Source organism: Thalassophryne amazonica, chromosome 13, assembly GCF_902500255.1.
Source record: "Thalassophryne amazonica chromosome 13, fThaAma1.1, whole genome shotgun sequence".
NCBI lineage: Eukaryota > Metazoa > Chordata > Actinopteri > Batrachoidiformes > Batrachoididae > Thalassophryne > Thalassophryne amazonica.
The window spans coordinates 50,391,429-50,443,718 of record NC_047115.1 but is presented as its reverse complement, the minus strand read 5'-3'; the positions used below and the strand labels follow the sequence as shown (position 1 = coordinate 50,443,718).

Genomic DNA, 52,290 nt, shown 5'->3' with positions numbered 1-52,290 from the left:
TTTTACAGAGCTACTCCTTTGTTGCCTGAATGGTGTGTTTGGGATCATTGTCATGCTGGAAGACCCAGCCATGTTACATCTTCAATGCTCTCACTGATGGAAGGAGGTTTTGGCTTAAAATCTCACAATACATGGCCCCGTTCATTCTTCCCTGAACACAGATCAGTCGTCCTGTCCCCTTTGCAGAAAAACAGCCCCAAAGCATGATGTTTCCACCCCCATGCTTCACAGGAGATATGGTGTTCTTGGAATGCAACTCAGTATTCTTCTTCCTCCAAACACGACGAGTTCAGTTTTCACCAAAATGTTCTATTTTGGTTTCATCTGACCACATGATATTCTCCCAGTCCTCTTCTGGATCATCCATGTGCTCTCTGGCAAACTTCAGATGGGCCTGGACATGTGCTGGCTTAAGCAGGGGGACACGCCTGGCACTGCAGGATTTGAGTCCCTCTCTGCGTAGTCAGTGTGTAGTCTTTGTTACTTTGGTCGCAGCTCTCTGCAGGTCATTCATCAGGTCCCTCCGTGTAGTTCTGGGATTTTTTTGTTCACCATTCTCATGATCATTTTGACCCCACAGGTCAATTAAATTCTTTAAAAATCCTACAATGTGATTTCCTGGATTTTTTTTTTCTCATTTTGTCTCTCATAGTTGAAGTGTACCTATGTTGAAAATTACAGACCTCTCTCAGCTTTCTAAGTAGGAGAACTTGCACAATCAGGGGCTGACTAACTGACTAATACCCACTGTATTGCTGGATATCATAGCCACGGAATTGGAAAGTCTGGATGTATGACAGTCTTGGATCAAGAGTAAAAAAAACACAGCTTTCAATGACTTCTTGAACTCAATTATTACTATGTGGTGGAAGTCTCAAACTTGTTGGGAAATTTATTTTTCTCTACAGTAATATTCATGTCTCTGGGACTTGGTTATTTGTCAGATTGTTTCCATTTCAAAAACAGCATGATTTCTAAAATTGCAAGTCTATTCATTTTCTATACCTGCCAAATCTAATTTAGGGCTATGGGGGAGCTGGAGCAAGAGGCAGGGTACAATCTGGAATATCACAGCACCTCATGTAGACAGACAAACACATTATTAACATCTATGGCCAATGTAAAGATTCCAATTCACCTACCTCCATGTCTTTGGAACTGGGAGGAAGCAGGAGCACCTGGAGGGAACCCACACAAACATGGGGTGAACATGCAAACTCCACACAGAAAGGGGCAGGTGGGAAGCGATCCCAGGCCCTTCTTGCAGTGAGGCAACAGTGCAAACTATTAAGCCACTGTGCCACCACTACAAGTCCATCCAATCCAAAATTGACATAATAAAAAAGGTCTAGCCTTTGCCCTGGTGATCAAATGTAAACCTTAAATGTCAATTTTGGATTAATGGATTCCTCCTTGGTTAACAACTTTGCAGGTCATATTGATGGAGTTGATAATATGTAGGACTGCTTTTTTGCATTTACGCAATATCTCTAAAATTAGAAAGGTCTTGTCTCAGAGTGATGCTGAAAAACTAATTCATGCATTTATTTCCTCTAGGCTGGACTATTGTAATTCATTATTATCAGGTTGTCCTAAAAGTTCCCTAAAAAGCCTTCAGTTAATTCAAAATGCTGCAGCTAGAGTACTAACGGGGACTAGAAGGAGAGAGCATATCTCACCCATATTGGCCTCTCTTCATTGGCTTCCTGTTAATTCTAGAATAGAATTTAAAATTCTCCTTCTTACTTATAAGGTTTTGAATAATCAGGTCCCATCTTATCTTAGGGACCTCGTAGTACTATATCACCCCAATAGAGCGCTTCGCTCTCAGACTGCAGGCTTACTTGTAGTTCCTAGGGTTTGTAAGAGTAGAATGGGAGGCAGAGCCTTCAGCTTTCAGGCTCCTCTCCTGTGGAACCAGCTCCCAATTCAGATCAGGGAGACAGACACCCTCTCTACTTTTAAGATTAGGCTTAAAACTTTCCTTTTTGCTAAAGCTTATAGTTAGGGCTGGATCAGGTGACCCTGAACCATCCCTTAGTTATGCTGCTATAGACGTAGACTGCTGGGGGGTTCCCATGATGCACTGTTTCTTTCTCTTTTTGCTCTGTATGCACCACTCTGCATTTAATCATTAGTGATCGATCTCTGCTCCCCTCCACAGCATGTCTTTTTCCTGGTTCTCTCCCTCAGCTCCAACCAGTCCCAGCAGAAGACTGCCCCTCCCTGAGCCTGGTTCTGCTGGAGGTTTCTTCCTGTTAAAAGGGAGTTTTTCCTTCCCACTGTAGCCAAGTGCTTGCTCACAGGGGGTCGTTTTGACCGTTGGGGTTTTACATAATTATTGTATGGCCTTGCCTTACAATGTAAAGCGCCTTGGGGCAACTGTTTGTTGTGATTTGGCGCTATATAAAAAAAAATGGATTGATTGATAATGTCACATCTTTATCTGATGCTTCCAACGCAATCATTTCATTAGGTGTGATCCTGTGGTTCTGTTGGAGCTTTGGCCTCCTTCCTCAAAGATATAAAGTGTTTATGGCCCCAAGCTTCTTATATTTTTGTACTAGCGTGTTGGCCATGGGAATCCAAGGGCTGTAGATTGAGTAGTGTTTATCCGGTTGTTAAGCGCTGACGTAATGCATCACGTGATAAATCTATTTCCGGGTCCAAAGACCTCCAAGTTTACAATTAAAGTTACGTCTGTTTGATCCTTTAAGGAATTTACATTTTAATTTTAGTTTGTGTTTACATTGTGCGCAAACCTCCGTCCCTATCTTCTCCGCCTCCACCTCTGTTAACCGCATTCGTCTGGTTCTACGGTCAGAACACTTAAAAAAACTTTTTTTTTCTTTTACTTTACATATTTTATTATGCACAGGTAAAATATACATGTCTGTTTGTTAATAAAAAAAATTATTTATTACAATAAACAGGACGTTAAAGTGCAAACTTCACGTTCTCCCCAAACGACATGAACAGGAAGCGATCGCAGCTCACAGCAACTCCCATTGTAAACAACGGAGAAACAACCTGAGCGTCTGACATTTTTACATAAAACAAACGCAGTAACAACGTCTAAAAGCCCAGTTAATATATCCAGGAGAGTTTTAGGCACAATATACAAAGAGTTTTATGTTGCGATGTTAATGCTGTTGTCCGTGTGCAACGGTGTAAGTGCAGCCTGATCAGATCGTCTCAGTGCGGTTCTCAAAGGTTAATGACAGCGCGCCTTTTTTGTTTGGAGCCAGAAGTTGAAAATCACGATACGTTACGTCACACTTAACAACCGGATAAAATAGGTAGCTGACATTTTTCAAGGTTGGTTATAAATTAAGCAACGAGTTGGAATGGCATGTGAGTCCAGAATGTTTTTAAAACCTTAGACTTTAAACATTTTTAGAAGAGGAACTCAACCCTTTAATTTCCTGTTAAATATGTAATTTTAATGTTAATTTATTGTCAATGTGTCAGTGTGTCGTTGCGTGCATCAGAGGCTCGCACTTCAACGGATCCCACCACTGTAATGTACATATTATTACTTGATCACCACCTAGATATGTAGGAGGTATGGCGTGGAACTGTTTCACCAGCCCATGACAACATCATTAAACATGAATCTCACCTTCGACATGGCCCCAGGAGCGTTTCACAGTGCAGGGCTGACAGAAGTCAGGGACCACAGCCTGTGGTGAAAACCCTCTCACCCGGCTGTGATGTGTGCCGGAAACAACCACAGCATAAATAAATCCCATGTGACATACCTCGCACCCATAATCCAATCAGACATTGCTGTGTACAGAGTTGCATTGTGCTGCGTATGCTGGAGTGGGCAATAAAAAATGAAAAAAAAACTTTTAGTTCGCTGGAATGGCTGCGTGTGACTAATGTCGTGCGCATGGGGAAACTTGGCCAGCAAAGTTTAACAGCAAAGGAGTCCAGTGGGATGAATAAATCCTGGCAATGCAGGTATATACTGATAAAAAAAAAACCTAAATGGATATTTCACTGGACTGTACACCAGGATACAATCAATGATAGTGAAGGGGCAAAACGTTCAGCACCTCCTCTTTTCCTCCAGCTCTGTTTGACAGAAGCAGATTTCAGATCTGTCATGTTCTTGTGTGTTGTCAGCCTTTTTGTGTGCACACACAGCATGGAGAGCTCGTGGGCTCTCTGCTGCTCAACTGAGAGCCAACCGCACACGTGCGCACATGCGCCAAGCGCACCCGTTTAGCAGCTCATTAAGCTGTTATGAACACACACACAGCTGAGCGATCATTTCATCACCTGTTCTACGCACGAACACACACACACACACGTGGTCTCCTGCTGTGAGGTCAGTGAGCGCTGGGAAAGAGAGGATGAGCGAAGATGTGATTGCATGAGAGTGAGTGACAGCACCAATGCTGACTTTGACACAAATGACGTGAGTCTACATGGGTGATTCTTAGACTACGGGCACTTATTATGTCCTTTTTTCAGCATCATTATATGCAAATATTGCCGTTTTGTGCTTGTCCCACACCCAGACTTTTGATCTTCAATGATAAAAATGAATGGTAAAGAAACGTTTTTTCTAATGTTTTAAAATATCTTTGAATAAAATATCAGTAAATTGTGGTATTCAATGTCATACAACTGTTGTGATTTTTTTAAACAAAATGTAGTTGTCCCACACTATTGCCATAATTTCCACAGCACTGCAATGTCCTTTTAAACAGTTTGTATGAAAGATTGTTTGGGTAGTTTTTATGGAGATTAACAGTGACATCAGAACACATGTATATAGCGCCAAATCACAACAAACAGTTTCCCCAAGGCACTTTATATTGTAAGGCAATGGTGTGGTGGAAATTACATTTACAAGGCCAATAGTGCCCGTAGTTAAAGAATCACCCACATACGCTTTGGATGTGATCATGCAGATGTGGACGAGGCAGTCTGGATGGGATCCGCCCACAGTCTACACTTCTCTTTCCCTCCCAACTGCATCCAGATGATGGCCATTTTTGCTGTGTCGGCCTGGTTCCTGTGCATTCTTACTATGTATGACAGGGGTCTAAGCAGCAGATCAAAACAGATTTTGCAGAAATGATTGAGTGAAGAAGAATTAAAGTTGCAGGGATTTCATGTCAGACGCCAGATGTGACTCATTCTAAGAATAAAAAAAAAAAGGTTTGGTTCACTATCCCAGTGTGTTACCTGTCCAATCTTGAACAGATGAGCGTCAGCAAGAAGAATGAGGAAAAACTGGATTTACTCAACTGATACAGACACATCCACACTTGTTTTCCTTTCAGCTGTTTCCAGTTTCTCAAGGTAGCTACAGCACATCCATAGTGGGATTTGGCACAGGTTTTACACCAGATTCCCTTATACACCCGTCACACTAGAGGCCAAATGAGCCCGAATGCCGTCTGAATTAAAATTTGAGCTGCACTACACTGGCAGCACGGTGGCTTAGTCGTTAGCACTGTTACCTCACAGCAACCGTGCAGGAGGACACCCACACAAACACGGGGAGAACATGCAAACTCCACACAGAAAGGTCACAGCTGGGAATCGAGCCCATGACCTTCTTGTTGTGAGGCAACAGTGCTAGCCACTAAGTCACCGTGCCGCCGATATGTGAGCCAGCAACTTACATTCTAACACGTGAGGTAGAAATAATATAAATTTTGCTCCAATACAAACATTCAAAAGCCACTTGGCAGAAATTAAAGATCTATGATCAACATGTGGAGTTGATAATAAGCACTTTTTATATCATTTGGGTTTATGTTTCGATTGATATGTTACATGGTATTATTATTTGAATATAGTATTTCACATTGTTTTCAAAAATCAGTTTGATCAATTATATGAAAATAAAACAATTCCTATTAAACAGGTTATTGGAAGAGACAAAATTAAACAGAACATTTAGAATATTTAAACATCAAACGTTCATCACCCCAACCTCCTGAACAGACTTTATTTAAACTTGAACTCACAACAAATATAATATTTTATTCAGCTTATATACTTACTTACATTCAAGAAATTGCGGGAAATGCGTTGTTTTTAGCAAAATTTTAATGTCGCCTCAGTGTTGTTAAGCTAAACTCAGTCGCAAGGAACAATGACAACATGCCTTTCACAGTAAACATATTTGATGAGATGCTGGCATTAAATGTTTTATTGTGAAATAGTGCGTGCAATATGAACTGTTTGAAGTTGTTTAACTTTTCTTAACATCAGAGAGCCACACTTGGTATTATTTGCAATCAAAAGTGAAAAGAACACGTTTAACTGACTGCTGTTCCCAAAAGTCATTGTCCTTACAGTATGTTTTCTCACTTTACCATGACATTGAAGTTGCAGCTCTTACAGTCATGAGACGCTGCGGAAGGTGCCATCTTGGAAGTACTAATGTTCCGATGTCAAAATAAAGGTTTAATGTCAAAATAAAGGTTTTGAAAATGAATCCTCAAAGTTTTCATAATAAAGGATGCACAACATCATGCCATGTGCAAGCCATATCTGAAAGCTGAGGTTGATCTGCCAAACCAAGAGATATGCGAGCCACATAACCACACACAGACGTTTCACGCTTTAAAGATACAGGAGCAGCCATCATCACAAACTACCAGCCATCATCATAAAATTACAGCCATCATCACAAACTACCAGCCAGCATCATAAAATTACAGCCATCATCACAAACTAGCAGCCATCATCATAAAATAACAGCCATCATCACAAACTAGCAGCCATCATCATCAATAACAGCCATCATCACAAAATAACAGCGATCATCAAAAAACAACAGACATCATCACAAACTAGCACCCATCACCACAAACTAGCAGCCATCATCATCAAATAACAGCCATCATCACAAACTACCAGCCATCACCACAAACTAGCAGCCATCATCATCAAATAACAGCCATCATCACAAACGAGCAACCATCATCATAAAATAACAGCCATCATCACAAACTACCAGCCATCATCATAAAATAACAGCCATCATCACAAACTACCAGCCATCACCACAAACTAGCAGCCATCATCATCAAATAACAGCCATCATCACAAACTACCAGCCATCACCACAAACTAGCAGCCATCATCATCAAATAACAGCCATCATCACAAACGAGCAGCCATCATCATAAAATAACAGCCATCATCACAAACTACCAGCCATCATCATAAAATAACAGCCATCATCACAAACTACCAGCCATCACCACAAACTAGCAGCCATCATCATCAAATAACAGCCATCATCACAAACGAGCAACCATCATCATAAAATAACAGCCATCATCACAAACTACCAGCCATCATCATAAAATAACAGCCATCATCACAAACTACCAGCCATCACCACAAACTAGCAGCCATCATCATCAAATAACAGCCATCATCACAAACTACCAGCCATCACCACAAACTAGCAGCCATCATCATCAAATAACAGCCATCATCACAAACGAGCAGCCATCATCATAAAATAACAGCCATCATCACAAACTACCAGCCATCATCATAAAATAACAGCCATCATCACAAACTACCAGCCATCACCACAAACTAGCACCCATCATCATAAAATAACAGCCATCATCACAAACTACCAGCCATCACCACAAACTAGCAGCCATCATCATCAAATAACAGCCATCATCACAAACGAGCAGCCATCATCATAAAATAACAGCCATCATCACAAACTACCAGCCATCATCATAAAATAACAGCCATCATCACAAACTACCAGCCATCACCACAAACTAGCAGCCATCATCATCAAATAACAGCCATCATCACAAACGAGCAACCATCATCATAAAATAACAGCCATCATCACAAACTACCAGCCATCATCATAAAATAACAGCCATCATCACAAACTACCAGCCATCACCACAAACTAGCAGCCATCATCATCAAATAACAGCCATCATCACAAACTACCAGCCATCACCACAAACTAGCAGCCATCATCATCAAATAACAGCCATCATCACAAACGAGCAGCCATCATCATAAAATAACAGCCATCATCACAAACTACCAGCCATCATCATAAAATAACAGCCATCATCACAAACTACCAGCCATCACCACAAACTAGCACCCATCATCATAAAATAACAGCCATCATCACAAACTACCAGCCATCACCACAAACTAGCAGCCATCATCATCAAATAACAGCCATCATCACAAACGAGCAGCCATCATCATAAAATAACAGCCATCATCAAAACATAACAGCCATCATCATAAAATAACAGCCATAATCACAACTAGCAGCCATAATCATAAAATAACAGCCATAATCACAAACTAGCAGCCATAATCATAAAATAACAGCCATCATCACAACTAGCAGCCATCACCACAAACTACCAGCCATCATCATAAAATAACAGCCATCATCACAACTAGCAGCCATCATCACAAACTACCAGCCATCATCATAAAATAACAGCCATCATCACAAACTACCAGCCATCACCACAAACTAGCAGCCATCATCATCAAATAACAGCCATCATCACAAACGAGCAACCATCATCATAAAATAACAGCCATCATCACAAACTACCAGCCATCATCATAAAATAACAGCCATCATCACAAACTACCAGCCATCACCACAAACTAGCAGCCATCATCATCAAATAACAGCCATCATCACAAACTACCAGCCATCACCACAAACTAGCAGCCATCATCATCAAATAACAGCCATCATCACAAACGAGCAGCCATCATCATAAAATAACAGCCATCATCACAAACTACCAGCCATCATCATAAAATAACAGCCATCATCACAAACTACCAGCCATCACCACAAACTAGCACCCATCATCATAAAATAACAGCCATCATCACAAACTACCAGCCATCACCACAAACTAGCAGCCATCATCATCAAATAACAGCCATCATCACAAACGAGCAGCCATCATCATAAAATAACAGCCATCATCAAAACATAACAGCCATCATCATAAAATAACAGCCATAATCACAACTAGCAGCCATAATCATAAAATAACAGCCATAATCACAAACTAGCAGCCATAATCATAAAATAACAGCCATCATCACAACTAGCAGCCATCACCACAAACTAGCAGCCATCATCATAAAATAACAGCCATCATCACAACTAGCAGCCATCATCACAACTAGCAGCCATAATCATAAAATAACAGCCATCACCACAACTAGCAGCCATCACCACAAACTAGCAGCCATCATCATAAAATAACAGCCATAATCACAACTAGCAGCCATCATCATAAAATAACAGCCATCATCACAAACTAGCAGCCATAATCATAAAATAACAGCCATCACCACAACTAGCAGCCATCACCACAAACTAGCAGCCATCATCATAAAATAACAGCCATAATCACAAACTAGCAGCCATAATCATAAAATAACAGCCATCACCACAACTAGCAGCCATCACCACAAACTAGCAGCCATCATCATAAAATAACAGCCATAATCACAACTAGCAACCATCATCATAAAATAACAGCCATCACCACAACTAGCAACCATCACCACAAACTAGCAGCCATCATCATAAAATAAAAGCCATCATCAAAAAATAACAGCCATCACCACAAACTAGCAGCCATCATCATAAAATAACAGCCATCATCAAAAAATAACAGCCATCATCACAAACTACCAACCATCATTATAAAATAACAGCCATCATCACAAACTACCAGCCATCATAAAATAACAGCCATCATCACAAACTACGAGCCATCACCACAAACTAGCAGCCATAATCATAAAACAGCCATCATCACAACTAGCAGCCATCACCACAACTAGCAGCCATAATCATAAAATAACAGCCATCATCACAAACTACCAGCCATCACCACAAACTAGCACCCATCATCATAAAATAACAGCCATCATCAAAAAATAACAGCCATCATCACAAACTAGCAGCCGTCATCACAAACTAACAGCCATCATCACAAACTACCAGCCATCATCATAAAATAACAGCCAACATCACAAACTACCAGCCATCACCACAAACTAGCAGCCATCATCATAAAATAACAGCCATCATCAAAAAATAACAGCCATCATCACAAACTAACAGCCATCATCACAAACTAGCAGCCATCATCATAAAATAACAGCCATCATCATAAACTACCAGCCATCACCACAAACTAGCAGCCATCACCACAACTAGCAGCCATCATCACAACTAGCAGCCATAATCATAAAATAACAGCCATCATCACAACTAGCAGCCATCACCACAACTAGCAGCCATAATCATAAAATAACAGCCATCATCACAAACTACCAGCCATCACCACAACTAGCAGCCATAATCATAAAATAACAGCCATCATCACAACTAGCAGCCATCACCACAACTAGCAGCCATAATCATAAAATAACAGCCATCATCACAACTAGCAGCCATCACCACAAACTAGCAGCCATCACCACAAACTAGCAGCCATCATCACAACTAGCAGCCATCATCATAAAATAACAGCCATCACCACGAACTAGCAACCATCACCACAAACTAGCAGCCATCATCATAAAATAACAGCCATCACCACAAACTAGCAGCCATCATCACAAACTAGCAGCCATCATCATAAAATAGCAGCCACCATCATAAAATAACAGCCACCATCATAAACTAGCAGCCATCACCACAAACTAGTAGCCATCATCACAACTAGCAGCCATCACCACAACTAGCAGCCATAATCATAAAATAACAGCCATCATCACAACTAGCAGCCATCACCACAAACTAGCAGCCATCACCACAAACTAGCAGCCATCATCATAAAATAACAGCCATCACCACAAACTAGCAGCCATCACCACAAACTAGCAGCCATCATCACAAACTAGCAGCCATCATCATAAACTACCAGCCATCACCACAAACTACCAGCCATCACCACAACTAGCAGCCATCACCACAACTAACAGCCATAATCATAAAATAACAGCCATCATCACAACTAGCAGCCATCACCACAAACTAGCAGCCATCACCACAACTAGCAGCCATAATCATAAAATAGCAGCCATAATCACAACTAGCAGCCATCACCACAAACTAGCAGCCATCACCATAAAATAACAGCCATCATCATAAAATAACAGCCATCATCACAACTAGCAGCCATCACCATAAAATAACAGCCATCATCATAAAATAACAGCCATCATCACAACTAGCAGCCATCACCACAACTAGCAGCCATAATCATAAAATAACAGCCATCATCACAACTAGCAGCCATTACCACAACTAGCAGCCATCACCACAACTAGCAGCCATCATCATAAAATAACAGCCATCACCACAACTAGCAGCCATCACCACAAACTAGCAGCCATCATCATAAAATAACAGCCATCATCACAAACTACCAGCCATCACCACAAACTAGCAGCCATCATCATAAAATAACAGCCATCATCATAAACTACCAGCCATCACCACAAACTAGCAGCCATCATCACAACTAGCAGCCATCACCACAACTAGCATCCATAATCATAAAATAACAGCTATCATCACAAACTACCAGCCATCACCACAACTAGCAGCCATAATCATAAAATAACAACCATCATCGCAACTAGCAGCCATCAGCACAAACTAGCAGCCATCACCACAAACTAGCAGCCATCATCACAACTAGCAGCCATCAATCAATCAATCAATTTTTTTTTTATATAGCGCCAAATCACAACAAACAGTTGCCCCAAGGCGCTTTATATTGTAAGGCAAGGCCATACAATAATGATGTAAAACCCCAACGGTCAAAACGACCCCCTGTGAGCAAGCACTTGGCTACAGTGGGAAGGAAAAACTCCCTTTTAACAGGAAGAAACCTCCAGCAGAACCAGGCTCAGGGAGGGGCAGTCTTCTGCTGGGACTGGTTGGGGCTGAGGGAGAGAACCAGGAAAAAGACATGCTGTGGAGGGGAGCAGAGATCGATCACTAATGATTAAATGCAGAGTGGTGCATACAGAGCAAAAAGAGAAAGAAACAGTGCATCATGGGAACCCCCCAGCAGTCTACGTCTATAGCAGCATAACTAAGGGATGGTTCAGGGTCACCTGATCCAGCCCTAACTATAAGCTTTAGCAAAAAGGAAAGTTTTAAGCCTAATCTTAAAAGTAGAGAGGGTGTCTGTCTCCCTGATCTGAATTGGGAGCTGGTTCCACAGGAGAGGAGCCTGAAAGCTGAAGGCTCTGCCTCCCATTCTACTCTTACAAACCCTAGGAACTACAAGTAAGCCTGCAGTCTGAGAGCGAAGCGCTCTATTGGGGTGATATGGTACTACGAGGTCCCTAAGATAAGATGGGACCTGATTATTCAAAACCTTATAAGTAAGAAGAAGAATTTTAAATTCTATTCTAGAATTAACAGGAAGCCAATGAAGAGAGGCCAATATGGGTGAGATATGCTCTCTCCTTCTAGTCCCCGTCAGCACTCTAGCTGCAGCATTTTGAATTAACTGAAGGCTTTTTAGGGAACTTTTAGGACAACCTGATAATAATGAATTACAATAGTCCAGCCTAGAGGAAATAAATGCATGAATTAGTTTTTCAGCATCACTCTGAGACAAGACCTTTCTGATTTTAGAGATATTGCGTAAATGCAAAAAAGCAGTCCTACATATTTGTTTAATATGCGCTTTGAATGACATATCCTGATCAAAAATGACTCCAAGATTTCTCACAGTATTACTAGAGGTCAGGGTAATGCCATCCACAGTAAGGATCTGGTTAGACACCATGTTTCTAAGATTTGTGGGGCCAAGTACAATAACTTCAGTTTTATCTGAGTTTAAAAGCAGGAAATTAGAGGTCATCCATGTCTTTATGTCTGTAAGACAATCCTGCAGTTTAGCTAATTGGTGTGTGTCGTCTGGCTTCATGGATAGATAAAGCTGGGTATCATCTGCGTAACAATGAAAATTTAAGCAATACCGTCTAATAATACTGCCTAAGGGAAGCATATATAAAGTGAATAAAATTGGCCATCATCATAAAATAACAGCCATCACCACAAACTAGCAGCCATCATCACAACTAGCAGCCATCATCATAAAATAACAGCCATAATCACAACTAGCAGCCATCACCACAACTAGCAGCCATCATCATAAAATAACAGCCACCACCACAAACTAGCAGCCATAACTAGCAGCCATCATCATAAAATAACAGCCATCATCACAAAATAACAGCCATCATCACAAACTATCAGCCATCATCATAAAATAACAGCCATCACCACAAGTAGCAGCCATCATCTTAAAATAACAGCCATCACCACAACTCGCAGCCACCATCATAAAATAACAGCCATCATCACAAACTAGCAGCCATCATCTTAAAATAACAGCCATCACCACAACTCGCAGCCACCATCATAAAATAACAGCCATCATCACAAACTATCAGCCATCATCATAAAATAACAGCCATCACCACAAACTAGCAGCCATCATCTTAAAATAACAGCCATCATCACAAACTATCAGCCATCATCATAAAATAACAGCCATCATCACAAAATAACAGCCATCACCACAAGTAGCAGCCATCATCAGAAAATAACAGCCATCATCATGAAGCCAGAGGACACACACCAATTAGCTAAACTGCAGGATTGTCTTACAGACATAAAGACATGGATGACCTCTAATTTCCTGCTTTTAAACTCAGATAAAACTGAAGTTATTGTACTTGGCCCCACAAATCTTAGAAACATGGTGTCTAACCAGATCCTTACTCTGGATGGCATCACCCTGACCTCTAGTAATACTGTGAGAAATCTTGGAGTCATTTTTGATCAGGATATGTCATTCAAAGCGCATATTAAACAAATATGTAGGACTGCTTTTTTGCATTTACGCAATATCTCTAAAATTAGAAAGGTCTTGTCTCAGAGTGATGCTGAAGAACTAATTAATGCATTTATTTCCTCTAGGCTGGACTATTGTAATTCATTATTATCAGGTTGTCCTAAACGTTCCCTGAAAAGCCTTCAGTTAATTCAAAATGCTGCAGCTAGAGTACTAACGGGGACTAGAAGGAGAGAGCATATCTCACCCATATTGGCCTCTCTTCACTGGCTCCCTGTTAATTCCAGAATAGAATTTAAAATTCTTCTTCTTACTTATAAGGTTTTGAATAATCAGGTCCCATCTTATCTTAGGGACCTCATAGTACCATATCACCCCAATAGAGCGCTTCGCTCTCAGACTGCAGGCTTACTTGTAGTTCCTAGGGTTTGTAAGAGTAGAATGGGAGGCAGAGCCTTCAGCTTTCAGGCTCCTCTCCTCTGGAACCAGCTCCCAATTCGGATCAGGGAGACAGACACCCTCTCTACTTTTAAGATTAGGCTTAAAACTTTCCTTTTTGCTAAAGCTTATAGTTAGGGCTGGATCAGGTGACCCTGAACCATCCCTTAGTTATGCTGCTATAGACTTAGACTGCTGGGGGTTCCCATGATGCACTGAGTGTTTCTTTCTCTTTTTGCTCTGTATGCACCACTCTGCATTTAATCATTAGTGATTGATCTCTGCTCCCCTCCACAGCATGTCTTTTTCCTGGTTCTCTCCCTCAGCCCCAACCAGTCCCAGCAGAAGACTGCCCCTCCCTGAGCCTGGTTCTGCTGGAGGTTTCTTCCTGTTAAAAGGGAGTTTTTCCTTCCCACTGTCACCAAGTGCTTGCTCACAGGGGGTCGTTTTGACCGTTGGGGTTTTTACGTAATTATTGTATGGCCTTGCCTTACAATATAAAGCGCCTTGGGGCAACTGTTTGTTGTGATTTGGTGCTATATAAATAAAATTGATTGATTGATTGATTGATCATAAAATAACAGCCATCATCACAAACTATCAGCCATCATCATAAAATAACAGCCATCACCACAAGTAGCAGCCGTCATCATAAAATAACAGCCATCATCATAAAATAATAGCCATCATCACAAACTATCAGCCATCATCATAAAATAACAGCCATCACCACAAAATAACAGCCATCATCACAAAATAACAGCCATCACCACAAGTAGCAGCCATCATCATAAAATAACAGCCATCATCATAAAATAACAGCCATCACCATAAGTAGCAGTCATCATCATAAAATAACAGCCATCATCATAAAATAACAGCCATCATCACAAACTAGCAGCCATCATCATAAAATAACAGCCATCATCACAAAATAACAGCCATCATCATAAAATAACAGCCACCACCACAAACTAGCAGCCATAACTAGCAGCCATCATCATAAAATAACAGCCATCACCACAAACTAGCAGCCATCATCATAAAATAACAGCCACCACCACAAACTAGCAGCCATAACTAGCAGCCATCATCATAAAATAACAGCCATCATCACAAAATAACAGCCATCATCACAAAATAACAGCCATCATCACAAACTATCAGCCATCATCATAAAATAACAGCCATCATCATAAAATGGGCTGTATCTAGCTGAAATATACAAGCGATGTCTGATGAAGAGCTCAACACATTTCTGTCACGATTTTTCACTGGTCTGAGAAGTGTGTACACAAAGAAAGTTCATGTTGGACTGTTAAGAACCTCTTGACATCAAATGACCAGTGATGCACACCAGTGCGACCAGAGTGCATTTTCTTTTGTTTATAAATTAATAAAATATGAAATGACAAGGATCTATTTTAGGCGTTATATAAAACAAATGATTTTTTTTTTTTTTTGTGCAAAAGGAAAGAATATTTCATTCGGTGAAAGATCATGTTCCATTCAACGAGGAGCCTCACAAACATTGATTATTCGTGTATTAATTCTAATATGCTGTCACAGACAACTAAAGTAAACTTAGTATGTGTCCAAATATGTTTTCGCTAACTTCACGTTCACCCATCGTTGTGTTTTAAAGTATTAATACAGCGTTGACGCTAAAGCTAATTGCTGTAGCTCTTATTTCAAGTTGTCCGCCAGATGGCGGTATCCTCACACCTGTGGGCTTAAAAAACATCCAGATAATGTGGTATTATGAAATGTTTTGCAGATAACTACATTAAAATATGATGCACCAGTACAGCATGTTCATTGTCAAGTGATACAGAAATATAACTTAACGTTTTAATGAAATAATTGTCAATTTAGCTCCTTTTTACCACTATCAAAGTGAAACTTTTCACTTCACTCTGAAGTCATTTTGATTTTACATGGTGTAGATTTTTAATGATTCATCATTTTATGTGTTCCTCTAAAGATGGCAACATATAGTAACTATGTCTGATATACTAATTACCTATACTACAATCTTCTCCTGTGATGTCTTATCCTTCTTATGTCTTATTACTTATTATATTATATATACCTTTTTCTTGAGCTGCTTGGGTGGGTAGGGAGAGTTCCCATGGGATAAAAAAGCTTTTTAACCTTGGTTCTCAAGACCAGGCACCTAAGTGGCTCTTCTCTACTCTTTATTACTCTCCTATTTTACTCTTCCTTTTTAGATATTTAGATATACCTTTGTATACTGGCCTAGTTCCACCTTAGAATTGGAATATAATAAGATATACCTTACTGAATTTTCATGAGAAAAGCCATGCAATTACACACTGCTACTTAGCTTTAACCCACAAGTGTAGGTACACCTTGGCTAAAAAAAAAGTTATGTAATTTAGAATGTCTACTTTATTGCCATATAACAGCACTTAAAAATAACATTTACAAGTTTGACTTGTTTGTTTTTATTATTTACTGTCAGGTTTTCAGTGGGGTCACAGTTTACACTCACAAATATGAAATGCCTCTAAAGAATACAGAAGGTTATAGAAGTTACTTCTAAAAGGCTTCTGATAACTAACTGGCATAATTTTGGGTTAACTAGGAGACCTTTATCTGTATTTAAGGGCCTGTCAGTAGAACCAGAGTGTTCTTGTGTTGAAGTCAAAGTCTAAGTGAACTTTTGTTGTCATTCACACCTTACAGCTACACGTTTCTCTGAGTTCATGTACAGCGTAGACAACATTAAAGAAAAGTAAGGGGGAAAAAACAGATAAAATTATCATGGGCCTAAAGACAAGTTAAGATAAAAAGAAAAACATTACACACTCTTTCCACAGTAATTGCAGTTATTTCACAATGTAAGAAGAAAAATCAACTTGATACTGCTGGTTAGTGATAAAGTGGTGAGGTCATCAAGAGATGAGTAACATTGTGTTATTGCACAAAAACATAACATTTCAGGAAAAAAATATATGAGTATTGCCTATTTGTATGACTGTGTGCGTGGAGTAAAAAAAAAAAAATAAAAAATTAAGCCAAAGTTTCCAGTGACAATTATGATCTCCACAAGATGGATTCCTCTTCAGGAGTCATCTGAAAAAGATTCATGATATCACAGTCTATTATACAAACATATAAGAAAATTATTGGGACCATAGTGACTTTATATCATTCAGTAAAGACGCCAAAATGAACATGTTTCGTGAACTTTGGTTGTAAAGGTACACAGAACCTGAAGATCAAATTTGTGAATTGGAGGCATCACCTACGTATTATTGTGATGCTTTTAAAGAGAGCACTCCATCACCATAACCTGAAAGACTGTCAACCACAGATAGCCATTTCCAAAACTGACATAAAAAATGTTCAATATCTGTCCTGATGATCAATAAACTTAAAATAAAATAAAATAAACTTATCTCCAGCATCATCTGGGCTAAATATTGGCTGGACGTACGAAGTCTGTATGTGGAAGACGACCAAAAGGGGCTGAGAGAGCAGCACTCAGATGCTGTCCCGGACAGACAGGTACTGTCCAGCCAAACAGACATAGTGGTGGCTGATAAACAACAGAAATGGGCACTGCTCAGGAGTAGAGGACCTGAGCAACAATCCCATCACCACTTGTATTACAAAAGTTTATAATACTTTTTAAAATTATTTGTGTTGTATTGCAAATTTGGTTTTAATTTAAAGCTACAGTGTGTAGAATTTGGCATCATCTAGTGGTGAGGTTGCTGAATACATTATGGCATCACCAGTCAAGGTATTGTTTTCCTGGATGTTTTTGCTTCTTTGGCGATGACAATTCATGCTCTATTCATTAGAGTCTATTGCCTTGATTAGAAATATGTATGAGCCTCCAGTTTATAAAAATGGAGGTTCTCAAGGTTGCTAGTTTGCATTCGCAGCCAGTAGACAACAGGAGAGCAACCACTGATTGGTCTTCTTTTTCTATAGTCTTCTAGCAGCACTGTACAATGTGAAAGGAGGCGTAAGTATGTCCTTTTTTGGCTACCGTATCAAGATAGTGTTGCGACAAGGGGGCCTCCATGAGATGGTCCACTCCCATGTAGCTATAAAGGGCTCATTCTAAGCTCATGAAAGCACACTGAATTCTTGTTGTTAGTAATTATACATGTATGATAGAAACAGATGGGTATTCAGTCATTCACTCACTCATTTTCTGAACCCACTTAGTCCAAGAACAGATGGTTATGAATGCTATGTTCCATTACTGCTAATAGTCATTCATTCATTTATTCATTTTCTGCCGCTTGGTCGCGGTGGTAGTAGACCAAGGAGCTCATCCCACACTTCACCTTTCCTCAGCCAAGTCCTCTAATTCTTTCTGAGGGTTCCATCTGGGAAACATAATCCCTCCAGTGTGTCCTGGGTCTCCCCTGGGGGCTGGGGCACCTCCCAGTTGGATGTACCTGGAAGCCCTCCCAAGGCAGCAGATCATTCATATTACTGCAAACAAACAAACAAACAAACAAACAAAAACAACAAAAAAAACTCATAAATCCTTCATGTACCTTTAACCCTCGAGCAACCAAGCTATTTTAGCGACTAATATGGTAGGATAATTATAGCATCAAAGATAGAAGAGAATAGCAAATACACCAATACTTTAACACATATCTCACTGAGCCCATAAGTCATCCTTTTTGACATCATGAGCTATTTTCATCCTCACTCTGGGCATCAAGAATCAGTCTCAATGCTTGTGCAGCTGTAAATCTTGCTATTCTAGGTCTGTTGGCCATGTTTCCCTGCAAAACAGTAAAATCTAATGATTAGAGTTGGTAAATTACAATACCATCTAAAACTATAATGTCAAAAATCTGTCTCATAGATTTTAACAGGGGGTCATAAGTAACCTTGCACAAGTCTGGATTATACTTGCCACTAGAGGTGGGCGATACGGGGAATTTTGGTATTGATCCGATACCTAGTAAATACAGGACCAGTATCGCCGATATCAATGCCGATACCAATACTTTTTCATATTTAAGCGTCATAGATGTAAAGGATCCAAAAGACCTAGGATAGAATTTCGCCAAACATTGTACGTGACAACAAAATACTTTATTATCACAATCAACATTTTTGTTTAAAAAAAATATCACTCAACACAACTTGAAACAAAATCTCCTGAGGTAGAGGGCTGACAAACCACAATACAAGGGTGCGCTGCTCTGTGTTGTGTAGCGCAGTGCTGCTCTTACAGACAGAGTGTAGACTTTGATGAATCTGCATGCGCAGCAGTCAGTGCGTGCGGGAGACAAAAAAGCTTGAGTATCAATCTTTTTACACGAGGATCATTCAATATCAATACCAGCGTTTGTATCGATATTATCAATATTAGGATCGATCCGCCCACCTCTACTTGCCACACAAATCAGCAGATCCTTGCAACATTCTATGAACAAATGCAGGACAAACAAATTAACAAATTCATGGTAGGAAGCTTTTTTTCTGATTAAAATTAGAAAAAAGGACAAAAATATACATGGTCGCTTGAGGGTTAAGTATTTTAATTCCTGTGAATATACCAACAAATACAACTATTGTTGATATTGCTGTGCACGTATAACACACAACCAAGGTAAAAGGCAAAATTATGTAAATTAAATTTTAAAAATATGAATATATTCTTATTATAGACGTGGGTGGAATTTTCTAAGGAGAGCTGAGGAAAAAAAAAAAAATCCAAACACTGCGCTTGGACTTGTTTGGTGAGGGGTGAGGGGGGGTCGTCAATGTACGGTATTAAAATACATCCACATCCTAATTTCTGTATGAATAGAGATACTTTTGCATGCTTTCTAAGCGAAGCTATGCGATAATAAATTGAAATATCTGTTTCACGGAATGCAGAATTATTTCCAGCAGAATTAAATCAAAGCCCAGCACCCCCGCGTCCGTCGACGTTGGTATGACCCGGTCTGTTGGGCTTCACGGTGAGTGAACTGAAGAAGAATTTACAACACGCGAATGAGCGAGCGTGGGAAGAGTCTGTGCGCTTGTAAATGTTTTCAGGGGATTTAAAAAAGGAAGAAAGAAAAAACCCGTAAGAAACTAGTCTGAGCGAACTTTACAGAAAGCCACTGTTGAGTTTTGAATCTCGTAGCAGTGAATAATGTCGCCGTAAGTACCAAGTTTGTACCTAACAGTGAGTGATGCACTTGTTCAGCCAGATTCCAATCAATGCTAAATTTGCTCAAAATCTGCTCTTATAATGTTAAAAAAAACATTTCTGAGTCCTTTGCTGTGATTTTTCTTTGCTTTCAGACGATAATCTAGAACTGAAATGCTGGTTATTCATTTTTAAAGCACGTATGTTTATGTTGAACTGAGTTTTGGCACTAAAGAGTTTTGAAGTGCAGGAGGAATGTTGTTCTAACAGCCATCAGAAGCTGGGATTATAACAGTCTTGAAGAAGAATTAAAGCATACAGATGGCTGCTCTCATGTGATGCAGGTTTCTCTGGTCAGCAACAAGCAGGCAGTCTGAGGACTTCTACCTGGTTATAAACTGTTTTGATGATGTGATGATGTAGAGGTCTACATCTAAATGAATCCTAGCAAAGTGCTATTGCATAAGAAGAAGCAAAACAGAAATAGGCTGTTGCTAAAGATCCACACCCAGACCGGGCACATTATACCAGCCGTTTTTCTGGCATTTCAAGTTACTCATCTGCAGTGGGTCCAATACTTGTGCAGACCTCTACCACATACCATCTATTCTCCTGGCATTTTGGATTGCCAAGCCCTGTTCTGGCATGACTGACAGAGCCACCAGTGAGCTGGTATCAGCTGCTCATAGTGCCCATCGTAATATCACTTGACAGATGGAAAACATTCGTAAAAGCCAAAATGTGCGATCAGGAGCCTTCAGTATAAATGGAGATGAAGAATAAGTAGGACCTACTTTGACCTCAAGTTTTGTTGGTGCCGGTGCTTTTCCCTGGATTCCATAGCATGAAAGCAAATGAAAAGGACACCAGTTTGTCACATCTTACTTCCCCAACTAAGGCTTGTATCCATTTTCAGCTGGGTTGACTGCAACAGTGTAGATGAAGTGTCTTGTGCAATGACATTGATTAATTGCCAGTCAGAGAATTGGTTAAAATTTATAGTTCAAATACATTTGCAAAGTGAATGGGGCTTTTAATCAGGCTACATGGAAAAATAGCATGACCTGGACTCAATTCAGGTCTGTGTATTGGTAGACACACTCGTTATCCCATCAAACTACCTATTGGTATGCAGGTATAATTCAATTTTTAGTAAGGATTTGACTCTTTTGTTATTGATGTGTAGCTGCAACTGGTAGAAAACCTGGAAAAAATAACCCTCAGACTGTCTTCCATATTTGTTTTTCTTTTTTCATAGAAATATGTTTCTAATATTTTGTCATGTTGCTTCATGCACGAATTGCTCACATATGGCCATAGCCTCTCCTTGAAATACTTTAGGAATCCAAACAGGTGGAGATAGTTATGTGGAATTATGGATTCATGATAAATCACGTGTTCCAGATTATGATGGCTTTTATTCATTTCTAAGGAATACTAATGTCTGATAATATTTGTCTTTGTAAAGTTGAAATTACCAACAAATATTTACATGGAGTCCTTTTAGTATAATATGGTTGATCATATTCAAATACATTTTCTCACTGATTCTTTAATGTATGATTATGTAACTAATATTTAAAATGGTTGTAGTAATCTTCTTCTTAGTCCTCTTGCATGTGGTGTGTAGCCCTAACCAGGTGTTCTATCCTGTGACACCTGTTGAGTTTGATCCATGACGTGTACTGAGGTCATGGGCTATCACATTCAGCCAACGGGTGCAGCTCCTCTGGGCTATTTCCAGCCAGCTTGATTGGGTTCAGTCCCGGATGGCTTGGGTTGGATGTTCAGGAGGGTAGTACATGATGTGGCAATATCATGAGAGTTTTTGCATTGCTACAAGGTGGGACATGCAGGTGGCTGTTGGATCTGCACTCTGCTCTGAACTCATCATTGGTTGTGTGGTGGAACCACTGGATTCCAGCAGTCCTTCTGAGGGCTTTTCTGTCAAAGCTGTTGAACCTGCCAGATAACGTATTGGTTAAAAGCCAGGTGTCAAATCCATACTATATTTTGGAGAGTGTTGAGCTAAGGTATATGGAGGTGGACAGACATTTTACTGTGGTGTTGTCAAAATAGAAGGAGGAGGATCAGGGCCATCTCAAACATGCACAAACTTGGTCTTGGACCACTTTGTGCAAATGCTGAGCTTTTTTGCATTTTCATTAAACACAATTGCAGAAAATTTAACTTACTCAAGCATTTCAGGTAATAGGGTGGTGTTATGTGTCTACCCAAGACCTGCTATCTTAAGATCTTCTAGGGTATTCTCCAAATGACACTCTTGGGCCATTTCACATAACCCTAGTTGCCAGGTAGCTGATGACACAGTTGAAAAGGTCCGGAGCAGCAGTACATCCCTGACGTACTACATTGTTGATGAAAAACCACTTGGATTGTATTATAGGAAGATGGAATAATAATACAGCACTATAAAAAATGTAGTAGTGTTGTGCATTGCCCACATTGCTCAACCTTAGTAGTACTCAAGCATACATGGCGTGTGAAAGTACAAGATTTTCTGATTAATTTAAGAGTAGATCTGATTTCAGAATTTAATTAACAAGGCTGTTTCCATTGTCAACAGAAAAAAAATATTCTGTTGAAAGTTGTAGGCAATTGTGCCTGTGAAAAGACACAGCAAAGACTGAATGTAATAAACAAAGCAGATGATAAAGCTACTGGAAATTCAGGTTTTCGGGTGCCTCTTGGTAGTGACAGTCAGAGGTGAATGGGGCTTTGTACGAACATGTCCACAAATCCTACTTGGAAGAAAAAATGTTTTGCCCTCTGAGTCAACAACGTTCACTTTTCCTGGGTCCCACAACTTGATTTCATACTGGAAACAGCTTACACAATACTGGCAGTGTATAAGTAATTTGCTGCACACACAGTGCAGCATTACACATTGCTTTAGAAATGCAGCTTTTGATTATTTCAATTTATGATTATTTCTGTAACCGATCAATCTTTTGGTAGTGTTCCCGCTCATTATTTGGTCTGTAACTTTTTCTAAAATGGCCATTACCTTATCTTCAAAATATTGTCTTGACAGCTTTATGTTTTGTAATGCTAAAAGTCAAAAATAAAGATATGCACTTCACAACAGAAAACTAAGTCAACACAAACTCTGACAGCAGAGAAGATGCAAGAAACAAAGAGTGCAGTATTTTACTTTATTTCATGTCTAGGTTATTTTGTCATCTACATTTGTCTGTTAGTCAGTAGACACAACTCAAAATGCTACAATACAAATAGATTTCAATGAAATTTTGTGGAGGGATGGCGTTGATCTGGATTAGATCTGGCTCCTGCTTTTATAACATTGTGAGATGAGGCTTTTTGGCAAAAATTTCTTACAGGACTAAAGCTAAATTAGTGAATACTCTCAATGTGCATCCCATAATAAACTACCTATGCATGCCCTTTTGTAGAGGTCTACATCTAAATGGATTATTTTCAAGTTGAGATAGAGCATCGCCTACGCGCATGCATGATGACGTCACAACTCTGTCTGGTTAGGGAGATGCGGTTTCGTTCAACAACAAGAATTGTCAAGAAACTTTCTTGTCGCTGTTTGGAGTTGTGTGGAGGTAGGAATTGCTTTTTGAATGCTTGAATAACGATGTCAGTCGCACAAAGAAATCAAATAATAGTGAAAACATCTTCATTGCACCCAGAATGTTGGTATTTCTGTCGTTGAACTTTCTTAGCAACAAATGTAAAGCCCCGGTTGCACGGCACTAATGAAGAACACCGAAGCCAAAACAAAACAAGAAATCTGGGCTTGTGTTGACTTTCGGAGACATCGTTTAACCGGTGTCCAGCTTCGTTCGGTTTGCCGCTCCGTAAGGCATCATAACATCTGACCAGACAGCCGCTCCGTGAGGCGTCATAACAACGGATCAGTTATCCGCTCTGTGAGGCGTCATAACAACCGGGAGTGACTATTGACCCAGTGGCCGGGCACCCACAGTCGAAGTTTGCTATTTGCCCGGTTGCTGTCTCTCTATGGCTGGTGTAAGGGGTCCAGCACGCCCCTCACACTGGGACCACACTGACGAACAGTCTCTGAAAGAAGCTCCTCTCAGCAGAAGTCCCACATTCTTCTGTTTTTTGCTCATACTCTCAGACTGAGTGTTTCGCTTTTTAATTTTTGCTTTTTTGGAGAAGACACAACACTTAACAAACACGGTAACAACCGATTCTAATGATGCCAAACATGCGAGCGAGAGGCTCACTAACCGGAAGTCTCGACAGCGAAACTTGAAAATTGTCCATTGCATACAAATCTTTTTGTCTCATGACAGAAAAGCATAATGATCACACACACATACACTGCTTACATTACGTTCACATTCAGGTGGAACACAAATCAATTCTTTAAAGGTTGACAAGGTTAGACCTTACCCGTGTGAAGTGCCTTGATACGTCACTGTTGTAATGTGTTGCTATATAAATAAATGGAATTGAATCGGATCCATAATTTTGAAAGGATCTTGAGAAGATGTTGAGTTGTAAGGCATTCTCAAGGTTGTAGTCTTGGACTGCTCTTTTTATTATTGTTACTGTTTTTTGTCCAGAGTGGGATTTAAAGGGATAAGAGCTGGCATGTGGCAGTAATTAACCTGATTAACTGATTCCAAGACGTTAATCAGGCCAACGTCCTACCAGTTGGTAATTTGGGTCAGTTTTAGTGTGCGAGCATCTGGCAATGCCCCGTTACAAATGTTATTAACTTTCTTGTATTTGCTGTTGTTAAAAAATTGTTGACACAAAAGTGAGCTGTTTGGTTTTAGTTAATGACTGTGATTGAGATCACAGTATGTTAAGAGCCTTGAATTTGCTCACCTGTTTTTTTTTTTATTGGGTTGTCACCAGTTTGTTACACTATGATTTTTGTGCTTTAAGGTGGACTTTTCTACCACATGATGTGTATAGATTTTAAAGCACCTAAAAGTAATAATAATAATAAAATGTGTTGTTAAAATTGTGCATTTGTTTAGTAATGCTTCAAACAAACAAACCGGGTTTAATTAATCTTGGTGGTGGAACATGTCTGAGTATGTATTTTTATTGTTCTAATGGCATACTAATGTAAGAGTTTATAATAAAAACAGCAGAATGTGGGTATTTGAATCTTATGTGAATTTTGTTACAGCTTAATTTTTGATCTTGCTCATGCTCTGGTGATCATATTTCTATTCCATTTTGTTTCTGTCACTTACTGAGCATATAGTATATATATTTTTTTTTTTCTTTCTATTTCCTTCACTTTGATATCATTTGTCTTTCCAGATACAATAGGGGAGAGCTCCGCTGGAGCAGATAAGTGAAGGAGACACAAAGTTCAAGAGGAGGGAGGCAGTGAAGCTGTTCGACAGAGACGGATAATACTTGTCACAGACAGACAAAAGACATCATGTCCATCTCCACAAAACACGAAAGAACTGTATGTGTTTTTCTCCCCAACAAGGAGCAGCTGGACATCACTTTAGGGGTGGGTGTCCAGTTTGTCAAATGGACAGAACTGCATTATTGGAGGTTTTGCTTCAGTTTACTGTGTTTAAAATCTCAGTCGATAACTCTTGTCTTTGTTTTCATGTGCTTCAGCTGAAGTCCACAGGGCAGGATGTTTTCAACCGTGTGACAGAAATGTTAGGAGTCAAAGAGCTGCACTTCTTTGGTCTCACAGTGGTGAAAGGTGGGTTTTATCCTCATTGACCTCTCAGCTTCTAAACCTGAAAGCAGTGTTCACAGAAGTGTACAAAGTGTACTGTCAAAAACCGGAAAACTAGCAGTGCTGCAGAAAACGTGTGGAACACCTCATGCACACACAGTTGCACAAGCAATTATTTAAAAAAAATTTTTATTGAAAGAATCCAGGTGTCTCTCTGCATATCAACATTTGTAAAATAATGCCTTTTAAATGCACAGTGAAAGCAAATCTCTCAAAGATGATATCAATGAAATAAATACATCAAACCCCAAATAACAGAATGCATACTGTAGGTTTGACTCTCTAGTATAACACAATGAAATCATCACTTTTACTGCCTGTTTTCTTTTGACCAGTGGCTCCTAATCCTGGTCCTGGGGACACAAAGTACTGTACATTGTCCTTGCTCCTTGTTCCAACTTCACATAATGAGCTATAATGAGTCCGGTGTGTTCCATTCTACAGCCCGTTGTTGATTGGCTGAACACACCTGACTATGCTGATCTGGTCTGAGTTGATGAGGGTCAAATGGCTGAAGACAGGAACATTTCCAAGTCACTGAATGGGTTTCTGAGCTGTTTAGAGTAGCCATTTTTCAAAAACCGAGTGACCTTGCAAGACCGAGACAAAGGACAGAACTCTTATGACAACTCTGTAGGTGTTATAGACCTCTGTGGCTGAGAAACTATGCATCATACAGCTTTTGTCTGTTGCATCACCATATGTTAGAATGGAAGGTCTTTGTTACATACGTCAAGAAGGGCATCTGGCATAAAATATGCCGACTCAACATGTGGATCATTACCTCATCTGCTGTGGCAACCCTGAGCAAAAACAGGAACAGGTACTGTGTGTGTATATGTTTATGCTATTTTATTTAATTTATGTCATGTTGTAGAGATTTATTTTCCAATATTAATGGAAAGGGCATTTAGGAAATGTTAATACAGAGAAGTAAGTCCTGTACAGGCCCTGAGGCTCATCTGGCCAGTGTTTATCCAAAGATACAGTAGGGTGAAGCAGTTTGTGACCCCTAGACAGTCCATCATAGGCTACTTTTCCAGCCAATGGTGGTACCCATTTACAACTGAGGTTTGCTGAGACAGTGCAGAAGAAGTGTCTTTTCGAAGGACAGGTAGCCTGAAGAACAAATGTTGAATCAAACCCCAATTTATACATTGGTACTCCAACTCTTATCCTACTGAGTCACCTAAATCACTTTTGAAGGTAATAAAGAGAGAGTGTGAATGAATTTGTCTGTCTATATGTGTCGATTCTACAATGGACTGGTGGCCTAGCCAGGATGTACCCCACCTTTCCCCCAGTGCACACTGGGATAGGCTCCAGCACCCCAACCCCATGGTCCTTAACAGGAATAAATGGGTTCAGAAAATGAATGAATGAATAATATGGAGAAGCCTGATTTTATTAAAATACATGCAAAAGCCCAAGGGTTGCCACTACCTGCACACCAATGTGTATAACATTTCAGAAATGAAAGTATTAACATATATGCAGAAGCATCATGATTTGTCTGTTGTTACAGTTTGCTGCAGTGATACTCTAATTATAGTGCACAGTTTGAACATTTCCTGCTGAAAACAAAAAAAGTCAGTCTTGCCTCTCCGTCTGTATAAATGATCAGTGTTATCCACTTTAGCTCCTGAACAAAGTTCTTAACTTTGCTTTCTGGTGTTCTTGTTCTTATTTTCTACAAATCTGTTGAAATACAAAGGTAATCTTGTGAGTCTCACATCTTGAACAAGCAGCCTTTTGTTTTTTGTGGCTTTGGTTCAGCGATCACTTAGGCCTGGATTCTTACAATATTAACTTCATTAAACTTGGAATGTACTCTTTGCATTCCACCTCTTGGGTGAGGGGAGGGATGAATTGGTGATGGGAAGATGAGTGGGAGTGGAGGAAAACGATGTAAGGAGACTTGACTTGATACAGTCTGCCTTCATCAAGTCTTGCGCAAAAGCATTGTTGAAAGATGAGAGGTGAAGGAGTTGGGAGTGAGTCAGAGTTGGGATGAGGTGGATTGAATGGATAGATGGATGGCAACAGGAGTGCGTGGAGAAACAGCGCAGTGGCTAAACATATTTGAACAAAAGATAAGAGATCAAGTAGAAAATGCCTATGTCATGACTCACAGACTGAGGCCAATAACAGTACCCCCCATTCTTTGCAATGGTGAAAAACCGACTTTTAATCTTTTTTATTTAAGGTATATTTGATTAAAATGATTGCTGATATGACCAACTAACAAGGAATTTGTGCCAGCTTCTCAGATCAGTGAGTTTTCTACTTGTAAGTTTTAGAAATAAAAATGGTTTTGACTGATTTTTAATCTTTTTTTTTTTTACAGCAAAGATAGAATTGTTTCAGCTGTTTATATACCAACCAGTAGTGGTGTAATGATACACTATCTCCATAATATGATATATATATCGCAATACATAATTACACCACTGTTCCCACACATTATGCACAAAGTTACAGTAGATTTTACTTTAATGAATCAAATTATTCTGAAGTATAAATTGTAATTCTTTGTTTCCTGTTTTATAAATAACTAGCTGGGGTACCCGGCGCTGCCCGGATTAACCTGTTTTAGACATAGACATTAGCCAAATGCCAATCATTTTAATCAAAGCAGTTGCCCAACATTTGTTTTTGTAATGCTGATGTTTTATAAATATAATAGTTAATGGGCTAAAGTTTGTCCAGCAGAACTATAAGCGGTGGACTCCCCAAACTAAGTGGAAATACTTGGTTAAAAGACAAACACATTTGAAGTCCTTCATGCAGACTTTGTTTTGCAATCAAATTTATAACAAAATTACACACAAAAGGTAGGTAACAGTAAATGTAAATATCAGTGAATCAAAATTGAGGTATTGGTGTATTTCAGTGTTTTTACATTGCAATTTTACAAACATAAATGAATGTATTCAGACAGGAAGGCAAATTGGGTTGTACATGACAGTCAGGTGCTTAACAGTTGAGAACATAAAGTAGCTGAAGAAAGGGATTAAATAAACAGAGATGGCCAACACATATACAGGGCTGGAAATTTGAATCTGCCTGGTCATACCCACAGCCTCAGCCTAAGCATGTTGTTTTGCAAAGTATGCTGTGCTGTGCTGAGTGTGCTGTAGAAAGGGATTAAATAAACAGAGATGGCCAACACATATACAGGGCTGGAAATTTGAATCTGCCTGGTCATACCCACAGCTGGCTATTTTGGGTGGCTAAATGGTACCAGTTTGTTCCCCGTGTCATGAGGATTTAGAATATATATAGTGTTTAGGGCTACATATTATAGTTTGGGAGTTTATCCCGGACAGACAGACAAACGTAGACCTTTATGTATATAGATTTATGATTCTTCTGCAAGAGGTGTTTATTTCTTCTGTGCAGTACTGGACTTTTCAAGGTATTACAATAATAATTAAAAAAAAAGATTCGTTAAAGGCTTTACGATATGATTATCATGATTCACAATGCATCGTTCCACCCCTACAAACCAAATATCTGATTTTGAATAGTTTTGAAATGCTTTTAAAGCAAAATGATTTAACCTTTCTAATTAGAAGTAACTAGGCAGATGATAGACAGGTTTGGGGTGCTGTGTGTTTTGTTTTTTTTTGCTTTTTCTTAAGTCGATTTAAACCATAGATAACATAGTTTAAGTTTGACTTAAGTTAACTTGACACTCATTTTAATTGTCAACTTCGTATTTTGAATAAATCATTGGTGTCCTGTCCTCAGTATATGTGCCTTATATATCTTGACAGACAGCTAAACTCTTTCCTAATTTCAAGGCTCTGAAGACCTTGTCTGCTTGTCCACGGGTTTGTTGAAGATATTGAAAAGTGTGAAACTAAAACATACAAAATGCACAAATCAGTTATATAGGGTGTCTCAAAAAACGTACCCAAAAGTACTCTGAAATATGAATACCAGGAAATGGTTTTACTGGGAAATAATGGTGTTTTTCTCATTTCAGGAACCCTAAAGTTTGTTCTGCAAGACATTAAAGTCCAGGAAAATTGCTGCAGTTAACGGATCCTAAGGGCTGACTTGCAACTCTTTCCATACAAAATTTAGTCTCAGAGCAAACTAACTCCCCAGCAAAGGAGACTTTAATTTTCTGGAAAACTGGATATGGATGATTTTTCTTAGGAATCTTCAGATGAGGAGGTTACATTGATCATGTTGTGTAACAGATAAAGGGTTAAAACATCAAAAAAGAGACTGAACTAAAAACTGTGCATTGGGGAGAAAAATTACATGCTTCCGCCACATGGTCAGGCAGAAAATGTCTAATATTGATTGTTTTTTCTGTGCTGTCAAAATACTTTTGGATACATTTTTTGACACACTCTATATACTCCCTTTAACGTGTACACAAGCAAAGTGTAATATAAAGAACTGTCTTCTTTTGCAGGCCTCCTGTCTTGTGCACTATACTCGTATTGTCAATTGAGTCGGTAGTATGGCCCAAGCAGAGGGTCACCCCTTGTCACCCCTTTGAGTCTGATCTGCTTGAGGTTTCTTCCTCAAATATCAGAGGGAGTTTTTCCTTACCACTTTCGCCTGTGTGCTTGCTCTAGGGGTTGGTAAGGTTCGACCATACTTGTGTGAAGCACCTTGAGGCAACTTTGTTGTGACTTGGTGCTATATAAATGAAATACATTAAATTAATTCTAAGAATTACATTTGTTTCTCATCTTCTTTCTTAAACAAACTAAAATATTCATTAGTATGTATTGTTGTGTACTCCTAATAGCTAAAGAACAGTAAGCTGCTGAGTAGGAGGCATACTCTTCCAAGGTAAAAATTTGTGGAATTGGAAACTAGTGTTGGTGGAGGTTTGCGTTGTGTGAGCGCAGTACTCTACTCTGGTATTTTATTAGTAATTTAATCATAAGAGTAATTCACAGATTAATTGAATTAAATTCATGTTTAAATCAAATAGTCCTCCAGCCAGTCATGTTTTGATCCATGCTTACCTGCTCCTCCTGGGGTAAGAAAATGGAGGCATTAACATATTTTTGTTAACTAGTAGCCTCGTTAACAAATGGAGGAGCCCGGGCATTTTCTCCCCTTTTTCCCTAATTAAACCTATTGTTCAATTTTACGCTTGGCTACATTCCACTTTTGTTTGCTTCTTACTGCTTGCAGATAATGAGCACATATTTATAGACATGGAGGAGAAACTGGGCAAGTACTTTCCTAAAGAGTGGAAGCAAGAGCCAGGAAAGGTAAGGCAGCAAATTCTGACAGTGGAATTAGAAACATTTTGCCATTGTACGTCTGTCAAAAGAAAGCCACAGTTTAGTGCCCTACTTTTCCTGTATCCTCACAGAAAGATGCAAAAACATAAATAAACCCTCTGAAATATGTGTCCTTTCAACCCAAACAGGGATTGCACAAGAGACCTTTGCCTCTAGTTCTCTTTCTAAAAGTGCAGTACTACGTAGAAAATGGCAGGCTCATTTGGTATGTATGTTCCTCTTTAACATAAATTTTCATTTTGTTGGTGTTGTATGTACTCTGTTGTTAGTTTAGTTTTCCCCCACGCACATCTTTATCCACCTGACTGACCTCATTCTATGCCTCTCTCACTGTGGCACCAGCGAACGTAAGGCACGACATTTATACTACTCTGACTTGAGGGAGCGGGTACTGCGTTCTGAATGCCGTCAGCAGGAGGAGGTGTACTTCCAACTGGCAGGTTACGCCTTGCAGGCTGACCTTGGTGATCACCCGCTGCCAAGGGATAATATGGAGATCAGCGCTTACTTTGAACCCAAGAAGTACTTCCCACCCTGGGTATGGGACTGTGTGCCAGCAGAATTAGAACATTCTTGAGATACATTGCACCAGAATGTAATTTACCTATCTCTTTTTTGTTTAGATTATAGCCAAGCGAGGAATTGACTATCTCGTCTGCCATGGGCCCAAAGTACATCAGGACCTGTGGGGCATGTCTGCTCGTGATGCTGTCCTGCTCTTTATCAGGGAAGCATGTCGACTGGAGGATGTTCCTGTCACATTTTACAAACTTCAGAAGGTCATAGATACAATTCAGTTTTATTAACATCAAACAAAATGACTTGCTTGAACTGGAACTTTGACAGTGCATACGCTAGTGTTCATTTTCATTGTGCTGTCATCAAAATCAAGAATAACAATGGGTTTTTAAAAAAAAACTTTTGGGTGATGGGAATTGAACACCAGAGATTAATAGTAGGAAACTTCAGTGGGAATTAATGGCTCCTTTGCAGTGTGATGTTTCTATAAATGCATGCTGGTTCTATTTTAAACTGGTCAGATGCAACCACAACCAGGCATGAACAAAAAATGATGGATTTTTGTCTGTAATCAGGTGATGAGTCTGTACTTGTCCAGCAGACAGATTACTTGTAAATGGGCTGATGAAAATGCCCAGCTTTGGACATGTGAGTTGTGGTCCATTGCAGGGTGTGGCTCTTACATAAAACATACTGTACTTTGGGCTTTAACTTATTTAATTAATCTCGGTGACCTACACAAATCGCTCTTACTGAGGGATGTTTTGAAAGCTGGTCCACCCCTTGTGTATGGGCTATCACTTAATTTGTTGTTAGAAACCAGTCAGTGGTTCCACGTGATTCAGCAGAGGGGTTTAACTGTGGAATGATTGTCTTATCTTCACTGCTCAGATGCTTCTCTGACATCTCATCATTCATTTGTCTAGGACAAAAAGGCAGAGAGAGGAATCGCTCTGCTCGGTCTGACCCTGAGGGGAATGCAGGTTTATCAGGTGTGTAGTTGTATGTTTTGTTATTAATATACATGTGTGTACATAAAGCATAGCCGGTTTCTGATCCACCATTTGTCTGTAAGCTTTCTAAAACCTCAGATTAGATGCATGAGGAATGCGTGAGATTGCGACCAACAGGAGTGCAGCAGGAGGTTGTCTGTCAGTTGTTTGATCTGCCCATCATAGGCCATCTGGGCGGGGGGGAGGATTAGGGCTCCAGGCCTGGCTGATTAAAGAGCTAGCAGACTGTGAGATACTTTGCAGGCTTTGCAAAGTCCAGATGGGTCCTAAGAACAAAAAGACAACTGAAAATTGATCACCAATGTTAGAAATACCCAAGTTGCATGCCCAAGGAGAAACCAGTATTTTAGACACAAGCTCTTGTAGACTTTTTAATTAATTTTTTTAACTTGTTATATTTGTAGGAGGTGAACAACATACGACAGCTGCTGTATGACTTCCCCTGGTCACATGTGGGACGGCTCACCTTCCTGGTACATGCACTCCTTGTTTCCATTCTGTGTCAGGATTAAGTGGACTGATGGTAAATAATTAATAGGCTTTCACTATGGACACTGAGCATGGTGTGCTTCCTGACCAGGGTAAGAAATTTGAGATTCAGCCAGATGGCTTGCCATCAGCCAGGAAGCTTGTCTACTACACTGGATCATCGTTCCGCTCTCGCCACCTCCTGCTGCACCTGAGCTGCAGCCACCGCCTCTACCTCAGCCTGCAGCCAGCCCTCAGACACCTACGCCATCTGGAGGAGAGCGAAGGTAATGGGAGGAATGGAGACAAGTGTGTGAAAATGGGTTTTCATTCAACAGCAAGCTTGTTAGTGTTGCAGTAACCATACAGAGTCAGTGGCCTTCTATTTGCTTCAGTTTTAGCCTGAAGCAAAAACTGACATATGCTTCAGTTAGTTATTTTAAAACAATGTCTTTGTTTTAGAGAAAAAGCGTTACAGAGAGTCCTACATCAGTGATGACCTGGACCTGGATCCCCCAGGCAGTGAGAGCAGCCCTGGTCTGTCCCGACGCTCCACCAGCAGCTCTGGAATCGAGGCAGACACCCGCCAACACAGTCTTTCTGCAGACATTGCCTCCATGGACGAACAAGGTCCGCAGCAAGAAGAGAAGTCTTTCACCTCTACAGCCAGCCACGACAGCTTGTGCACATCTGGCAGTGACACAGGAGCGAAAACTCCAATAGAAAATAAGGAAGGTGAGGAGTCTTTCACATTTCACTATTTTCTAAAGAATCCCTTTTAAGGAATCAGATGTTCAATCTGTGTATGTTTAATAAAAACATGAAAGCAGCTTCATGACATGTTTTGTTTTTGTGATTTTTAGGAGGAATAATGAATGCTCATGTCTTACTAAAACAATGATTTAATCATTTTAAAACTCTTCAGTGCTTTTCCTTAACAGGCATGTCTCACTCCAATCAATGCTGTCTTTTAAAACATGATATACCAGATGATGAATCATTACTTCCAACTCTTTAACTTCATTGAGTCCTGATGTAGAGCTTGTTTTTAGCCATAAAAGTGACGTAACCTCAGGTGTTGATTATTCGCTATCTGCTGTCTCCACCTGTGTTCATTTACAGTTCACTTCATGATTTACTCAAGTACGCACAGTCAGTCTGGGTTGTTTTTTGACTCCAAATGTAATTTGGCTTTCAAGTCAAATTCTTGTAATTTGCGATCAACATATGTCCGCCTTTTTGTAATCCGCAGTGTATTCAGAAAAACAAAACAAAACAACATTGCATACATCTCAGTAAGACTGAATAATAATGATTACATACTGTGAAAGTGGTGTCTCTGATTTCACTCATGCTGTGTTCCAACACAGATCCATGTAGAATTATTGTTCCACTGTGTGGCGCTGTCTTTTGTCCACAGGAAAACAGTGTTCCTCAGCCTTCTCCAGACTTGCTGACTGCTCCAAGTAACTTACCTTAGCTATCGGTTTAGCTCATCCTAGACACTAACTCAAATGGCTGGGAGCTGGTCCACGACCCGGCAGTCCTGTTAAGAGCGGTAACTCATTGCCACGTTCTGTCCAACTCCATGATCACAGAAGTGGTTTCCTCGACGAGACTCACCGGTGTCCCTCACGTAGCTGTTTAGCTTAGCATGGCCTGACGCAGCTGCGCAAACCACAAACGTGGCCGATTACACACTTGTGGGAGAGGCAGTATGCGTTCTTAAGAGTTCTCCTGGCCACATGAATGGAAAGGATAAAATCTGTGGGTAGATCCATGATTTGAAGGCCATTCTCCCTGTGCTGGGCTTTATTTCTGCAGTCTTCCTCCTCAAAATATTATCTCTGGAAAATCTGTTCACCTAATAAACAGCACTAGTCTTTTGACTGCATCCTTGCAAAACACATTTGACATATTCACTATCAGTGTACACAAAAACACTGATTTCACATTGTAAAATATTCTATTTCCCCATCCATTTTAATAGAGGGTCTCTAGGGGGCATTACCCTATGTGATGTCAACAAAGTCCAGTTTTCTGAGAGGTTCAGGTCACTGATGTTTATCAGCAGCAGGTGAATCAGGCTAAATTCCCAATGTTTATGAATTAATTTCTCAGGGCACATGGCACCAAAAATGAAATGCAGTACATCAGTATTTTCATCAATCTTTATTTATTTAGAATAGTTAGCTCATTTGACATTTTATTTACTGGTGATATGCACTTTAAGTATAGCAGTCAAATGATTGCGAATCATTAATTAAGTATATATTTTTGAACACTTGTCTTTATGATGGGTTTTGCTAAATTTATTCTTGTTTTGTTGTTCTTTATCATGAAAAAAATGTATCTATTTTTCTATTGAACATTGTGTTTGGGATTTTTTTTTTTTTTTGCTTCACCATTGACCATTAGAATGGTAAAAATGTGACAAGGATTTTCAAGTTGGTAAAAGACTTGAGCCTGCCTGGTATTAAATGTGCCACACTTTTAGTGGAAACTTTGAGTGATTTTTCTGGGAGCTTTTACAAAATGGTGCATATCAGGCCTGGGTGGAAGTATTTCGTCTGAGTGCCTTTCTGATGTGTTGATGTGAAGCATTTCATTACTTTCTTTTGATTAGTCCTAAAGTAAAGTTGTAACTGTGCAAATTTGGTTAATTATTTGTGGATGGAGACATGTTTAGAGTTTGCCAATATGTTGTTCCATTAACTGCAGCACTTTGCAGATTCTCAGGTATGGTTGTCATTACATTACACTTCTGTACTTTTGTAGATTTTATGATCTGTGTCCTTGCTGCAGCCATTATCTGGACCTCTCCCTGCTTTGATTTCTTTTGTTTCACACGGGTGATCTCTCCCCCCCCCCTTCTTTTGTGTCTTTTGTCAGAGATTGAGAAAAATGCTGCAACTCCAACAGAGGTTCTAGTGGATGATCCTGATGTGATGTTTCGGTTGGCTGATCTTCTTGAAGGCATGTCTGTGGATCACCCAGAATGCTCCTCAGAGAAACACTTATCAGGTACGACTGAGTGAATTATTAAATACCATATATACTAGGGGTACAACAGTATACCTCGCTCACACTTCAGTGTACAGTGCATCCAGTAAGTATTCACAGCAATTCACTTTTTCCACATTGTGTTACAGCCTTATTCCAAAATGGAGCAAATTAATTTTTTTCCCCTCAAAATTCTACTCACAACACCCTATAATGACAACATGAAAAACATTTTTTGAAATTTTCTCAAATTTCACTCTAAGAAATGAAACACAGGGGTTTAATTAATTTAATACTATTATTTTCAGTATACTTGCTGTTGTCAATTTTAGGGATTTAAATAATGTTTCATTTGATTTAATTAATTTCAACTACAATATTGTTTTGCACTTAATTGACAGTGTTTTGTGGAAAAAGTTACCTTAACTTTATCAATTAAATTCAACATTTTATTTCTTAGTGTTGTTAAAAATAAAAAAAACCCCTAAGAAATCACATATACTTCAGTATTCCCACCCTTTGCTCAATCCTTTGGTGATGCATCTTTGGCAGCAATTACAACCTCAGATCAGACAAACAATGGGATGTACTGTAGTTTTCAACATGATTGGAGCATTTTTTAGATTTTAACTTCTGTGTAATTCTTCAGTGTCCCTACCTGGCTACAGCTACCACCCTGGGATGGTTATCATACATTTTTGTGTAGGCCATGGTACACTGAGGCTGGAATTTAAGTGTTGTTTGGTCACCTTCAGTGGTACCAAAAACCTGCTTGGCCCATGGACTAGATGATCAGTGGAAACAGGCTGAACCTGAGGTCAGTTTTGAGCTTCATGACACATGATGTGAATACTTATGTACATGTGATTTCTTAATTTATTTTTAATACATTTGCAAATATCTTAAGAAAAAAAAAACTTTTTTCACATTGTGGGGTGTCGTATGTAGAATTTTGAGGAAAAAATAAGCTTCCTCCATTTTAGCATAAAATTGTAGCATAACAAATTGTGGAAAAAGGACTGTGTGTGTGTCATATATATATATATATATATATATATATATATATATATATATATATATATATGAGAGATATGGATAGATGCTATTTTCTTGCTGTTGAAACCTGTCTAAATGTTTGTGTTATTATGTCAGAATTAAGTACTGTAATATTGAACATTTTTGGATCTTCAGGAAGCCAAGTGTGTCCCTCAGATGAAGAATCAGGAAAATGTCATAGCAGTGACGTGTTAAACCAGGTGTGTAATTGTTCTCTTAGTTGCCCCCCCAACTTCCCCCACCCCTTTAGATTTCCTATTTGTCTTTGCTTATTTTTTTTTACCACCCACCTCCATTCTAGACACATAAATCAAGGTCACATATCTGTGTGGATCGGCACAGCCAGAGTCTTGATGACGTCAGTCTCCTCCCACCTCCTGCAGCCCTAGGAATGACAAAACTGCCTGACTCCTCCCACAGCTACAGCTTTGGGCTCCCAGATGCCTCAATAAACACAAGAACATCTGTAGAGGTTGGCTATTATCCCCCTTTGCACTGCCAAGACAAACCTTCTTTCTACGGCCGCAGGTCCACCAACTGCCTCAACCTGGACCTGATCGGAGATGAACAGTTACTGGAATTCATTCTTTGAATATGTTGTCATCTTTGTCTTTCAGTGCAGCATGAATGTAAATGTTTGCAGGTGTTGACAATTCTGATCAAAGTTACAAATGGATCCCTCATTGCTTGTAGTATTTTATCATCTTCATATAGGTTATATAAGGTGTACATTACAAATCAGACCTAGTGCAGCAATGTGGACATATTTATTGATGTAATTATTGTACATTGTGTACATATGACTCAAACTGTTTTATGTTTCAACTTATGAGCAAAATGTTTTCAGTTTTGCTTTATTTGTAAAGTTGACCGTTTAAAAATTTCTTTAGTTTTTAAATAAGTTGATGTTGAGGGTGTATACTTTGATGGTGAATTTGTTTGTGATTTTGTACTTTAGGCCATGCTGTCACATGCTGCATTCATTAGATGGCAGTTTGTTGATATCAACAAATCAATTTTACCGGTTTTATTTAGTAAAGTGTGCAAAAGCCACAGTGCTAATGGTTATACTCCTTTATTCTTTTGTATGAAATAGTTTTATAATACAATATATTTTTATAGACTGTGCTCTTTAATGCATTTTGTACTATGTAATTGCTGGTGTGAACTGTTATTGCATGTGGAAAAATCATTCATCCATCAACTACTCTATGTCTCACTTAATAATTATAAAGTATTATCTGTAAAACACATTTTCTCAAACTATGAATCAGCGTTTTATTGTTATGTAACTAACAAAGATCAGTTTTGTCTGTTTTTTTCCTGGCAAACATTATTGCTGTCTTGGAAATTTATGAATGTATACTAACGAAATTATTATTTTTTTAAACTTCAAATGGTTTGGAAAAGAATCCCATTGCATTCAGAAACCTTTTTTTTTTTTTTTTTTTTTAACTATGTGCAAACAGTGAATCCAGACAGTAGCAAATGGATATTTGTTTTAACAAAAGCACTGTTTTTACTGTGATGGTGAAAATAAATTCTTAATGCCTCTGAAACTATTAGATTTGTTTCTACATAATGACGTTTTCTATTTTAAAGTAATAGCCACTTTAAAAGAAGGAAGGCTTACAATATTTCCCACTTATTGTTCACTGATCACTACAAATGGTCTCCTGAAAACTACGCAGTTGTAATGTCACACGAACTGTTTTTGTCTGGCTATAAATTGGCAGTGGTTTTAAGGAATTTGTATGAAGAATAAGACTGTGACAAATTCAGTGTCTCTGATTCAGAATTTAAAGCTTTTCATACAGTTGTGCTCAAACGTTTACATACCCTGACAGAATTTTTTTTGGGGGGGGGTGAGTTGGCCATTTTTCTGAAAATACGTTAGGGGTGGTGGCCAAGCAGAAGGTTCTGGTTCAAATCCCACCCCTGCCACATTTCTCCATGTAATGTGGAGTTGCGTCAGGAAGGGCATCCGGTGTAAAACCTGTGCCAATTCAACATGCAGATCCACCTTGGATTTGCTGTGGAGACCCCGAGTGCAAACAAGGGAGCAGCCGAAGGGACTTAACCTTTTTTTTCTGAAAAAACGATTGATAACACAAAAACTTCACTCGTCTCGTGGTTTGTAGTTGGGTGAAGCCATTTATTGTCAAAACAAATAATGACAACAGAAATTACCTAAATGACCCTGATCTAATGTTTACATACCCCTGTTCTTAATACTATGTATTGCCCCGTTTAACATCAGTGACAGCTTGGGGTCTTGTGGTAGTATGTGGATATAAAAAAACTTTACGTTCATAAAACGTGCGTGATTAGATCAGATCAGGGAGACAGACACCCTCTCTACTTTTAAGATTAGGCTTAAAACTTTCCTTGTTGCTAAAGCTTATAGTTAGGGCTGGATCAGGTGACCCTGAACCATCCCTTAGTTATGCTGCTATAGACGTAGACTGCTGGGGGGTTCCCATGATGCACTGTTTCTTTCTCTTTTTGCTCTGTATGCACCACTCTGCATTTAATCATTAGTGATTGATCTCTGCTCCCCTCCACAGCATGTCTTTTTCCTGGTTCTCTCCCTCAGCCCCAACCAGTCCCAGCAGAAGACTGCCCCTCCCTGAGCCTGGTTCTGCTGGAGGTTTCTTCCTGTTAAAAGGGAGTTTTTCCTTCCCACTGTAGCCAAGTGCTTGCTCACAGGGGGTCGTTTTGACCGTTGGGGTTTTACATAATTATTGTATGCCCTTGCCTTACAATATAAAGCGCCTTGGGGCAACTGTTTGTTGTGATTTGGCGCTATATAAAAAAACTGATTGATTGATTGATTGATAGATCCATATATCTGAATTGTATCGCATATGTGGAATATTTTGAAAAAAAAATTTTTATTATTGCAGGATGAGTGCCCGCGTCAACGCTTCTCTTCTCTCGCGAGAGTTTGAAAGTCACGTTTGCGGAAGTTTACGTCTCAAATGAAAAAAACGTGACCGCATGGAGCTGAGAAAAGCCGGCTTGGAGCGCCTTTAACGCTTTTTTATGAGATTAGTAGCCCTCGAAAATGCATTCAGTTTTATTGAACGCTGTTTTGTCGTGTAGTCCGGACTATGACGCGCTCTTTGACGCGCTGATCTGGCCGCCTGACACTTGTCCGGAGCCGCAAAGGGTTGAGGCGCTCACAGCCCTCATCGAGGGGATCGAACCGCTTCTGACGGACTCTTCCGCACCGGACGTGTCTCCGATCGCAGCTGAGACAAAGCAGCGCATTATAGAGCGGATCGAATCAGTCATCTGGACCCGGTGTGTGCCGCTGCTGTCAGCGGAGGCGGGTCAGCTACAGAGGCGGTGCACCGCTGCCGTGTGCGCGCTGTTGAGCGCGTGTGTCCCGCTGTGCGCTGAGGATGCAGCGGGCCGGCTGGTTCTGGCTGTCCTCTCTTCACTGCAGGTCTCACACGACGATCTGCCCGCTAGTTCCGGACCAGTCAGTGCAGAGGTGGCTAGTGACGTCATAGCCGCGCTGTTACCTTCGCAGTCGTCCAACGAGCAGCTGGTTTTACGCGCGCTGTCTGCTGCTCTGTCATGCATCAAAACACTCCCCGACGCTTTGGTGTCCAGGGTTACAGCAAGGCTGCTTTTGACTTTCCTGAACTGCTGCAGCGGCTCGAGTTTAGGCGTCATCCAGAAACTGATTCTGGATGATCTGTGCCACTGGCACGCCTGTCATCGGTCACCTGTGGTCACGGAGCGCGCGCTGCTGTGTCTGACCGTCCTGTCGGACCACCTGTTCACACCTCGGGGGAACCTGCCCGACCCACGGCAGCACCTCCAGTTCTGGAGGATGGTTCAAGATGGACTGATGCACAGAGACAGCGTGTCACGCAAGAGGGCGCTGTTCCTGCTCAAAAGGTGTGTGGCCCTGTCAGAAGAGGAGGGGATTAATTTTCCCCTGCATCCATCTGAAGAAGGTAAAATTCTCAGATTTGGATGCTTCAGACGTGCTTTGTAGTGAACAACACCTTTCTTTTTTTTAAAGATTACACTTTTCTTTGCATAAACGTTACCTCGTTTGCAGATGACACTTTTCTTCTTTCGGCTGCTCCCGTTAGGGGTTGCCACAGTAGATCAATTGTTTCCATCTCACTCTGTCGTCTGTATCTTCCTCTGTCGCACCAACCAGATCTGCATATCCTCCCTCAGCACATCCATAAACCTCCTCTTTGCCATCCCTCTACTCCTGCTGGCTCCATCCTCAGCATCATTCTCCCTATATAACCTGGGCCCCTCCTCTGCACATGTCCAAACCATCTCAATCTTGCCGCTCTGACTTTGTCTCCAAACCATCCTACCTGAGCTGTCCCTCTGAGATGTTAATTCCTAACCCTGTCCATTGTTGTCATTCCCAAAGAAAATCACATCTTCAGTTCTGCCACCTCCAGCTCTGCCTCCTGTCTTTTTATTAGTGTTACTGTCTCTAAGCTGTACAACATAGCTGGCCATGTAAACGTTCCCCTTAACTCTTGGAGATATCCTTTGGTCACAAATCACTCCTGCCACCTTCCTCTACCCACTACCCTGCCTGCACTGTCTTCTTCACCTCTCTACCACACTCTTCATTACTTTGGACAGTTGACCTCCTTTTTGTTTTGGCTTGTTTTACGCCGGATGCCCTTCTTGACACAGCCCTACTCATTTATCTGGTCTTGGGACTGGCACTCATAATGTACTGGCTGTAGAACCCCATGATACTTCATCGAGGACACTTTTCTCTTCTTTGCATAAACATGTTACCTTATTTACAATTGACACTTTTCTTTCTTTGTGGACAATGCTTTTCCACAGATGGTACTGTTCCTTCTTCATAAATGGTACTTTTCTTTCCTCGCAGATGGTGCTTTTTCTTTCTTTCCAAATGACTCTTTCCTTCTTTGCAAATGACTCTTTCCTTCCTCACAGATTTTTCTTTCTAAGCAGGAGACGGTTTTTCCTTCTTTGAAAATGATGCTTTTTTTTTTCTATGCAGATGATGCTGTTTTCTTTTACACAGGTGATGTTTTTTCCTTCTTCGTAGATGATACTTTTTCCTTCTTTGTAAATGACGCTTTTTACTTCTTCGCAGATGATGCTTTTTTCTTATTTTTACAGATGATTTCCTATTTCGTAGGTGATGCATATTCCTTCTTTACACATGATGCTTTTTCTTTTTTCGCAGATGCTGTTTTTTTCCTTCTTCACAGGTGGTGCCCTTTTTCCTTCTCGATAAATAATACTTTACCTTTTTTGCAGATGAAATCTTGTTTAAATGGGCCATCGATAAGATCCAGTTGCTTAGAGATTTCTGGCAGGATTATGTGCTTGTGATGGAGACCTTGGAGGAAAGTCAGGTAAGAATTCTTAAAAGATTGATGACTCATTACCAGTTTTGTGGTAGTTGGTTTTCTTTACATTCGTGATTTTTCCCTTCTCCTGCCTCTGCAGGTTCATGTTGTCCGACCAGTTCTGAACAGAATAGACACTCTGATCCAAGCAACGCAAAATGACTGTCAAGGTAAATTAATTCTTGGTTATTGTTTTTACTGTGCAGATATCTCACTGAGGTCAAAGAATTTCTGTTAGGAATATTGCATTATTGTATTTGGTTATTTATTTCTTTAATATAAACATGTAAATTTTGGCTGAATAGAAAGACATTATGTGAAGAGCTGATCCTGGTCTCGAGCTTCGTGTTAGTTTTATGTCCGTCTTCTAGCATCAGGTTGGTGTCTCTTCCACCCCTCCTGGCTGCTGAGTGTGTATCAACGCATGTTTCACAGTGAGAATAAATCTCTGATGAGAGAGGGAGTGTGTCATCTCCTGCAGCTTCAGGTTCTCCAGCAGCCAGACTTTGCCTTGGCCTTCTCTCAGGTGCTGCACACTCCCACATTTTACAGAATGTGAATTGCATTATGACTTGGTTTTTTTTTTCATTATGTTTGTGAAAACAAATTGACTGAGATTTCCTCTGCTGTTGTTTTGCTCCTCAGTTTATTGTCAACCCTTTTATGGATGTTCTGTGTGAAACTTCGCTCTTCCACAGGTCAGGATTTAAAATCAGTCAGTCAAAAAAAGATGTACCTGTGCTGAATGGACTTGTACCAGCCATATTCAACTCTTGTGTATTTTCAGAGGTGTTGGGCAGAGCGTTGGAGACTGTCCTGAGCTGGGTGCAAAGCTCCACGTCTTCATGGCGACTTTCTTTGACAGCCTACCATCAGAGCATCACGGTCAGATCAGAGGAAGAGATGAGTTGCAGAGATTTTATATTAACGAAGCTTTGCTGCATTAAAAAAATACTGTCCTGGTCAGAATTATTGGCAGCCCTCAGTTTTATGTGCAGAATATAACCTGTATTCTGAAATAAGTTCAAATGAAAACAAACAAGAACAAAAATTCAAATTAGCCCAATTCATATAATCACAAGGTTTAACCTCTTAAACCCTAAAATCCCCAAATTTGGGGACTTGCCCTGTTTTGGAACATTTGAACACTTATAACTAACCAATGCTGACACCAAAATACACTTATTATTCATCAAAATGTCAAGTGAAGTCTCCTCTACAAAAGTATCCACTTCAATCACATATCAACTAACCACAACTGAAACGCCAAGCAAATAAAGACATAAATCGGAATTCATTTTTTGGGGAAAAAAAAACTCATTTACTCCTACCAAGTATTATTTACTTTCAGTTTTTTGCATACACAACATCCCCTAGGACCTGTCTTTTAGCTGATCCAAACTTTTGCATTTTTTGGCCTTGTACAATCAATCAATCAACTTTTTTCTTATATAGCGCCAAATCACAACAAACAGCTGCCCCAAGGCGCTCCACACTGCAAGGCAAGGCCATACAAGCAGAGAAATAAATCAGAATGTATGGGTATGTGATTTTGGTGAAATAGGCTCTAGGGCTTAAGGGGTTAATTAATTATCCAACATCACTGAGCACCAAGAACAAATGAAAGGGATCAGAGGGATGATGCTGGTTGATATTTTGAGACGTCATATCATTTGGTTACAAATGGTTTACAGATTGATATAAGCAGTACATTGATGCTATAGCCCTACTGGCTGTGGAAAGTGTGTTTATAGGGCTATATTTTTGGTGCCATTAAACTTTGACTAATGTGCGCATAATGTTAAGAGGAAGGAATACTTCTGCTAAGTCTGGCAAAAATTTGATAACATGTTTCAGAGTTATTTTGTAGACAGACCTGCCTATACACATAAGCAGTTACAATACCCTCTGCTACCACCAGGGTGCAGTGTTTAAAAAACCCTTTCATACAGACATATAATACATACACATTGACACAATTATTGACACCCTTTTAAAGAATTTACAGTAAATCACTCTTATCACTGACAAGTTGGGTTGGATACATGAACATTTCCAAGTAACTAAATATGTTGTAATCTTAAATTTCCCGTGGGACTATTAAAGGATTATCTTATCTTGTGTCTTGGACTTAGTTTACATCAATCACTAATAAATACAAACAGTATGATGCTGTATGGTAAATCTGTTGAGTAGATGGCAAGCAAAAACTGAGTGACTGTGTGTGAGACGAGTGAGGGAAGCCACCCGTGATAACTGAATGAATTCTAAGTGTCTGTGGATGTGACTGGAGAAATGCGGAGATCAAAGTTTCACAGTCAAGTGGAGCAGAAAAGGACGTTGCAAGAAAATAGACCAAATCTAGGTGATGTAACAGGCAACTGTTGCTCTAGCCCCAGTCTACCACATCTACAACACATCAGTAGAAAACTGTAACTCCCTAACAGGCATCCTGGTGATTTGTGAGTCAGCTTTGTATTGTCACTCAGTTTTGGAGAACTGACTACTCTGAATACATTTACCATACAGTAGTATACTGTTTGTATTTTGTCATCATTGATGTAAATAAAGTCAGATGTAGACAGTGATTTGAAAATGTTCCTGCATCCAGACTCTGAGTTGTGTAAAAAAAACAAAACAACAAACAAACAAAAAAAAAAACCTCCTCTTCTAAGGGAGGTTAATGTTTTCAGTGCCATTTGTCTGTCTGTTAGCGGGATGATGCAAAAACTACAGAACCAATTTTCTTGAAACTTGGGCCAAGGAGAAAAGACATTACATTTTGAAGTGGATCCAGTTAATGCTTTGTTTACACATAGGAATGATACGTATCGAATATCATTTTCCCCTCATTTGTGGCACATTCATAACGTGGCAACGCGTCTGAATAGGGCTCTTAACAGTGCGTGTCAGTTCGTGATCTTGTTGGAGCACGTTTTTGGCTGCCAAAAAAATCTTCCAGGAATGTCACGAATCACCCTCGACTCGTGGACTTTGCAACTGAGCGTGTCGATTCGTGGTGATTACTGGTGATTTGTCATAGAGCGTGACAGCATTTGTAGTGTGTTATTGAAGCCCATACTGTCACGTGTCGTTACAAATCAACACGAAAGCTGTTAAGAACTGACACAGATTTGTAATGGCGCGCCATTAATTGTAATGCGTGCTAACAGGTTGCGACAGTTCGTGACGCCTCTGCCCTGAATCATCAAATTCAATTCAATTTCATGATTTTAAGATTTGTGGCATTCATGACTTGTCGTCGTTATGTGTAAAACCAGCATTACGCACTGATTCAATACGTTTGCTTTCTTTAACCATTGCAAGATTTGGCATAAAGATCTGTGCATTATCTGAAGAGAATAAGTCCTGAAAATGTTTGACCAATGCCCCATCGCACAATGTTAAAGAAGGTAAAAAGAAATTCCTGAGTCTGGCCCCTTAATCACATCTGCTCCAAAAGTTCAATTTCAATTCAGTTTATTTCATTTATATAGAACCAAATCACAAAAAGTTGCCTCAAGGTGCTTTACACAACTAAGGTTGAACCTTACCAACCCCCAGAGCACACAGGTGACAGTGGTAAGGAAAAACTCCCTCTGATGATTTGAGGAAGAAACCTCAAGCAGACCATACTCAAAGGGATGACCCACTGCTTGGCCCATGCTGCAGGCGCAATTGACAGTACGATTATATAGGAAAATTTTGGGAGTCCATGCTGGTGCACAGGACAGGAGGCCTGCAGAAGCAGAAACCCACTCCCACTTCTGGATGGAGCCGCACCTCAAACAAAGAGAAAAAACAGAATCAGGCAGCAGAAAGACAACAAATACAGTATAATTTGTCAGCAGTAAGCAACAAGAAGAACAGAAAAAATACTAAGGTGATCGCTGGCCACTAGCCCTAAGCTTCACTAAAAGACCCTGACTTTAGATAAAGTTGAATCCGCAACCCTCTCTGTTTACTAATAAAATGGATTAAAAGGGTAGAAAGCATAGTTTCTCAAGTGCTTATATCAAAGTTAATGGATTCATCCTTGGCCCAATCCCCATCCTTTCACCCTTTCAAGGAAACCAGTTTAGACATTGAAGTGCTGGCTGAGCTATGTGCTCTCAGTGTGCAATATCTCATTGACTGTAAATTCATTAAAGTGTGGAATAAAGTTACATGCACATTAGCATTTGTTGCCATTGATTAATTTTGGACTCAAAATTCCAGCTTGCTGATGATTGTGAGCAGGTTCCCCACATTGTCTGAGTTGTGTGTTTGTTTTATAGGTTGTGTCCTGCTCCAGCTGATCCAGCATTTGGGCTCGAAGCACTGGTGTGCGGTGCCTCTCCTCTTCCTGTCCCAGGCCCTGTCCAAACTGTCCCTGAGTCCACTGCTGGGAGTGGAGGGGCTCGCTGCTCTGAGGTACCACACTCACACAGTCAGACTGATGGACTGCGTTGTGTTGTAGATGGTCATCTTATCTGTGGTGTAAAACAGGGAGGTGCTGCGCTGCAGCATGATTACTCACCAAGTCCTGCTCAGAGCTGCAGCCCAGTGCTTCCTGCTGAACAGCGCCCTCTCCCTGACAGACGTGGTGAGACGCAATCACTGCTGAACATTAACACATGTAGCAGGTGGACAAAATAGCACAAACACCTCACCAGGTGGTCAACGGTCTTCTGGTGAATCACCTACTGTAATTGTTTTTTGAGAGTTAGCGTAGTTATTGTCAAATGAAAATGACTCAGCACTTATGGGGAAGTGCTGAGTCAGCGCCACTCACCAACAAAAGAAAAACTGCATTAATCAGAATTTTGTGAAGATGACTATAGGCTATTAAAGGAGACTCCTTTAAAACTGTTCAGTGCCTCTTCATCAAGTGTTTCTTTCAACCCCCACACCATTTTATTTACTTATTTATTTATTGTAATGATGTTACAGTATATTTTCGCCCCTGCCAGTTGGTACGATTACAGAAAAATGAATAGTTTCAAAAAGGTATGTTCAAAGATATATACTAATATTTTGTGTTGGCACCATCTGCCACCCAACACCTATACTCTGTAGCCAAAGTACATTTTTTGGAGGTGCAAATGTAAGCATATGTCAGAATCAATATACACACATACACATTTCTCAACAGTCCAGGATTACAGATGCTTTCCAATATCACAAAAAACCCCCAATATGTTAAGTGAAAATTGATACGTCTCATACACAATGGAGTGACAAAAAAAAATTCAGCCTGTGTATGTATTTTGTAATTTGAGAGGTGATATTTTCCTGAATAAATAAAGAAATAAATTCATTCATCCCAAAACTTCTAATTAATTAGATTTATTTTTTAAATTGTCTGACAGCACTAGTTTTTATACAAGCAGTTTTCTTGAAACTTGGTGGAAAAAGTTGGGCATCTGCTGTTACATTCCATTAAATGTAGGGCCAGATCCAGATATGAAAGTTAAAAGTATCATATTGTGTGTGTGTGTGTGTGTGTGTCACTGATTAACCGCCAAAACAGTGTTAGCCATATGAAAATTCACGATGGCAGGCATTTTTCCACAATTATTTTACACTTTTTGCCACATCTGTTGCCACATCTGCAGTCACATACAGAGGCACATTGGTGCACAATGTGGTTTAATAGGCTATGACCGTTGATGTACACAGGCAGCTTCTTGGAGCCTTTTGGTGAGAGCTGGATAGGTAGCAGTGAGGACTACTGCTAGTACACCATCTAGAGGATATGGCCGATTGGTGAATTAACTTTCATCAATGTTATGTTATGTGAAAATTTATAAAATATTCCATAAATGGTGGCCAGCTTGGAACATGCTGATATTCTTCTTTGAATAATTACCCCATAGTGAATACAGTGAGGAAAATAAGTATTTGAACACCCTGCGGTTTTGCAAGTTCTCCCACTTAGAAATCATGGAGGGGTCTGAAATTTTCATCTTAGGTGCATGTCCACTGTGAGAGACATAATCTAAAAAAAAAAATCCAGAAATCACAATGTATGATTTTTTTTTAATAATTTATTTGTATGTTACTGTTGCAAATAAGTATTTGATCACCTACCAACCAGCAAGAATTCTGGCTCACACAGACCTGTTCATTTTTCTTTAAGAAGCCCTCTTATTCTGCACTCTTTACCTGTATTAATTGCACCTGTTTGAACTTGTTGCCTGTATAAAAGACACCTGTTCACACACTCAATCAATCACACTCCAACCTGTCCACCATAGCCAAGACCAAAGAGCTGTCTAAGGACACCAGGGACAAAACTGTAGACCTGCACAAGGCTGGGATGGACTACAGGACAACAGGCAAGCAGCTTGGTAGAAGACAACAACTGTTATGATTATTTATTAGAAAGTGGAAGAAACACAAGATTACTGTCAATCTCCCTCGGTCTGGGATTCCATGCAAGATCTCATGAGACCAGAATAGAGCTTTTTGGAATCAACTCCACTTAACATGTTTAGAGGATAAGAACAACCCCAAGAAACCATCCCAGCCGTGAAGCATGGGGGTGGAAACATCATACTCCGGGGGTGTTCTTCTGCAAAGGGGACAGGACGACTGCACCGCATTGAAGGGAGGATGGATGGGGTCATGTATTGCAAGATTTTGACAAACAACCTCTTTCCCTCAGTAAGAGCATTAAAGATGGGTCATGGCTGGGTCTTCCAGCATGACAATGACCCCAAACACACAGCCAGGGCAACTAAGGAGGGGCTTCGTAAGAAGCATTTCAAGGTCCTGGAGTGGGCTGGCCAGTCTCCAGACCTGAACTCAAGCTGAAACTCCAAACCTGAAAGATCCAGAGAAGATCTGTATGGAGGAGTGGACCAAAATCCCTGCTGCAGTGTGTGCAAACCTGGTGAAAAACTACAGGAAACGTTTGACCTCTGAAATTGCAAACAAAGGCTACTGTATCAAATATTAACATTGATTTTCACAGGTGTTCAAATACTTATTTGCAGCAGTAACATACAAATAAATTATTAAAAAAAATCATACATTGTGATTTCCGGATTGTTTTTTTATATTATGTCTCTCACAGTGGACATGCATCTAAGATGAAAATTTCAGACCCCTACATGATTTCTAAGTGGGAGAACTTGCAAAATCGCAGGGTGTTCAAATACTTATTTTCCTCAACTGTATATGTGCCAATGAATATACAAATAATTAATGATTATGAGTTCAATGGTACATATATTTCATGAGGTGAATGATAGGCAAAGCCGACTTGAATGGAACATTCCATCTTTCACTGAATTAAATATTAATTCCATTGAAAGAATGAAAAATATTCATTATTTGTTTTATATATCTGCTAAAATAGATGCTTGTCATTTGACATTGTATGAATTTATAAACAACAGAAAAGGGACTTACATTTTGGTGTGGTGCTTCGACATCAACAGTCCAACACAAACCTTAAATAGGAGTCCAACATTGTCCTCAGTCAACTTGGAAAAATCGCATCAGAAATTTGTCCAGGTTTTCATCCTAACAGTTCTTCATGCCTCCAAGATGGCTTATGGCAGAGTGTGTGTGTGTGTGTGTGTGTGTGTGTGCGTGTTAGAAGAATTAGCACCGTCAATTAGCTTGTTCAAATCGTTGTCCGTCAGCAAAACAAACTCTGCCATTTTTAGCTAAAGGCCGCCCCCACTAGTGTGTGCGTGGGTGGGGGTCGCAGTGTGCAATGGTACAAAATGTATGGAAACAAATTTGCATGCTCGATGCAACACAACACAAATTGGACAAATAATCCATATCGTGACATACAAAGCACCAATCAAATGACAAGGATTCACTCAGCTGTTATATAATGGTGCTTGTGCGCCTACTTGAATGAGTCTCTGCTCCCAGGTTCCAGCAAAATATAATGTTATGGTGTTAAAAAGAAAGAATTTGAATTTTGGGGGGCTATGTTACACTTGAGTGATTTTGAAGGAATGTTTCTGTAATTTGATAACTATATAAGAAGCTGGAAGAAAAGGTATGGGATAGGAGTTGGGCTCCCAATATGTTGTGCTTGTTAAGATTCCCAGTCCACCCAAAGACTGGCACTCATTGGACACTTCATGCCATGGTATCTGGGGATAAGCACTGGCGCCTCAGGGCCTGTAGAAGACAATACTACTTATACTACTAAGAATACTACCTGTTATAACTCCCCAAAATGTCAGTCTTGTTACTTAAAATCATTTGTGGTTTCAGCTAAAACAGCAAGAGTGTAGGCTCATTGAGGTGTTTGTTATTGTGTCCGCCACCTGTACTTTCATGATTTTTTTCTTTTTCTCTTGATTTTTTTATTTTTTTTGCAAGTAGTGAACTGTGGTATTGGATTGTTTTCAGAGCACAGTGACGCTGGATGATGTGTTTAGCTTCCTGATGTATTTCCGCACAGATGAATCGCTGTGCAGAGGAACTCTGCTTTGGAATCAGGTATTGATGATCAGAAAGACATTTGAAGAAGCAATCATCTGTGTAGCTAGTCTGGGTATTTTTATTTGTTGGCCTACTACAGTTGCGTACCTGGCTGTTGGAAAATGAGAGTCATTTCAAGCCCTTGATTGGAGAGGGACGGCGAGGACAGCGATTTGGAGAAGGCTGTGCTGGTACAAACACACGCAAGGATGGTGTAAGAGCCTACGTTGAAGAAGAAATCTACACCTATCTCAAAGTCCCAGCTAGCACGGGTGAGTCCAAAGAGGTGGTCACAGATGCATGGTGATGAATGGTTCCGACTGCAGACACAGGTATTGTTCAGGTATTGTTAAGTTGTCACTCTCCCCAGGTCAGACTGAGAGGTTACCTGATGGCAGAGAGGCTGATAAGTTGGCCAGAGCCATTCTGCTGTGTGTAGACATGGAGACGAGTCGACCTGGAGGAGATGTCACGCACACTCTCGAGTCATTGCTGTTTCCACTGCTGGACACCCTGAGCAGACTCAGCATGAACATCTACCTGCCTCTCAGGAAGAGCGACAAGAGCCTGCAGCTCATGCTCCAACTGCTCGAACTTTTAAGAACCCCAGAGTGTCGGGACGTAGGAGAAGAAGGTTGGTAATGATGAGACTGGTCCTGTCCATGCAGTGGTTAAGTTATTAAACCAAGCAGTCCCACTCTTTGTTAGATGCAACATATAGTAGCACATCAGACTTGTCTTTAAAGTAAAACCTCACATCCTTTTATTTACTAATTGGAAGGGCACTCTGAGAGGGCATGTCTCTACCAGGGTCCCACAGTTTTCAAGATTAAATTCAAGATTCAAACAACTTTATTGATCCCTAAAAGGGCAATTCATTCTTCACACCC

General features: G+C 40.0%; 2 protein-coding genes across 4 annotated transcripts in view; both read left to right on the top strand.

The window, feature by feature from the left end:
• Positions 1–20,346: 20,346 nt before the first annotated feature.
• zgc:172136 (uncharacterized protein LOC566376 homolog) lies at positions 20,347–38,766 on the top strand. Of its 2 annotated transcripts, none has more exons than XM_034185217.1 (14): positions 20,347–20,513; positions 25,801–26,002; positions 26,116–26,206; positions 31,412–31,491; positions 31,653–31,729; positions 31,867–32,062; positions 32,148–32,303; positions 32,970–33,035; positions 33,461–33,529; positions 33,637–33,811; positions 33,987–34,259; positions 36,417–36,548; positions 37,719–37,783; positions 37,885–38,766. In XM_034185217.1, exons 2-14 carry the CDS (start codon positions 25,925–25,927, stop codon positions 38,173–38,175), a joined length of 1,749 nt encoding a protein of 582 aa, XP_034041108.1. In that variant the 5' UTR covers positions 20,347–20,513; positions 25,801–25,924; the 3' UTR covers positions 38,176–38,766. The 2 variants fall into 2 exon arrangements, with proteins under 2 accessions (XP_034041108.1, XP_034041109.1); XM_034185218.1 differs by having other exon boundaries at positions 36,417–36,558; positions 37,885–38,025.
• A 1,788-nt stretch (positions 38,767–40,554) lies between these two features.
• Positions 40,555–52,290, top strand: part of tarbp1 (TAR (HIV-1) RNA binding protein 1) — a 35,517-nt gene continuing 23,781 nt past the window's right edge. For both annotated transcript variants that reach the window (XM_034184685.1, XM_034184683.1), the window contains exons 1-11: positions 40,555–41,554; positions 42,873–42,970; positions 43,065–43,134; positions 43,336–43,490; positions 43,610–43,662; positions 43,752–43,849; positions 47,242–47,377; positions 47,453–47,549; positions 51,329–51,418; positions 51,501–51,672; positions 51,771–52,034. In XM_034184685.1, the coding sequence (XP_034040576.1) occupies positions 40,651–41,554; positions 42,873–42,970; positions 43,065–43,134; positions 43,336–43,490; positions 43,610–43,662; positions 43,752–43,849; positions 47,242–47,377; positions 47,453–47,549; positions 51,329–51,418; positions 51,501–51,672; positions 51,771–52,034 (2,137 nt within the window). In that variant the 5' untranslated portion in view covers positions 40,555–40,650. The remainder of the gene's footprint in view (positions 41,555–42,872; positions 42,971–43,064; positions 43,135–43,335; positions 43,491–43,609; positions 43,663–43,751; positions 43,850–47,241; positions 47,378–47,452; positions 47,550–51,328; positions 51,419–51,500; positions 51,673–51,770; positions 52,035–52,290) is intronic.

Excerpts from the sequence above, each read along its gene's own strand:
- zgc:172136 (XM_034185217.1), top strand. The coding sequence starts at position 25,925 with ATGTCCATCTCCACAAAACACGAAAGAACTGTATGTGTTTTTCTCCCC. Across the intron at positions 33,812-33,986 it reads CCATCTGGAGGAGAGCGAAG|AGAAAAAGCGTTACAGAGAG; the intron begins GTAATGGGAGGA and ends TCTTTGTTTTAG. Across the intron at positions 34,260-36,416 it reads TCCAATAGAAAATAAGGAAG|AGATTGAGAAAAATGCTGCA; the intron begins GTGAGGAGTCTT and ends GTCTTTTGTCAG.